The sequence below is a fragment of the Balaenoptera physalus genome, assembly GCF_965194825.1.
Source record: "Balaenoptera physalus genome assembly, chromosome: 12".
Classification (NCBI taxonomy): Eukaryota; Metazoa; Chordata; class Mammalia; order Artiodactyla; family Balaenopteridae; genus Balaenoptera; species Balaenoptera physalus.
In genome coordinates, this window is record NC_138897.1 from 56698295 (window position 1) to 56759242 (window position 60948).

Below are 60948 nucleotides of genomic sequence, written 5' to 3' on the forward strand. Positions count from 1 at the left end.
ATTATTATTATTCTCATTCTGTGGATGAGTGAAAATAAGGTAGTGAGCAATTAAATCATCTGGCTCAGGCTAAGTGGAGATTTAAGAAATGGAGCCTTCATTCTCTTGACATGAAGGTTAAGTAACTTATCTGGCAGAGATTTTGAGTGAAAATTAGAAAGCAGCCTCTAAATTATCCTCTTGAGTCATTTTCACATTTTCTCCTTTTGGGCCACCCTAAGCGTAAGGATTTGAACCCAGTTGAATGATCTCTGTGACCACAGGAGGCAACACTACTGGCAATGTTCAGCCATACTGCCCTTTGTTTCCATGTCCAAAATACCTCACTTCAACAAGGATTAAATAAAAAAATGATTGGAGCTATCTCAGCCCAATGATGGTACCCAGAGAAGACCAGCAAGAGTTTTTGCCATGTAGATAGAATCTCAGAATATCGAGTAGAGTTCCCTGTGTTATACAGTAGATCTTTGTTGATTATAACCTAAATGGGAAAAGAATCTGAAAAAGAATGGATATATGTATAACTGAATCACTTTGCTGTACACCTGAAACTAACACAACATTGTAAATCAACTATACTCCAATATAAAATAAAAATTAAATTAAGAAGAAAAAAAACACCTAACTTCAGAGACATGTATTTTGGTAAGAATTTGCCCAAAACGTCCAATAGAAGGTTATTTCACAATAAAAGATGAAAACTCTTGTGGTCAGAGGCTGGCCCAAAGATTTGTTTCTTGGTATCCTTTGAGATCTCTATAGGAGTACCTTATACAGAGCAGCAGGTTGGTAAATACCTGTCAAAATTTACCAAGATCGAATTAATTTCTCTTGAGCCCTAGAACCCAGGGTTAATAGGTAATTTTGTAACCATATAATCACTGAAATCTCTCATCTCTTTAATAACCCTCTTAATGCTGAGCAGTTCACAGAACAAATTGGGGTGCTAACTTCAATACTTTTTTTTAATTGAAGTATAGTTAATTTACAATGTTTTGTTAGTTTCAAGTGTACAGCAGTGTGATTCAGTTATGCATATATATTCTTTTACAGATTCTTTTCCATTATAAGTTATTACAAGACATTGAGTATAATTCCCTGTGTTATACACAGGTAGGTGTATGTGTAGGTCCTTGTTGTTAACCTATTTTATATATAATAGTGTATATATGTTATTCCCAAACTCCTAATTTATCTCTCCCCCACTACCCGCTATCCCCTTTGGTAATCATAAGTTTGTTTTCTATGTCTGTGAGTCTATTTGTTTTATAAATAAGTTCATTTGTATCATTTTTTTAGATTCCACATATAGAGGATATCATATGATACAATACTTACTTGTTAAGAAGTCCATGTAGATTCAACTTGCTCATTTCTCTACTTTTTTACTCTAGATTTATAGTAGAGTACTGAATGATGTTTATGGGACTCACAAGCTATTTCCTTATCTCAGCCACTGCGTTCTTCATGGATGATTCTGAGAGTAGCTGGTTAGACAGCCAGGCCTATAAATCAACTGGAAAATATGAGTGAACTTCATGCGTGGCTCTGAGGAGGTGGGAGGAGATGAGAGAGGGACAGAGTCAATGGTATGTAAATAATACTAAGAGGTGAGGAAAAGAAATACCAAAGAGTCATGGGGACTCTCAACATAATCTAGTCTGGGGGGATAAAATGACTAGCTGCCCACCAAGGATCGGTTCTCCCCTTCCGTAGGGTAGAGTTGTTCTGAGAAGTGGCTGGTGGCCCCAGGGATACATTTCCCACCCGACTTGCATCTAGGTGTGGTCCTTGACTGATTCTGAACCAATGAAGAAGTGAGAAGTGGTCCATAAAAACCTCTTGCATGATCCTTCATGCTTACCTCTTTTCCTGCCTGGAAGCCCAGGGCTCCAAAGCCCTTGGAGGTGGAGGACCACAGGATGGAAGGAGCCTGGGTCCCATGTGGGAGTCTGCCTCCTACACACCCGCACTGCACTCTTATAAATGAGAAACAGACTTTCATTAAATTAAGTCACCAAGATTTGGGGGTTTTTCTGAAGTTAAAGTAGTGTTACCTTAACTAATACATCTGAATTATTATTGTTGTAATATTTTTACATATACGGGAGCAGAAAGAAGACTGTCCTAATGAAATGTTCAATGGTAAATAAGAAGCTAACCAAGGCCTTACAACTAAGTTATCACATGGGTCATGACTCCATTTTTCTCATCTCACAAACTAAGTAGGCTTATTGTTTTATTTTAAAATTATGTTGGAATATTGAACTGGGTTCACTTGGGTTTAGCTGGACCAATAACATTAAACACCTGTTTGGTTTAGTTGTTGCCTGTTGCTTGCACTCTATTATGCTTAGCATTCTTTAAAGTATTTTCCTATTAACTCTGAAGGCCAAAGTCCTTTTAGCTATTTCCATTTATGTGGGCCAGCAAATAAAATAGTATCAGATCTATTACCTTGAAACTACCCACTATCAAAGAAATATCTTAAAACTGTTCCTAATTTTTTTAATCCTACTGTTTAGACATCCTTAAGTGTCCTTTCTCACCTCCTCAACAAACATACGCAGAAAAAGATCTTCCACTTAGGATATACCTCATTTTCAAAATATATGCAGTGGGACCTACCAACATGCCCCCTTCTTGGCCGATCCATTTCCATCAATGATAACACCAATTTGTCTAGTATCCCAGAGAAAAATTTTTGTGAACGTATATACCATAGCGCTAATTAATAGATGCTTAACAATCATTAATTCACTTTTCCCTTTTCTTTCCTCTATCAGACTGGAAAACATGGCTTTCTCATTGATTATTCTTTTCCCATGATCCCTTATGTTTACATGACATTGGTTACCATTCACCTGAATTCACTTATTTATCTCCCCTCCTGCTATCTCTACCTTCATCCAGACCACCCTCAACCACGCCAAGAGCAGCTACCCTGCTGCTCTCGCTGCCTCCAGTCTCTCTCTCTTACAGTCTATTTTGCATAACAGTGGAAGACCAGCATTATGTGCCAGATCAAGGTGTTGCCCAACTTCCTATTGCTCCACAGACTCTGGATTTGGCCTCATCCCCCTAAGTGTACTTATTTGTCCCTACTCTTGAGTACCCATCTTCTTCTCATGATCAGGGCTGCTCCCTCCTGTCAAATAAGATACCAAATTCTGTCCATTTCATTTCCTAAATAGTTCTCAATTTGGTTGCCTCAACTGCATTTCCATGGCCCCAGCCTTAATTCAAGACCACATTTTTCCCACCTGAGTTGTTACAGTCTTCCAACTCCGTCCAGTCTTGTCCACATCGAATCCATCCTCCACACTGCTGCCAGAGGGATTTTTCTGAAGTTGACATGTCCAATATGGTAGCCAAGGGCTCCATGTGGCTATCTAAATTTAAGTTTAAAAATTAAAAATTTAGTTCCTCAGTACATTGGCTGCATTTCAAGTGCTCAATAACCACATGTGGTTAGTGGTTACCATATTAAACAGAGAAGATTATAGAACATTTTCATCACTGCAGAAATTTCCTTTGGGCAGTGCTGTTACTAGAATGTAAATTTGATCATGTCTCTACCCTGCTTAACACGTTTAATGTTTCTCATTGCTTAGGATAAAGTCTAAACTCTTTAGTAGGCTGGTTTGTAAGCTGGTCCATAAGCTGGCCCTAGGCTTCCATTCTGCCCTATCTCCTTATTACTTGCCTGCATTGGACCATAGTCTTCAGCCTTATTGAACGATTTCCTGTTCCTCAGTGAGTCTCCATGACTCTGCACATGGCTATATCTTCTGTCAGGAATGTCCTTCTTCACCTAGGTGTCAAGTATACTCCAATTTGCTCTTGAAACTTCACTTCAAGCATCACCTTACTCAGCAGACTTTCCATAGCCTTACCCAGGACTCTCCCTTTACTCTCAGAGTTGGCCGCTCCTGTCACTGTGCCCACACAGCGTACTATCCACACCTCTATGGAGTATTTAGATCTGCCTACTTATGAGACAGGGAGCTCTTTGGGGACAGGCACCAGGTTTAATTCACTTTGTATCCCCAGGGTCTAGCAGAGGGTCTGGAACAGAAGTAGGTGCCTAGAGGAGTATCAGTGTTCTTTCTTCCCTGCTCTTCAGCTGCTCCAAATGCCGTCACATTCTCCACCATTCGGCATAACTATCCAGCTGTTATCCCCTCCCAGTGCACTTGAACGTAGCCCTGTGGCCAGACTGTAGGTTACTAACAAAAAGGAGAACCAGGAAGATGCTGACAAATTGACTTGCAAGGCACCTGCCTTCTGGAAGGACAAGGACTCAGCCTTGAGAGTGTATAACAACCTTTCTTTAAGTGTCTGAGTGCCCTTGTTCTCTGCATTCATAAAACCAGGGTCCTCGACCCCAGAGAGGAGTACTAGTAGAGCCAAACAGTTGTTGTAGTCAAGTCTACATGCACAGACTTGGATTAGTAACGGATTGTTCCAATTCTGAGACCATATCTCCTATGTTGAAAGGAGATGACTAAAAGTCTGAAATTCTTTACTGCTTTGTAGTCTATATTGCACCATTTAGCACATGGTTATGTTGTCTTACACTGTTTCCAACATTAAATATTATTTGTATTCAACTCCATCGTAGGTACCCTGAATGCAAGAAAAATGTGTCTTCCATACCACCTTGCATAGTGATAATAACTTAATAGGTGCTCAGTAAATATTTACGATTGATTGGTTGGCTTGGTTGGTGTAATCTGGTGAGTTTTTATAGTCCTTCATGCCATTAAGAGTGTTCCCAAATACTGATGCCATTTTACAATCTCTAGAACATCAGCTGGATTTTCCAAGTAACGTAATTCTGCCTTATTCAGAAAAACAGAATTTGTATTTATATAACTTTTAAACATAATTTAGTTAAAAATTTTTTGTTTTATAATTAACTGTTACATCAGTGGCCCCCAGTGAACCACGCCTCTCAGAACTCGTGCCCTTGTGTTGTTCCTTCCCACATTGAGTCTGAGTTTGGTCCAGTGACTTGCTTTAGCAAATGAGGTATTAGCAAGTTTGATGCAAGCAGAGATTTGACAAGTGCTTGTCATCTTAGAATTCTCCCTCTTGGAACATAGACTGCATGCTGTAAGGAAGTCCAACCATACTGCTGGAGAAAGAAGGTATGTAGAGAGAGATTCTGGAATATGTGAGACCATGCAAAGCATGTAAGCAAAGCCAGCTTGGTCTTAAAAGACCTTTTCAAGCCATCAGATCAAGCCACCTGCATGAGAGATCCTAGGTGAGACCAGCAGAACTGTCTAGCTGATTCCAGACCAGGTTGCTGAATCATGAACAAATGAAGAGTTGTTGTTTTAAGCCACTGGCTTATGGTCTCTTACACAACAGTAGACAACCACAATAGTCAGAAATTTGTCTCTTCTTATTCATCAATATGAGCTGATCAGTATCACCTACTACTTGCAGGTTCTATTCTTAAGTGCCTTGAGTTAACATTAAAAGTGAAGTATGAATACTCTTTCCAATTAGAGTGAGAAAGTTTTTATTTCTAGACACTTCTGGGAAACTGAGATTTTAGAATTTGACTTTTGCATTTAGAATTTTTTTCTATGTAGTTGATGTCTTTAAGACAAATTAAGTTTAAGTTTATCTCTTCTTATTTTTTTCCCCTGGCTTTTGCCCCTGCGTAAGCATCTAGGGAAAAGAAAAATTTGATCTCATGAATATTATGCCCTGTTTTTTTGCTCTTGCCAAAATGCTCTGTTAACTTCATTCCAAGTAAAAAAAAAAAAAAGTTCTTGTGAATATGATTTCTGCCACGGCATCAAGAACTGTGCCAGAAAGGACAATTCTATAAAAATAGATTTCTTCATTCTGTATCTATGTGAATTCCACGCAGTCAGATACTCCTTTAGCAACTATCTTGTGAGTCATAGTTTTTCTGTGAAAGCAGGCTTTTTACCATTTGGGAGACCTCGGCCTCCCTTTTACCCCTCAGCTTGGGTTTATGTTTTATATTTCCTTCTTTCATTCTTTATGTACCTTTCATAGGTTGGTCTCCAAAGGAACTATTTCTCCCATATCTCTCAGTTGGTAAAAGTGTGGGTTACCTTGAATAATAGTTTCTTTAATAAGTTCATCAAGCATTGGAAAGTCCACTAACATGATAAGCAAAAAGAATTCTAAAACTGGAAGAAAAAGCAAAAGCTCGTTTTTCGGTTGTTGGATGGTTTCAGAAGGGTCATGCCTTGTTTAAATCATTGCTGATCAAAGCGTGGTCTGTGGACCACTTCCAGTCCCTGAACTGTTATTGCAATGAGAAAAAGTACGAAAACTGAGAGTGTTTGTAAACGTTTTTAGCAATTTCATATTGCCATGACATGTGATCATTTTTCTCATAACCCAGTTTTATTGTGTATTACAAAATATTGGTCAACGATGGATTGGAATTTTTTTTAATGGTCTTTCTTCACGGATGGTTTAAAAAGCACTAGTCTAAATGATCTCTCCAAGTGACCTTCCAGCCTCAGGCCTAGAACACTGTGGGACACAGATTGGGCAGTTAAGAAACATTCGTTGATTGATTGATGGTTACCTGATGGGTAGTTTCTAATCCTATGATGCTCTAATATTGTGTTAAATCTTTACCATTCACTAAACAGTACATACAACAAATGTACTCTTTTAGTCAGAGTTTTACAACCTTTTTTTAAAAGGGCATGAAATAACCTGCCTAATTCTCTTGGCTGGGTATGACTAATTAATGATAGCCAAGTTTAGAGAACTCAAAAGAAAGGACACATATGCTAAAGTTAAAATTAGCTTTCACTTACTCCAGAATAGCACTGACTGATTCAGCTGTCTTTGAGCAGGGAGATGGTGTAAGGTGTTGAGCTCGATGTAAGGACTAAATCCATGACTCATTCCTTATGAAGAATAAATGCATCATTGGGTTATATTAGGTGAAAGCCACTCCTTACCCCTAGTACAGGAAGTCAGACTCCTTGAAGTTGTGTGTCTTTAAAATCACTCCCTATCCTAGGGGATCTTTACTAACTCAGATTCCGGATTAAGAAGGTGTGAATGCACAGCAGGTATTGCGTTCTTGATGTGTAGGTCTCTTCCTTCCCCACAGTACATCAGCTTCAGGGCAGCCTTGCTGCTGGTTTTGCTCTGACCTTTGCCCCAGTCCCGTTAATTGGGTTATTGCCTCCTTCCTGTGTGATTTTAGGCAAGCCACTTAGTCTCTATGTGCTTCAGATCACTCATTGGAAAAATTCGTTTTTAATGAGGACAAGGGCACTGTAAAGAGTAAATGATATAACGTGTGTGAACGCGTCTGCGGCAGCGCTGGACCGGCCCCAGTTGGAGTTCACTGTCATTCGCCCTTCACCTTGCCCCTGCTCCCCAACCAAGCTTTCACCATGCAGTGCAGTGTAGTAGTTAAGCCCACAAACTGCAGAGTTCTAGACTTGAGTTTAAGTCCCAGCTCCCCCATCTACTAGCTTCTGTGACCTCATGACTTTGGGCAAGTTATTTAGGCTCTGTAAGTCTCAGTTCCTTCATCTGAAAAATTTTACCCATTGTGAGAGATTTGTGACTATTGAATGAAGTCATCCTTCTCAAGGGTCAAAAGCAATGACAGCACATAGCATGCCTCGAATTAAGCCAGCTATTGCTATTTTACGCCCAGTTCCAGAAACAAGTTTTGACCGATTGTGTCTGCATATCTGTCCCAGGGCCTGCCTAGGATCCTGATTTCTCAGAACCTGGAAGCTTTCTTTGCTCTTGCCATTAAGCATCAGTCCTTAGCGATCGCATTTCTGCTTCTACCTGCCGACCACCTCTGCTGCTGCCCTTTTTACCTCGCCAGAGCCCCAGCATCCTAGAGGGCTGTCAGGAGTCCTATGGAAGCTCTCACAGCCTTAGGATCCTCTGGTCAGCTGGTCTGCCTTGCCGACCACCTACTGTCTGCCCCCAGATTCCCCAGGACACGGCACTGGTCCCCAGGCTTCTTCACTTTCTGTTGGGAGCTTCTGGATCCCTGCCCCCTCAGTGAGCCCGACTAGCCCCGGGATTGAGCCAGAGTGGCCTGGCCCTCAGGCCACCTGCTGAGCCCCAGCTCTGACAGGACTTGCTATGCAACAAGTCAAGGCCTTGGTCCCATCCTGGGATTGGTACATCACCTCCAGGTCAGAATGCTGGCACAAGACTGAAGGCAGATATTACAAGACCCGTTTTGTCTAGAAACCATGTATGATCGTGGCTCTCCCGGGAACTTCTGCTGACATTTCTCTTTCCAATGAAATCCTTTGGATTTCCCCACACACACCCTACCACTTTTTGTTTAGGGTTCCTTCTTCAGCCCCATCCCACTTTCTGGGGGAAGTGAGAATCCTACACCTGCATAAAAGGCATCGAAGCCAGCAGTGGCCAGTGAGGGGCTGTGACCTAAGTTTGTTTGAGCTCCACCTTGCGGGGAGGTGGGAGGGGGTGATGGGAGTGTCCCGTACCAGCACAGGGTCCCTCATTGAACTCAAAATTCCAGAGCACACCCCCACTCACACAGAGCACACATACACATACATGGAGTATCAGTTCATTTAAACACACACAGACACACACAAAGATGGAGTCACAGCCCCTTAGTGCAAAAACAGGACTTTTTTTTTTGCCTGCCCAATGGCCTCCCTTACAGGCTAGTAGCTACATGCCTTAGATTCCTGAGTAAGAGAAGAACCTCACAAACACAGACTCCAAATCTCATTAGAGAAAAGAGCATCAGAAGCTTTGATTCCGTATCTGAGAAGCTCGTGGATCCTCAGGTAATCTGAGAGAATTCCTTCAAAAATACTCAGTGAGCACCTACTATGTGCCAGGGCCTGGACTTGGCATTGGAGCTACAAAGAGAATGAGGCAAATATGGTTTCTGATTTAATGTGGCTCACCGTCTAATTTTAAGTCTCAATGAAGTTCCTGTAACCTTACGCTGCCTTGCAACGTAACCCTAGACTTACCTCTAAGCTGTGAGAAGCCAACTAAGGAATCTTCACTGAAAGAATGAAGCTCCTGCCATACTCGAAACTTGCACAATTTTAAGACACAGTTTGGTACATTACTATATAATTGCCAAACAAGGGCTCCAAAAGTCAGTCTGTTATCTCCACAAACAAAATTAAACTTGAAGTCCGCTCTTGCTCCCATGTGAGGCTGTGAGAGAATTTCCACAGCAAGGAAGTCTTGTAGTCCATCTTCCCTAAGGATTGAACTCAGCCTTTTTGGCTTCTCTTAAATGGTTTTGGTTCAATTAAAGATTAAGTGAGGGACTTCCCTGGTGGCACAGTGGTTAAGAATCTGCCTGCCAACGCAGGGGACACAGGTTCGAGCTCTGGTCCGGGAAGATCCCACATGCTGTGGAGCAACTAAGCCCATGCGCCACAACTACTGAGCCTGCGCTCTAGAGCCCAAGAGCCACAACTACTCAGCCCACATGTCACAACTACTGAAGCCCATGCTCCTAGAGTCCACACTCCACAACAAGGGAAGCCACCACAATGAGAAGCATGTGCACCACGATGAAGAGTAGCCCCTGCTCGCCACAACTAGAGAAAGCCAGTGCGCAGCAATGAAGACCCAACGCAGCCAAAAATAAATAAATCAATAGATTTATTTTAAAAATACATAAATCAATAAATTTATTTTTAAAATAAGTAAATAAATAAATAATAAAGATTAAGTGAAACCAGTCCCAACTTTGGAAATAATTTAACCTGTGTGCACATTTCTGCTGCACTTTTGCCCCTATGGGTTTAACAACTTGGTAATAAAATGTAAGGACTGAGATTTCAGCTGATCAGCATTCAGGGTCCTCCAAACATTAAAAAATAAAGCCCTTGCATGGTACTGCATAGCCTCAGCGGAATGCTGAAGGCAGCTTCACTTAAGATGCACCTCCTCTGGGCCCACCCATAATAGATGCTTTTATTACCAAGGGCCAGATTACCAGCCCAGTGATAGAATACTTTCCAGTTACTAAACCAGACTCTCTTTAAACAAATGTTGGAAATGAGGCAGCTGAGAGAGTTACACGATAATGCTAGACATAAAATAAAAATCAAACACTTCAAGCAAAATCTGGACATCTGACCAAGGGATGAAGGCTCCTGGGTTGGCATTTCGACCCCAGCACTTAGTCCACTGCGTTAGAGTAGCGCTGAGTAGGGGCAAGAAGGCTGGATCTTTATACTCCCATGTCAATGTCATGAGATGTGGGCCCCGGGAAGACAGCATGACCTTAGCAAGGTGACTCTGTAGCTGAGGCAGTCCCAGAGGGCTAGCAGCTGAGAGTTATCTGCCGACAGCTCTTCAATAACTGGGGTGACAAGTCCTTCTGCAGAAGAATCCAGTTAGGGAGACACATGACCCAGACAGGCCCCCCACCTTGTACACTCAGAACCACTTCATACGAGTGCCTGGAGCAGCTCCTCTAGGAGCTGGGGGGGCCCCTCTTCCTGGGAGGAAACATGGAAGAGGAAAGCTGGTGGGACACATCACAGCCCCCGCTGCTGCAGCTGGTCTCAGGACGGCAGCTAACGCTCCTCCTCTCACTCCTCAAACATCTGTTCCAGATTCCCCTCATCTTCAGCCAGCATGTCTGCCCATCCTGAAGACTTCTCAGGCTGGAGTTTCATCCTTTGTCCATTTACCCTCAAAAAATGGTCAAGAGATACCCAGGTAGAGCATCTGAATTCCATAAGTATTCCCCTTGCCCCACTGTGTAACTGCAGCCCTCCCTCCTCCTGATGACCGTGGTCAATTACACCTGCCAAGATGGTGACTCCCCTTCTCACCTGCTGCCCCTGGACACAAAGAACCTAAAGTGCCCAAGCCGTGGCCATAGGTTATAGTTCAGTAGAACTATTACTATGCCCATTGGTAAAAGTCTTCCCCTTTTTGGAAACCAGAACTTGGAAACTGGCAGAGCCTAGAGTTGCAGAGACAGGAAACACAAGTGGATCATTGGGAGTGATGGTAAGTGGGGCCACTCCCACTCCCCACCCCCCAGTCTGCAGACCCTCATATTCTTTCTATGGGACACAGCGCCATAGACAGCTCTTCGATTTAAACTGTATATTGTGTCCTGGAAAATGGTACCCTATGCTTGTAAAATACCATCTCCAAATTGGTCCTTCAGCTATGCTTCAACAAGCCACCCCCAACACTGAAATGTGTGTCAGCTTTGGGTAATGTGAATGCCATGGGCTTCAGCCCATGACGGTACCTCCTTTGCTGTGAAGTGGGTCTCTTGGTTTAACATAACATTATTCTGGATCCTGTGCTCGTCTACTAGTCCAACAAACACTCCATAAGCTCCCAGATAGTGGTGGTTGGCTGACACCCCACAGGCAGGCGTAATGGCAAACCCATACCTAGAATGTGTCTACTCTTATCAAAAGAAATCATTGGCTTTCTAGGATGAAACATGTCCAATATAGTCAATTTGCCAGCGAATGACCAGGCGATCTCCTCAAGGGATGACGGCATACTGGAGACTCAGTATTGAGGCCTATTATTGGCCATGTAGTGGCCATAGTAGCTAGATCAGGCTTGGTAAGTGGGAGCCCCTACCCTTGGGCCCATTCAATGACCTTCATCCCTGCCACCACAGCTGCATCACTCACAAGCCCATCATGCCAGCACTGGGGAGGCCAATGATAGAGGCTGGTTGATGTCAACTGGTAAGTTATTTTTTCTGTTTGGTCATTTAGTGCCTTTCTTGTGGTGAATGCTCTCTGTTGAGCATTAATATGTATTACAAATCTCTTCTTACTTTCTGCCCACTCCCATGAGTCACCCACAGGACTCCTCCAGAGCTCCTTCTCCCCAGTCCTCCAACACTTCTTCTTCCTAGGACATGACCGCAAGTCCAGCCATTCTCCTCTGCCATGAGTCATAGACAGACTCACCTTGGGCCACTTCTCTTTCCATGCAAAGTGGATGACCGTGTCCTCCACCTGCAGTTCTGTTTTTCAAGCCACCTCTGAATGGGACTACAGTGCAGCCACTATCCATATTAGCTTATACTCATATACATCCCCCATCCTACCAGGCAGGCCAAGACCCAGGCTTCAGCTCCTTCCTGCTCCATCTGGTTGGCCAAAGGGCTTCCCCATAGATCAGCAAGTGTAAGCTGAGAGAGGTACAATCGTACAGGTTTGCCTGTGCCCTCTGATCCTGCTCAGACTCAACCTCAGATGTACCACTTCCACCTTATGATGGATTATTGCTGGCTCCACCCAAGCTTATGACAGAACCTAGCTCATGATGGAAAGTTCTGGCCATATGGCTACTTGACGTCCATGGTCAAGCACTCTGTCTTTACCAGGGCTCAGTAGCCTCCATCTTGGGTTCTTCCGGGGCTTTATCTACTCCCTGGCTGGGTGGGTAGTCTCCCGTTTAAGTTCATGTCAGGTTTCTGAGCTATTATTAGAAAGGAGTTCTCATTTCCATGTTTACATGATTTAACTCCATGCCTAAGTCAACTGCGCTCCAGGTACCAGCTGGAAAATGAACCTCAAACTGAGCCATTCAATGACTTGAGAAGAACAGTATTTATAGAGGACCATTGAAGGGTCAGTGGTCCCCGCTCCCATCCTCCTGGAAGCCAGCCCAGCAGATGCTGGGCCTAAGCTGCACTATTTTGAGTTCTCCTGAATTCCTCTGATGTTAGGTTGTCAGCCTGCATGAAGGAATAGCCCCAAATCAGCTCTGTGGAATTTACCAATGCATTTACCATAACGATAATGCTGAGGAAGCTGTGTGTTGCTCTGTACAGTTTTAGTTCTGCCTGTAATAGTTGACCCTTTCACGTGCAACTGGAGGGTTTTGATCTTAGGGACACTCATGAACCATAAAAATGATGGTGTCCCAGCTCTGTGTTCGTTGTTGAAAAGCCAAGTGTGTCCCTCCTGCCTCCCCTTTTGTGTTCTCCCTTATTCCTGACTTTGTGTTATCTTTCCTGTTTTCAATTTCTCTTTGTCCCATTTTTTTTTTATTTCTTATTTTATTTTCACCCTGTTTTATTCTATGCAATTGTTTAAGAGAATTTAAATAATGTCTGGCAGGGGTATAAATAGCAAACAAATAAGTAGAAAGCTTAGCGCACATAATGTTTGCCTACACAGTCAGCATTCAGAAAAATCCAAAATAATAATTTAATCAGCCTGGATGGAGGTATAAAACTGCCAGAGAATTTCTGTAAAGCAATTGGTAGTTACGAATTAGCAGCCTTTACAATGTTCGTATGTTTTGGCTCTGGAATTCTAGAAATTTATCCTAGTATGAAATAATGAGAGGTGTGGATAAAATTTAGGTATGAAATAATTATTCTAGGATTATTTTTAATAGCAAAACTAAAAGCAATGAAAGGTCTTGTAATAGGATAAAGGCTAAATCAATTATAGTATACCTCAATTTTAAATGCAGCCATTAAAAGCAAGATTTTCAAAGAATTTTTATGCCAGAGGAAAATGTCCTCTTCAGCATGTTTGTAAAAAAGCAGAATACACATGATTCCAATTATGTTATTATATGCTTTTTAAAAGATCAGGGGCATAGTTAGCAAGTGATAACTCTAGGAAGTTGTATTAAAGGTCATTGTTATATATCTTTGCTATATATCATTTTTCTATACCATTATTTTATATATATATATATCATTGTTATGTACAGACCTGGAAAGGTAGCATAGTGGAGAGAGCAGAAGTTTTACTCTCAAATTTGCCTGGGTTCAAATACCACTTTCTTACTTTTCGTCCCTGTGATTATAAACAAGTTCTCACCCACTCTGAGTCTCAGTTTCATCATCAAGAATGCTTTCATATAAAGCTGGAATGAGAGTAAAATTTAATGACACATTTAAAATGCCAGCACATAATGGACATTAATCAACATGGGTTAAGTTCCTGACCCTTTGCCCCCGACCCCTTGCTTTCATTTTCACCCAGGATCAGAATACTTTCAATGGAAAATAGCTTAAACAGCAAGAAGTCCTGGGACAGGGCAGCCCCAGTTGGTCAACACAGACCTTAGTGACACCATCTCTTTGCTCTGCCACCCTCAGAAGATAGCTCCCCTCATGGTCACGAGGTGGTTGCAGAAATTCCGGGCATCACATCCATTCAGGACAGCATCACAAGGAAGAAAAGACTTTCTCCTCCTGGGTATCTCTCTTAGAAGCAAGGAAATCTTTCTCAGAAGCCCCCAGCACACCTCCTCTCATGTCGCAGAGACCAAAATATGCCACATGCCCACACCCAAACCAAGCACTGTCACTAGCTTAGATTAGAAAGTTTTGGACAGAAAATAGGGCTGGGGTCCCTGAAGCATATCCCAAGGTGCAGTACAGTAGATGTCTGAGCAAAATTGATGTCTTGATCAGGAAAGAAGGGGGCAATGGGTGTTGGGCAGATTGTTCAACGCCGTGTCTGCTACACTCCCAGCTGCATGAAGCCTTGTCTGGTGTAAATTCCAAAAGGAGAGACTGAGTTAACCAGCTGGAGATGTGGGGTGGGAATGTAGACGGGGGATGTAGACAGGCAAATTGTCCAGGGTAGACTCTTAATTGGGGTGAAGGGGCCTGATGACAAAAAGAGGAGCAAGAGGGCTCAGTAGACCAGCCTGACCTACTAGAGCAAGTCCTGCTAGGGCGTAAACTGAGAGTGCAAAATCGAGAACAAACACATTACAGCCTGTGCTGGTATAAACCGCGGTGATAACAAACATGGCCTCATTTGAAATGAACTCAGATGGCTGTGCTTATGTGTCATGGGTGTCTGCAAAGGAGTGGCGGGCTTTCTGACCGTGTAGATGTGGAGAACACAATTCCTGAATCTTCTATTCAATCAACAATGAATACATTTCGACCACCTACCATATCTCCAGCCGTAAACTAACCCCTGAAAAAAATAAAAGACATATTGTAAGACTCAGAGTCTGGCTTTGAAGAATTTAGACTCCGCTGGAGGAGTCAAAAGTAATAGAAGCAAAGTCTAGAGAGATACCTCGGGCTAACGGATGTGGTGCAGAGCGGAATTACAGCAAGAACTCAACAAAGTTGGGAGAGAGATGGCTGAGGGGCAGGGTGCGGGAAGGGACTTGAGCTGGGAGTAACTCCGCTAGGTCAAGATTGGGGTTACAGCAGACGGAAGAGGGAAGACACGAGCGAGCGAGCCATGGGGATGGGAGGGAGGATTAGAACAAGGAGACGCCTAGGACAAGGGTGGACCCCTTCTTTTGGGGGGGTGAGAAAGTATTTGAATATGGAGGGTGGGGCTACAGGGATCGAATTTCCTGTGTTAGGCCTGGTGGGTTCCTGCTAAGTTCCAGAGTAAAAGACTTTAGAAGGAGGTGCCTGGCTGTGGTCATGAGAGTTTTGCTCTGTTTGGGGGCTTTTTCATGAAGACAAGCTGAGCCATGTGTATGGGATGGTGTATATGCACATTCTTTTTTTTTTTTTTTTTTTTTTTTACCATTTAAACTTTTTATTCAGCCACTTTCTTTCCTTTGACAAGAATCCCATCAGCAGCCTGGCCAGAAACAATGCCCAAAACAACTCTTGACTGGAAAGGAAACAGGCTTTGAAGCCAGAAAGACTTTTATTTATTTATTTATTTATTATTGGCTGCGTTGGGTCTTCGTTGCTGCACGCAACGAAGTTGCGGCCAGCCGGGGCCACTCTTGGCTGCGGCACATGGGCCTCTCATTGCGGTGGCTTCTCCCGTAGCCAAACACGGGCTCCAGGTGCGCGGGTTTCAGCAGTTGTGGCACACAGGCTCAGTAGTTGTGGATCGCGGGCTCTGCAGTGCAGGCTCAAGAGTTGTGGCGCACGGGCCCAGTTGCTCCGCGGCATGTGGGATCCTCCCGGACCAGGGCTCGAACCAGTGTTCCCTGCATTGGCAGGCAGATTCTTAACCACTGCGCCACCAGGGAAGCCCACAGAAAAATCTAATTAAAGGTCTAGGCTGACCAATCATTAGCAAATTACTTCATCTTTCAGAAACAGTTTTTTCCAGCTGTGGACTGAGCATAATACACACCTCAGAGCATTCTTACAAGGGAAGCTCCTGGTACATAGCACTCAAAATATTAATTCTTTCCCTTCCTCTTTTTGTTTATCAAAACTATTAATAAAGCAAAACTTCCAGTGCTTGATTTTATATAATAATGTCATGTAGCAACTTCAAAACTATCTCATCCATAGACACCCAGGGCAGGGGAAAAGTTTTGAGTCTTTTTTTTTTTTTTTTTAACTTTTTGGCAGCACCATGCAGCATGTGGTATCTTAGTTTCCCGACCAGGAATCGAAACCGCGCCCCCTGCGGTGCAAGGGCGGAGTCTTAAACGCTGGACCGCCAGGGAAGTCCCTGAGTCTTTCTTGATTTTAAAAATTAGAAATTCCTATCAAATTTTGGAACTTCTTTCCTTAAAATTGTTTTAAACACAAAGTAATACAATTTATCCATACAAGATAAACATTTTTATGTTCTTTATGAACTTTAATTTGTGGTTATATTTTTTTAACTTTTAAATTAAAAAATCATTACAGATTCATTGGAAAAAAGAAGGAGGCTCAAACAGAGGTGAGGGGGAGGATGAGTGGATTCCTGTAGTGTGAGGGTGTGAGACGTTCACTTTTACTTTAGCGTTCGAATTTTCTAGAAAGGATATTATTGCTGTTTATACTTTTAAAATAATATATTTTTTAATTTAAAAAAATATGACTCTCCCACTTTTACTCCCCTCAGACCAACCCTGGGCAATTAGCAAGCAGTACGTTCGAGGGAGTGGACAGCTTCTGTGATACTGCAGGTGTGCAGATAAGGCCAAGAGGAGGAGGTGATCGGTGTGGTAAAAAGATAGAGGAATATGTGTCTATTTCAAACTGTGCCCTTCACTTTCAAAAAAGAAAATACCACTTATCATTCCTTCAATCAAAAGGCTTGTTTCCCAGCTCTTTCCCCAGGAGGAAAAATCCCAGATTCTTATAAAAGAAAAAGAAGAAAAAGAAAAGAAAACCTAGAAGGTCAGAAACAAAAATGAAAATAGTTATTTGAAAGAGTGGTGGGATGATGGGTGAATATTTTTCTTATGTTTCATTTCCATCATCATCATATTTGTGCTGTAATGAAGGTTAAGAGTCATCTGATGAAGACCATGCCCTTTTGGAGGACGTGGGTGTGTGTGGATTTGTGTTTGGATGTGTGTGTAGTGTGTATACATGGATGTGAGTGTGTAATTATGTATTGCGTGTGAACCTGTGTTTGTGGAATGTAGAGTCTGTGTGGAGACTGCAGTGTGTGTGTGTGAGGAATGTGGATGTGCATGGAGTGTGTGCATGAGAGAGAAGGTGGGTGTGTGAGGGGTGTGGGTGTGTCTTTTTGTTTTTCCTCCTGAACCAAAATTTTATTTTAAATTAAGTTTTTAGTGCATACGAAAATTTTTCATAGCACATGACATATAAAGATGTTAGCACATTGTACTACAGTAGAAAACATTTTTATCCAACTTTTGAATCATTAATATGCTTATTTCTCCTGTGAATGAATGCAGTTAGCTTAAATCAACTTTGTCACGGAGTATCAAGTAGGTTTAAAACGTGGGGCTAGGGTCGTGTGTGTGGAACCTGGAAAGTGTGCGCAGTGTGAGGTGCACAGTTTGGAGTGGGAAGGAGTGAGCCTGGATGTGTGACGAGTGATGTGAGGTTGTGAGCGTGCAGTGGTGTGTGTGTGAACCTGTGTGTGTGTAGTGTGCACGGTGCGTGCGGAGTTGGGAGTGTGTGTGTGGTAGGTAAGCGGAGAGCGGTCGCGTGTGACCCCCCCCGCCCCTCCCCCTTCCGCTCTTCTCTCCCCCCGCCCCCCACCCCCACCCCGGCCCCGTCTGCGGCGGCGACAGCGCGCGGCGCCTGGAAGGCCGCCCCTCTGCGGAAGGCGGCGGGAGAGCGGGGGAGGGCTGGGCCGGGCGTCCGGGCCGGAAGCGCACCGGTCCCGGCGGGGCGGCCGCGGACATGTGCAGGATGTCGTTAAAGGTGAGCGCCGCGGGCTCCGGGAGGGAGCGCCGGGCGGGCGGCAGACCTGCGGCGGCGGGGCCCGCACCCCACCGTCCGCCCGGAGCCGCCGCGGGCCCGCAGGGTGGGGTGGCCGCCGCCCCGGGGGGCCTGGCGGGGGCCGGGAGGGAGCGACCGGGCCTGGATGGCTCCTGTGGTTTGTGGTCTAGGAGTGCGGTTTTTGCCCGAAAGGCTTTCAGTACTTCTGGCTGCAGGTGCGGTGAGCCCGGCCGCGGGGCGCAGGGGCGGCGGGGACTGTCGCCGGGGTAACAGTCAGGCGGGGGCGGGGAAGAAGCCCTGGGTCTGCGCTCCTCTGCGGCCGCCCCTCGCAGGGACCGGGGCTGCGGCACCGATGCCCGATCCTGCGTCCGCGTTCCCGAACGCCAGCCGCACCACTGCTGCCTCCTCCCCACAGGACTTTTTTGACCCTGAAGCTGAGTGACCAGCGCAGAGTGGACCTGCGATTGATTACCAGACTTCAGTGTCCAAAGAGGTTATTAAAGTCATTCGTTTAACGCCCACATTTTAGGATGAAAATGAGGTTCATTGATATGCCTCTATTGAAGGTTTTAATAAAAATAGTAGTTAAAATGTATTGAGCGCATAAAATGTGCCCGACTCTGAACCAAGGGCATCATGGTGCATCTTCTGAATCCTCAGGAGGACCCACGAGATGGTACTTTGGTGCCCCCCACTTTTTCTTTCCAAATAAGAAAACTAAAACATGGAGAAGTTAAATAACTCCTCCCACAGCCGTGCAGCCAGTGTGTGAATGGTGTTCAGATTGAAACCCTGGTGTGTCTGGCTCCAAAGCCAGTGTAATCCCACCTCTTACAGTAGCTCGTGTGAGCAGAGGAATGACACGGTGAGATTTGCATGTTAGAAAGATCTCTGGCTACGGTTTGGAGAAGAGGGTGGAGCTGGGAGACCAGTCAGGGCGATGTTGGGGTCATCTTGTTAAATGGTACCAGACTAGGGCACAGGTTTTGAGGATGGGAGGAAGCAGACAAATGTGAGTGAGAAATTTTTTTTTAATCAGCAGAATTCGGTAATTGATGTGATTCACTGAGTTAGGGAAGGCCAGAGAAGTAAAGATAAAATGTTTGGGGTGGGACATGTCAAGTTTAAGGATGGATAGGAGTCCAAGTAGAGATGTTGGTTAGACAGATGTACAAACTGGGAGCCCAGGAGAGTAGTCTAGGCAGGAGATAGAGATGAGATTTAAGAGTGAGCAGTGTTAAGTGGTCATTGAACCCTTGGGGATGAATGTGACTGCCCAGTGAGATCATGTAAAGGTAGAAAATAAGAGGACTGGGCTTCCCTGGTGGCGCAGTGGTTAAGAATCCACCTGCCAATGCAGGGTACACAGGTTCGATCCCTGATCCGGGAAGATCGCACATGCCACGGAGCAGCTAAGCCCGTGTGCCACAACTACAGAGCCTGTGCTCTAGAGGCTGTGTGCCACAACTACAGAGCCTGTGCTCTAGAGGCCGCGTGCCACAACTACTGAAGCCCGCGAGCCTAGAGCCCGTGCTCCACAGCAAGAGAAGCCACTGCAATGACAAGCCCGCGCACCGCGACGAAGAGTAGCCCCCACTCGCCACAACTAGAGAAAGCCAACGCGCAGCAACCAAGACCCAGTGCAGCCAAAAATAAATAAATAAAATTTATTTAAAAAAAGAAAAAGAAGAGGACTGAGGACAAAATCTTAAAGAAGCTCAAGACTTTAAGAATGAGCAGAATAAAGGAAACCCATTGAGAAAATGGAGGAGCAGACAGAAATGTATGAGAAAAATCAGAAGCATGTGCTATCATTAAGCCAATAATCTGTAGTCTTTCCATAAAGGCAGAGAGGAATGCAGAGTTAAATACCACAGAGAAATCAAACAAGCTTAGAATTGAAAAGTGTCGCTTGAATTTAGTAACAAAACAGGCTCTGGTGACCTTGCTGAGAGCAGTTTTAATGCAGTGTTGAGTTCAGAAGCCAGATTGTAATAGCTTGAAAAGAGAGTGGGTGGAAACCACAAGTGGAGAGAACTCTCAAAAAATTCTGCGGGAAACAGTGGCTGCAGCAGGAATCCAGACTTGGCCAAGGGTTTGTTTTCTTTAAAATGGTAGAGACTTGAGCATCTTTAAATAATAATAGACATCTCAACAATAAACAAGACAACCCAATTTTAAAATGGTCAAAGGATCTGAATAGACGTTTCTCCCAAGGAGATATACAAATGGCCAATAAGCCACTGAAAGGATATTTGACATCATTAGCCATCAGGGAAATGCAAATCAAAACCACAATGAGATACCACTTCACACCCATTAGGATGATTACAGTCAACAAGACAGACAATGACAAGTGTTGACAAGGATGTGGAGAAATTGGAACCCTCATACATTACTGGTAGGAATATAAAATGATGCAGCCATAATAGAAAACAGTCTAGTCATCCTTCAAAGAGTTAAACATAGAGCTACCATATGACCCAACAATTCTGCTTCTAGGTGTATATGCACAAGAAATGAAAACATATGTCAGGAATTTATATCTCACGGTGCTGGAGGCTGGGAAGTCCACAATCAAGCTGCTGGCAGGTTCAGTGTCTGGTGAGAACCCTCTTCCTGGCTTGCAAACAGCCACCTTCTGGCTATCTCCTCAGAAAGGGGAGAGAAGGAGCTCTAATGTCTTCCTTTTCTTGGAAGGGCACTAACCCCACGATGGGGGCTCCACCCTCAGGACCTAATCTAAACCTAATTATCTCCAAATGCCCCACCTCCAAATATCATCACAACGAGGGTTAGGAATTCAACATAGTAACTTGGAGGGGGGAGGACACAATCATTCAGTCCATAACATGGTATATCCATACAATGGAATATCATACAACCAACAAAAGGAATGAAGCACTCATACGTAGCTACATGCATGGACCTTGAAAACGTTAAGTGCAAAAAGCCAGACACAGAAGGCCATGTATTATATGATTCCCTTTATACAAAATGTCCAGAATAGGCAAATCCATAGAGACAGAAAGTAGCTTAGTGGTTGCCAGGGACTGGGGGAAGAAGGGGGTGATGGGGAGTGATCGTTAATAGGTATGAGGTTTCTCCTGGTTGATGAAAATGTTCTGGAATAGTGGTGATGGTTGTGAAACCTTGAGATTAAACTAAAAACCACTGAATTATATGCTTTAAAAGGATGAATTTTATAGTATGTTCACTATATCTCAATAAAAAAGTATTTTAAGATGACAACAGGGAGTGCTGAGAAGGCTTGCGCATGGAGGGGATGATTGAGCTGAGTGCTGAAGTTCTCAGGAGGTGGGAGGGGCAGAGATATTGATGTTTTGTAAAGTGAGGGCCAGGATGCGGTCAGAATTTGGGGTGAGGAGAAAGGAAGGTGCCAACATTTTCAGTGAAGAAAATGTTCATTTTCAGTGAAGAAAATGTCAGGAGGCGACAACTACCTTGAGGTGAGGCAGGGGATGAGAAGGTGGGATGGCCTGAGTCTTGAAGCAGCAGAGATGTGTACACCTGGTGAGAAGGGCAGTGTCTGGAAGCCAGGTGAGGAGGGCCCCGCTCCATTCCCCACCCTAGGGCTGGGGTGAGAGCAGGCCCAGCCTCCACCAGGGAGGCAGAGGAAGCTCGGTGCTAAGTGAAGGAGAAAGACGGTGCTAAGCGAAGGAGAAAGACGGTTGATTTTCCAGCAAGTGGAGGAGTTCCAAAAGGCACAGAGGGAAGGCTTGAGGGGGACTCAGGGAGGGGAGCAGAGTCACAGGCCAGTGACTAACCCTGCACTAGCCCCAGCTCACATCATACCAAACATATTAAAATGTACCCTCAGCCCACAATGAGAATAGCAACTTTTGGGAATTCCCTGGCAGTCCAGTGGTTTGGACTCAGCACTTTCACTGCCAGGGGCCCAGGTTCGATCCCTGTTTGGGGAACTAAGATCCCACAAGCCCTTTTATTGTACATTTTTGGAAGGATTTGTATACTATTGCTTTTAAAATTATTTAGCAACAAATAACATTTAATTTACATTTGTCCAGGATTTTTTCTGCAATTCAGTAGTTCTTGTATAGTGAGAAAATCAGACCTGCAGATTATATTCATGTGTCAGCGATATTTTACGAATACTAATTTTAGCGATTAGTAAAGTTGACAACATGTTACATTTCATACATACTGAATGAAGTTTTCATTAACTTTGATTTTGGAGCCATAGATTAACTGTTTCATTTTCATCGGCAGCCGAAAGGCTTGTAGGCCCGAGGCCCTGGATCTCCAAGGCCTGCATTGAAAAGACCCAGCATTGTTGGCTGAGTCTGTGGGAGGATCAACAGAGCGTTGGAAACCACAATTTCGCTTCTTCTCGATGACTGAGTCACCACTTGTAGGGCTATTTGCTTCTGAACCACGTGGACACCCTTTTTTATCCTTTGTCCATTATGCTGTCAGCAGTCTCTTCTTGCTGGTAGCGCTTTGCCTCTCCAGTAAACTTCCTGTTTCACCAGTTGGCAACTCCCAATTTGTTCTGGTTGGGAAAAGAGATACATGTTTGTTGGAATTGTTTTTAAAGTAAAAGCAAACTCAAAGTGCAGGTCTGAGTCTTTCTGTGGAATGAAGCTCGTGGATTTCAGTACATTAACTTTTGTCTTTATAACAGCTATTTCTCCAGGGCTGAGGTTGCCAAAAGTCTGGCACAATTTGGGGGTTAGACCCTAACCCAATGAGGGAGGTCACCATCCCAGGGGAATCATCACTAGATAAAGAATAATACCTAGGTCTTTCTTGAGCCTGTCTTACCCAAGAGGATAAAGCATCTCAATACCAGGCTTCATCTTGGTGATGGAAATTGCTCATGTCTTGGCCAGACGTACGGGAACTTATATGTTCCATCCATGTTCTGAAGGTATGTAAATTATCTCAAAATCAACTCCAGTTCATCAATCAGCTGAAATTTTTTGGATGAGCCACAGGAGAATAAATTAACAAAGCCATGTATTTTTTTAAACAGCTATATTGAAATACAGATCACATACCATTATAATTCACCCAGCTAAAGTGTTCATTTCAGTGATTTTTAGCATATTCACAGAGTTGTGCAGCCATTAGCACAACAATCAATTTTAGAATATTTTAATCACCCCAAAAAGAAACTATATACCTCTTAGCAGTCACTGTATTCCTCCAAACATCCTCGTTTCAGAAAACTGCTAAACTACTTTCTACCTCTATCGATTGGCCTATTCGGAACATATATGTGTTAAACAGACTTTAAACGTGGTCTTGAGTTCTGAGTTTGGAAACGCCAGTGTTATACAGGCCTACCTCTTAGGCAGAATGCCTGGGTGAATAAATCACTTACTTTTTCCTCTTCGGTTTCCTATCACTTATAGAAGTGTAATGATACTTACAACGCAGGGTTAATTCTCAGTTAATGTTTATTAAGCAATTCTGTAAATTTCAGCCGTTTAGCACAAAGTGGAACGGTGACATATCAGAAACCTCCTTCTGCCCGTGGTCTCTCAACCTTCCTTATCCCCTTGTTTAATGCAGCTTCGAACATCAGAGAAATTCATCGTTGAACAAAGCTAATGTTCTCTTGATTAGATTAATTATACAAATGAAATCCACATTATTCTCAACCCTTTTTTAAACCAATAGTTTAGATCTCTACCCCCTCTTCGCTTTTAATCAGAATTCCAGTTCTGTACAAGTAACAACTTCCCTTCTGTGTTTCTCTCCCCTTCCTTCCTGTATTTAATTTCTGGTAGTGTGCTAATGACCACTGTGTGAGCCAAAATTCTGGCAGTAAATAGGGGGAAAAAAGAGAAGGGAAGATGGCATATGTGGAAGGTTATACTCAGGTTTTCTCACAGCGGATAAGATATAGGATCTCTGACTCTGGACCCAAACAGACTTGGGTTTGAATCCCGTTACTTCCTAGCTGGATGACCTTACGTAAGTCACTTCTGTGCCTCAGTTTCCTCATCTTAAAAATGGGAACAGTAACACCTACCTCATGGCGTTCTGGGAATTAAAAGCGTTAGAACAGTGAGAGTACTCAGCACACTGCCTGATACAGAGCAAGAACCCAACGTAGGTTGTCACTGCTGTGATGACAATGTCACAGCCAACAGCCTGCTTGCAGAGACCCGAAAAACCAAGGAAGAGGTTAAATAGCAATCACACAGTTGGTGAAGTGCCTTAAGATTTGTGTGAAGCATTTTCACGTGCATCATCTCCTTTAAAGGCTTAAAGGGCTGCCCTTTGTAAACAGCATTTTATGATTATGTGCAGATTGTACCCAGAGGAGGTTTGGAAGTTAACCAGGCAATGTGGTCTGTAGACCCCAAAGGGAAGGAAGGTCAGGGGACTTTCCATCTTGGCAGAAGAGGACTTGGAATGAGGGTAGGAAGGAGGTCACTGGGGTCCACACTGCCTATTCCTTGCTGTCTCAGGAGGAGAATTCCGCAGGAGGCAGGATGGTAGGACAGCTGAAAGCCCAGCCTCAAGCACCAGACTGCCTGGGGCTGAAGCCTGCCTTGTTGCTTCTCGCTTCTCACTTACGTCATCTGAGCAGTGCGATAATAATGTACCCACTTCCCCGAGCTGTGATGAGCATTAAATGAGCTAGTCTGCAGAGGATGTGCCACTGGTACGAAATAAGCACTTGGTAAGTATTAGCTCAGGATTCCTGCACTCCAGTAAAATGGGTTGGCTGCAGTGTGATAGGAGAACTTATGCATTGCTTTGCTAGACATTTCCACCTAGATGCCCCATAGGCATCTGAAACTCGGCGTGTGCAAAGCTGAACTCATCATTTTTTCCCATAATCTGCCTTTTCAACCGGAGCTTCCGACTTCCATGAGTGGCACCACATCCGCCAGGCTCCCTCTCCCTCCGCTCCTACACAGACAGTCACAGACCGAGACTATTCAGTTTAGCTCCTTGAAATTTCTCCCGTCTGTCTCATCCTGCCGTCCCCACGATCGTAGCCTCAGCTCACCATCTCTTCCCTGTCTGTACAGTGTCTCCTAACCTTGTAGACACCAGTCTCAGTCTGGCTCCAGTCCTCAGTCCATTCTTCCTGAGGCTGCCACGGGGACCTTCTAAAATGCAAAACTGGTGGTCTCTCCCCACCTTAAATCCCTTCCTTGACTCCCTAGTACCCACCGGATGAAGTCCAAGCTCCATCACATAGCACGGCAAGTCCTTCAAGATGTGGCCCTGACTACCTGCCCTACAGCATCTCCTGCCCTCTCTCCCCCCACATCCTTCACTCCAGCCCTTCCGAGCTAGTGACGGTTCCCAGGATGCCCCCATGTCATTGCATCAGCACCCTGCATGCCTGGGATGCTCGTTTCCTACTGGCCCATAAAGCCATTGGAGCAGAGATCAAGGTTGACTGGTACCTCTAGTCCTAGCCCCTGGCCAGTGCCACTGTCCCGAGCACATGCCAGCGACCAAGCAAATGAATTCTCCTGGACAAGTCTTTTAAAGGGCTGTGAGGACTGTGCATCTAGAGCTCGCATCTCTTGAGCATTTGCTGTCAAAGTGCATTTGCACGTATAACTTCATTTATCCTCTAACAGCCCATGACAGAGGTACAGTTGACCCTCCGTGTCTGCAGGTTCCACATCTGCCTATTCAACCACAGATCAAAAGTATTCAGAAAAAAAATTCCAGAAAGTTCCAAAAAGCAGAACTTGAATTTGACCAGCACTGGCAACTATTTACATAGCATTTACATGTGTAAGGTATCACAAGTAATCTCGAGATGATTTAAAGTATGTAGGAGGAGATACATAGGTTATATGCAAATACTGTGCCGATTTATATCAGAGACTTGAGCGTCCACAGAGTTCAGTATCCGTAGGAGGTCCTGGAACCAATCCCCCGAGGATACTGACTATACTACCACTATTAATATCATTCTCACTTTCCTGGGGCAGAGAGAAATTAAATAACCTGCCCAAGGTCCCAGAACCGGGAAGTAGCAGGGCCAGGACTTGAACTCAGCTCTCTCTCACCCCAAATCAACTACTCTATCATGCCTCCACCTCCCAGTATATCAAGCTCTTGAGGGAAAATGAAGGATTTACACCTTTTCCCAAAGCTTAGTTTCTAGAACCTTGTAGGAAACCAGGATGTCTAGCCCCGTGCAGGAGAGGAATCCCCGAGGCCATCCTAAAGGCAGGAGAGGCTCCTGGCTGGAGAGCTTGTTATGACAATAGAAGTTTGTGGTGTGCAAATGGTTTTTTGAAAGGTATTTGGGGTTAAAGGGAAACAACAAAATCACTGAAAATGATTTACAATTTATGACTCTCAAGGTTTCATGTTTCCAGAAAAGCCAAAAGAGCTGTTCCATGGTGCATATTAAATTGTCTTCCTGACTCACCCTCCCAAACTTCATCTTGGCCTTGTGCAATCTCTCTATTAAAGGGGCATTGTTTCGTGATTTATTATACAAGTCAAACCAGCCTTGCCATTGCTTCACTCACTTACTAACAACTGTAACATCGGACCCAGCTTGGTGCAAAAACCACAGACACTGGGTGTGAAAACTCCTGGGACAGTAAAACTTACACCTTCAGGGGAAGCAAATTGTTCACTTGGAATTTAAGGTGATCTTTTTCCTCCTAACTGAGCCAGGGAAGCATTCCAAGTATGTTTGTAATCTGCTTATCACTCCCCACTTTGCCACGCTCTTGTCCAAGAATGCACAAGAACACTAAGTTGTGTATGTGCTGAAGAGCTCCTGAAATTAAATCCTCACACCCACAGGTGCTGCCACCACTCTGCTGCCACTGGACTTTCACTTGTGACGGCTCTGTGGAGCAGCTGAAATTGTCGGTGTTTTCTTTTTAACTTAGCATTGGTGAGTTAGGTATTGTATGTAATACCTTATACATATACTTAGAAGACACATTGCATAAAAGACCCTCTGAGTCAGATACGTGCTTTAAGCCCACCCCAAAAAGTGTTTTTGTTAAACAATTTGAATACTAGAAAATTTCCTGAGACCAGCAGAATTCTTTATTAGTACCAATACTGAGTTCAGTTTTGCCTGTTGATTCTAACTTTGTAAAGAAAGTGGACAGAAGGAAAGAAACTAGTATTTGTAAGCATGTATGATGTGCTGGGCGCCGTATCAGCCAATTAACCTGCATCATTTAATTTTTACCATAAACTTCAAGGCAGGTAATGTGATCTCCATCTGGGCAAGAGGAATCCAGGCCTCAGCGGGGCCAAGTCCGTTGCCCAGGGCTGGGGTGGAAACCCTGAGCTGTGTGGTTCTGTCTGTCCCTCACCCCCACCGGGGACTGTTCTCTGCAAATTCAAATTGATCTGTTTTAGAGAAGGTGGTGGTACTACAGTCAACTCTGCAGCTCTGATTCAGGAGAACTGTTCTCCAGCTCTGTTCCTTCCGTAGTTGTTCCAACGTTAACTTAGCAACTTTAAAATAACCCAGGAGTGGAGTGAAGGATCCACCCGAGGACTCACAGCAACATTTCCTGCCCAGAGTTCCTTGTTCTCAGCAGAAACCTCTGGCAAGTTCCAGCTGAAACAGAGAAAACTTGGTGGAGGGAAAGTGAGGCATTTACCCAGGCAGCTGGAATCAGGTAGAAAGTATTGAGGGCACAGAAAAGGTACCTGTAAACTCAGAATTGGGAGAGATTTCCCTCTGCTTAGAGGCAAAGAGAGATTTGGGAACACTTCAGGGAGGAAATAACATTTAAGCAGAACCTTGGCCGTGAAGGATGGGGGAAAATTCATTTCAAACAAAAAGGAAACTGTGAACAAAGACACAGAGGCAGGAAAGTGAGGACATTGGTGGGAAATAGGGTATTAATAGTGCTGTGTAATCAACAACACAGCTCTTCATCACAGCCCCATGGCTCGGGTATCTGCATCCCATAACCAAGTACACGACAATCACCTGTTGCCAGAGGAGCGCTCTGTCAAATGATCAGACACATCTGGAAGGTCTCCCTTTTGAATGGTAGTGCGTACTTGCGTAGAAGTGGTCGTGTTAATGAAGGTCGATTTTAAGATCCTGTTTTGTTTTGCTTCTGCAGAAGGAAACCCCACTTGCCAACGCGGCGTTCTGGGCAGCGAGGAGGGGCAACTTGGCTCTGCTCCGGCTGCTGCTGAACAGTGGCCGAGTGGACGTGGACTGCAGGGACAGTGTACGGACCGGTCCATTCGGTACACGCATGCTGGGAGCTCGCCGTCCCCTGCTGGCATGAGAGCGCCTGCTGAATACCCTTCCTTCGCAGTGCTTGTCCGCTTTTTCATGTGTTTGCTTGCTTCATCCTTTTCAAAAAGTCCGAAGTACCACGGGGAACTTCAAAACATACTGGGAAAGCCATTACCTGCATAAAACAGGAGGGGCCATGATAGGGGAAGAGACACGTCACTGGGAATCAGAATCGGCCAAGTCCAAGAAGAAAAGGGGGAGATGATTCAGAACAGAAGGGGGCTGCCGCGGATGTGGGAGTTGGGTTTTTTCTACTGAGAGATGGAAGCCTCCACCCAGCCTCTTATCCCTTCCTTACCTTTGCAAACACCAATACCCTCATCGGCAATGAACGGGAACTAAAAACAGGTCCTCCCGCCTACTTTCAGGCATCACGGCGAGAGCCCTTCCCTCCCCGGCTAGAGGCAGCAATTTCTCTGTTCTCAGCAGGACGTCGCATCTCTGGGGACTAAGAGGACCTCAGATGAGGAGAGAGGAGATGTTCTGATTTTAGGGATTAAACAGAAATGTTTTCAGGGCCAGTTGCTTCTCGGAATGTTTGGTGATATTCTTTTTAAAGTTTAATTTTTATTTATTTATTTATTTATGGCTGTGTTGGGTCTTCGTTTCTGTGTGAGGGCTTTCTCTAGTTGTGGCAAGTGGGGGCCACTCTTCATCGCGGTGCGCAGGCCTCTCATTATCACGGCCTCTCTTGTTGCGGAGCACAGGCTCCAGACGCGCAGGCTCAGTAATTGTGGCTCACGGGCCTAGTTGCTCCGTGGCATGTGGGATCTTCCCAGACCAGGGCTCGAACCCGTGTCCCCTGCATTGGCAGGCAGATTCTCAACCGCTGCGCCACCAGGGAAGCCCCCATTTCCAGCTTTTATTGCGTACATTTGGTAGATGATGTCAGCCACCAGCCCAAGCGAGGTATCAAAGTTTGCTCCGCTTTGCCCCTCCCCGGGCATCAGTGCAGGACAGCTTGGGGTGCACCTCCAGACCCACTTGTAACTTTCTCCAGCTTGCTCTGTGTCCCAGAGTTGGAGCTGTCTGGCCTGCCCCAGGGGACTGGCTTCCCTCTGGCCTCTAGTAGGGTTTGGCCAGTGGGAGCGTTGGCAGGAATCAGAGGGAGGGAGGACAGGGATGTTGGGGAGTCTAGACCCCCCCATCCTGTCTGGCAGCAGGACTCTCACCCTGTCCGTCCTGGGAGCCACCACCTGTCCCTCGCGCCTTCGGGCCTGGGCTAGCAGTGCAGCTCCGCTGTTACTCGCTCCCAGCACTGTTCTTTGTAGTTTCCCTACATCCAGAGCATAGCCTTATAAATAGTCTCTTTATTAAACTTTGGTCCAGTTATCCCAGTTTGAATGTACCATCTGTTCTTTGCCAGGACCCAAACTGATATGGGGTCTTGGGCATCTGTGAACTGGTCGTCGGGTCTTACTTGTGTCTTGCTGGGCAGCAGTGCCACGCTGGACAGAACTGGAGTGGGGATGCCCGTTTTCATTGTGACCTCACCCACTGACCATGTTGATGACCACTTTACTCCTTTTTCTTAAAGTCACCCCTTTTCAGACACCCCCTATGACCTTCTCCTGACTTCCAGCTTTGTGTAGCTTAATACATCCACAGATCCCTCCTCTTTTATTTATTTATATTTTTGGCTGCGTTGGGTCTTTGTTGCTGCGCACGGGCTTTCTCTGGTTGCGGCGAGTGGGGGCTACTCTTCGTTGCGGTGCGCAAGCTTCTCATTGCGGTGGCTTCTCTTGTCGCGGAGCACGGGCTCTAGGCGCGTGGGCTTTGTATTCTATTTCTCCTTTGTCCCAACCTCTGGCTTTTCCTCAGTCGACCATGATGTAGAAGTGAAATACAATGTATAAAGGAGCATTTTGGTTATTTGTTTCATTCATCTTCCCTTACTGTAAAATAGATGAGCCTGATGTTTTTTATTTTTATTTTTAAATATCCAAGTTAAGTGTTCTGTGGTTCCTGTAGCTCATGATTGATTTGTATTTTGAGACCAGTGTGACCCATGATGAAAAAATTTTCTCACCTCTCACGTAAAGGATACATTCATAGCTTGCCTGTTCAGACTGGCTTTAAATCAAGGAATCTTCTGTCTGAATGCTGAATAAAAATGTTCTCACATTCAAGAGGACGTTAGTAACTCCAAGTTTGCTACTTTAATCTTGAAAAACATGGAGGAAGAAGTCCCCCTGAATGATGGGTGGTACAGCCGACATGAAGGTCTTACATTCAAATACCAAATGTGGTCACATGGGGTAGAAGATTATCATAAAGCACTTCTGCGAAGCCACTAGCTCTTCTTGATTCTACCTGTACTTTTACTTATAGCAAACAAGACTTTCCCCAAACTAGGATTGTCTTTCACACGAGTCAACAAAAACCAAATAATAATCTAACATTTGCTGAGGCATCATAATATTATTTTAACACCTAACTCTTACTGAATATTTAACATTACTAAGCTAAGCACATTGCCTGAATTACTGCTTTTTCCCATTTAATTTAATCAGGCAGATACTTTTACTATTCCGCATTACAGATGAGGTGAATGAGCCTTTGAAAGCTCCGATAACCAGCCCAGAATCATACTGTCAGTGACCACTCAACTATACTGCCTTCCTACAAAATCCCACAGATGTATTGAATATATAGCACGAGGCTTCTAAGAATCACCACCCCGTACCTAGTGAGTCTTCCTCACAGGCAGAGCCGTCTGTCTCTCTCGTATCCTCTCCACAGGAGCAGGCTGCTGACCACACAGGAGAGGTAGTTCAGATTACAGTTTCGAGCCCTTGAAAACAAATGTAAATTAAACCACAAAAGTCCACTTGAATTGGAATATCAGGTGGTACGTCTCAAGTCCTTGAATCTTAAAGCTGGCAGAGACCTTGGCAATCATATCATCCAGCCCCTCATTTTATTTTTTTACTTATTTTTTTAATTTTTTTATTTTTGGCTGCGTTGGGTCTTTGTTGCTGTGCACGGGCTTTCTCTAGTTGCGGCCAGCGGAGGCTACTCTTCGTTGCAGTGCGCGGGCTTCTCATTGCAGTGGCTTCTCGTTGAGGAGCACAGGCTCTAGGTGCATGGGCTTCAGTAGTTGTGGCACGTGGGCTCGGTAGTTGTGGCTCGCGAGCTCTAGAGCGCAGGCTCAGCAGTTGTGGTGCACGGGCTTAGTTGCTCCACGGCATGTGAGATCCTCCCGGGCCAGGGCTCAAACCCATGTCTCCTGCGCCGGCAGGTGGATTCTTAACCACTGCACCACCAGGGAAGCCCCAAGCTCCTCATTTTAAAGATGAAGTAAATGAGCCCCAGGAATTGTGAGCAGTGTGCCCCAGGTTACGCTGCTGGTTGATGACAGAGATGGACCCCGGGGCTCCCAACTCTCACTTCTGTAGTCTCTCGTTGCATCTTTACCTGAATCAGTTTGAAAATAAAGAATTCTAAACTCAGAAAACCAACTAGTACCACTTAACCCGCTTTTTTGCATTAATAACAGTGTTTTGGCTCAGGAATCATAAAACGAGGCCATTACATCACTGCTGCCTCAAAATGCAGTAACCATGGTTCACTTGGACTGTGTGTCTGAAGATAATGGAAGTAAGTGAATGTTTAAATTGAAAATTCCAGCCTCAGCAATTTGTCACTGTGCTTTTTCCTGTTTGGTCTGCATTATAAGATTATTCACGAGACACTTTTATTTACTGCGGGAGATGTTGCGCTCAGCTCGGACGTGTCCTGGGAGGAGCTGACGTCTGCGGCATCTTCTCCTGGCCACCTCTCTGGTGTCACATGGCCTAACTGCTCATCTGTCTCTCCCCCACCCAGCACGGCACAACGCTCCTCATGGTCGCCTCCTATGCTGGCCACATAGGCTGTGTGAGGGAGCTCATCCTGCAGGGAGCTGACATCAATCTCCAGAGAGAGGTAAGTCAGGTTTTGCACGTGAGTAAGAATAACGCAGCTCTATTTACAATAGCCAGGACATGGAAGCAACCTAAGTGTCCATTGACAGATGAATGGATACAGAAGATGTGGCACATATATACAATGGAATATTACTCAGCCATAAAGAGAAACGAAATTGAGTTATTTGTAGTGAGGTGGATGGACCTAGAGTCTGTCATACAGAGTGAAGTAAGTCAGAAAGAGAAAAACAAATACAGTATGCTAACACATATATATGGAATCTAAAAAAAAAAAAAAATAGTGGTCATGAAGAACCTAGGGGCAAGACGGGAATAAAGACACAGACCTACTAGAGAATGAACTTGAGGATACAGGGAGGGGGACGGGTAAGCTGGGACAAAGTGAGAGAGTGGCATGGATGCATATATATACATATATATGGTATATATATATGTGTGTATATATATATATATATATATATATATATATATATATATGGTCTTTATATTTATCTGTTTGGTTCCAACTGCTCAATTAATGTTCTTGGAGATGAAAACTATTGTGCATTGAACACAGTGGCCCTTGAGGACTTAAGTGTGTTGGGTTTAGAGGTAACCTGTGTGGTGCAAATAACGATGACGTGTAGGTCCCTGGTGACCCCCAGAATTCCCTGAGCCAGGTCAGTCTGGAAGAATAGCCAAAGAGAGGCCCTGACCTCACCCCGCGTATTTTGGAAGCTGGAAGAGAGTGCCCGGCAGTGCTGTGGAACTGACGCTTAGAGCAGACTTCTTCCTCGGTTCATCTGTAATTCATTTTGCAATATCAGAATATTTGTCTCCTGAAGATGTACCTGCCATTGTTTTCTTTAGTTGGCTCTCTAGACACATAGCATTTGCACACTTTGGTAGTCTCTAAAATTCATGTCTATTAAGAAGGTGAGGGATTTCCCTGGCAGTCCAGTGCTTAGGAGTCCACGCTTCCACTGCAGGGGACATGGGTTTGATCCCTGGTCGGGGAAGTAAGATCCTGCATGTGCACAGGGCAGCCAAAAAAAAAAGATGAGAGTCTTCCTATTCTAGCCCAGTTTCCTCATCCAGACCTTGTTACATCTTAACATTTCTGGAACCCAGCAGCCTCCACACTGGTCACTTACCTGAACAAGGAATACAGTCTGTTCAAATATAGCCCCGTCCTAGGCTGGAAGTTTATATACAAGGATTTTGTTTTGTTTTGTTTGCAAGCATATAAATCAAATGTAATGTAACCAAATATCTTTTAAAACCAGCCTGTCTCTCTCTCTCAGTCAGGTACAACTGCCCTGTTCTTTGCTGCTCAACAAGGACATAATGATGTTGTGAGATTTCTCTTTGAATTTGGAGCATCCACTGAATTTAGGACCAAAGTAAGAGAATTTTCTTGATTTTATACCTTGTTGAAGAATTTCAGCAGTCATGAGTTTTCATTTCTCTTCATCTATAGTATGAATTTTTGCTTTGCTTTTTACAAGATTTTCAAGCCTAAGAAGGTGGGTTTCACAAGGTTAAATTGTAATGATTCAGGGGTAGTCCTAGGAATCCAATTCAAAACATGACATTTTTACTTTGGGCTCACAATTGGAGAACTCGGGGTGGGAGGAATTGCTTAGATTCTTTCTTGTGCTGGTAACTTTCTACTCTGGGACACTGAATTTTGTTATCAGGATGGATACAGTAGCAGGTGCTTTCTAACTTGCCCTGTTTTCATATGCTTTTTTCTGCTTCAAGGTTAATCCCAGTGCTATGATAGGAATTGTTGGAAGTATTAAGCCAATCCTAGTGAATCTGAGAGATTTCTAAGCAGGGTTTGGCAGGCAGTTTACTTTCTGAAATGTCCTCACTGAAATATATAACATATGATTACAGTTTATATAGTTGGGCAAGGAATTGTGGTTCTTGCTTTGAAGAAGTCATTCATTCTTCATGTTTGACATGTGGATAAGAAAACTGAGGCTGCAGAAAGATAAATTTTGTGTTCACAGCATGACTTTTCATGATAATGTTTTGTAGTAGAAGAATTTGAACTACCAACACATTGTAATTGAAAACTTATTTCTGTCATAAAAAATTACTTCAGTCATAAAAAATTCCTGAAAATTTGCCCTAGTTGGAAACTTTTAGGTTTTCTTAATTCATTGTATGTGATATTTTGATATCAAGGGAGTTTCCAGTGGAGTTTTTTTTCCTGTTAAAACACTATTAAGTAGATCTGAATTTCAGAAAGGGTTTCTGTCTTTTCTAAAACCTGCTGTTGGACTGTGTACATGCCTCCAGACATGCTGAATATAATATACAGTAATCCAAAATACATGTGTACACATATTTTATATTAAATATTATTTTATTTTTAATTATAAAAGTGATAGGGCTTCCCTGGTGCCGCAGTGGTTGAGAATCTGCCTGCCAATGCAGGGGACACGGGTTTGAGCCCTGGTATGGGAGGATCCCACATGCTGCGGAACAACTGGGCCCGTGAGCCACAACTACTGAGCCTGCGCATCTGGAGCTCCGCAACAAGAGAGGCCGCAACAGTGAAAAGCCCGCGCACCGCGATGAAGAGTGGCCCCCGCTCACCGCAACTAGAGAAAGCCCTCGCGCAGAAACAAAGACCCAACACAACCAAAAATTAATTAATTAATTAATTAATTAATTAATAAAAAAAAAGTGATACAACTAAAAATAAAAAGTAAAGTTCTACAAACCTGACTCAACTCTGAACTACGTCAAATGATCGTGTGTGACCACATGGCTGCTTCATTCTTCTTGGCTAACAAGTTAATGCTGGCCTTTGTACATGAGCCAGTTTGTGCTGTCCCAGAAATCCATGGAACATGGGGCCCAGGGCGAGCAGTTCCACATGTTTCCATTAGGTCAACTGCAGGTGGCCAAGAGTTTTCCATGGGAAGAAGACAGTGTCAGGAGGCTTTGAGTTTTAATATGATCATGTCATCAAAACTGACTTTGTGTCAACAACTGTTCTCATTGTAATTGAACCTATGTCCCCAAAAATGTGTTTTTTTAAATAAAAGGTATCAGCTCTTCTATGACCATCATCATGTTTTATCTATTGTCTAAACCCATTAGGCAAAGAGCTGGGAAGATTGACACAACAAAACTTGGACACGGTGCTCGTTGCTGCTAATAGCTTAATAAGCAACTTCTTAATGCCCACCCACCTCCACCTCCACCCACACCCAGCAGCCTCAGCCCTCCAGTCTCTCTCCTCCATTCCCCACCCTTCAAAACGCAGCTCTTCCCACCACACAGCCGGGCCCTTGCTGAAGCCTTACTCAGCCATGTGCTTCCCCCAGCACCTTGCCTGCCTGTGAGTGCAGGACCACATGCAGCAGTGTTTCTCCAAGGGAGGCCCACCTGCCTCCTGCACCTCCCTGTCACCTCACATGGCTGGTCAAATGCCTCTTTCTGGGCCTCACTCCCGACGTACTGAATCTGAGGGTGGGGCTGCGAGGGTAGCCACTTTGAATAAACACTCTATGCCCAAATTTAGAAACCACACTATTTTATTTATGACTCGTATTTTAGGACCAGATTCCACGTTCTTGGATTGTTTACAGTTAGCTCAAATGTCCACATACCCATTCACAGAGCCAAACAAACAACACAACAATCCTAGATGGGAAAAGAGAAAGCTTCAGCCCAGCACCTGAGAAAAACCATTAAGGGCTTCACGGACTTCCCTGGTGGCACTGTGGTTAAGAATCCGCCTGCCAATGCAGGAGACACCGGTTCGAGCTCTGGTCCGGGAAGATCCCACATGCCGCAGAGCAACTAAGCCTGTGCGCCACAACTACTGAGCCTGCGCTCTAGAGCCCACGAGCCACAAGTACTGAGCCCGCATGCCGCAGCTACTGAAGCCTGCGCACCTAGAGCCTGTGCTCCACAACAAGAGAAGCCACCGCAGTGAGAAGCCCGTGCACCGCAACGAAGAGTAGCCCCACTCCCCGCAACTGGAGAAAGCCCACACGCAGCAATGAAGACCCAACGCAGCCAAAAAAAAAAAAAAAGAGAGAAAGGGTTTCAGTTGACCGCAAACTCAATGAGTCAGTTTTTGGTATGGTTGGCGTAAAAGCTAATTCTAATTTAGGCGCAGAGATAAAAGTAGAGGAGATGGAACCAAGGAATGTCCCATCAGGCCGCATCTACTTTGCAGTGCTCTGTTGAGTCCTAGCACCCACATCTTAAAAGAGGTCTGGACAAATTGGCACATGTTCAAAGGAAAATGCAAAGTAGGAGAGTGAGAAGCACATGGATTAGGCTGCAGTTATCCCCGCTTTCAGTGCATGCAGATCTCGTCCCGTGAAGGCAGGGGCCCAAGAGGGCTACTCACTAAAAACACCTTAATCTCAGAGACCTACAACTGGGTGGACCCACAGGGAGAAGCCAGTGTTTGTCAGTTGGGTCTCTGGTGTGAAACCACAGGAAATGATTGTGGTGATTCCAACACACAATTGATTGGTACAGACTTTCTGTTCTGTTTCCTTTATTGAGAGGCAAAGAGATGATTCTGCGTTTGACATGAGAAATTTCTAAATTAATTGTAATAACTTAGCAAATAGCTATAATATATCTCAAGCAAGTCACCCCAGTATACAACATAATGATGTCTTTAAGATGAACTCTGTCATAATTATAAAGAAAAAGTAAAAGAGATAAAAGAGGAAAAGTGAGTTTGTTATTAGGTATGGGAAATTCTTTTCCAAAGTTCTCACCATGTGAAGAGCATCTGCTCGTAAAATTTGTGCTCTCACTGTTTTTAACGCGTTTATACTTCTTATGACCGCAGGACGGGGGCACTGCCCTGCTGGCCGCCAGTCAGTATGGGCACATGAAGGTGGTGGAGACCTTGCTGAAGCATGGAGCCAACATCCACGACCAACTTTATGTGAGTGTTTCAAGGGGGCTCTCGGGGGACACTTGCTCATTCCCTCATCACACATAGCATTGCAGTCTATGCCAGAAGTGGCATCTGATACAAATTATTACAGTTATCAGAGAACTTCAGGGGAGTTGTAAACAGTGTAGAATGATAGAGAAATTAAGAAAGTTGGTGATTAAGATAAGACCAGTGGATTTAGGCATTAGGATATATGTATTAAAAGAGCAAAACATTCAGAGGTCACCAAAGAGACCAGTACTGAAGTCAGAATGTCAAGGGTTAAGAGAACGGGAGGTCAATGAGTGATAGTAGAAGGACAGCACTCACCTGAGAAGTATTAAAACAAGAAAGAGAGAAAGTTGATGCAAGATAGAAGTTTCACTCATTAGTTATATGCTCCTTTCCTTCTCGACAACCATAGACAATATAAACGCATTTATGTTTTACCGGCATCATAATCAAAGATGTCATTAAAGATGTCAATCTACTATATCATTAAATTTTTTTTCCAGGACCAAAAGCATTATGACATTTAAATAAAAATGTTCCTGACAACTTTATCCACCCTTCCAAAGTTCAATACCTATGAAATGAGTGATGGGGGAAGGTCCTCTTGTAACAACCCTGTTGAGGACTTGCTCCAGAATTTCTTGTCTGATCATCTCATGGATCTGAAAGGAACAGAAGAACCAATAAAATATTCCTTGGTGACCTTCAGCTTACAATTGTATCAATGCCTGTTAGGCAGAATAAAGAACAGTTTGAATATGGGTTAAAAAAAAAAAAAAAAAAAAAGTGACATCTGAGACATCAAAGGAAAAAGATAGAGTTAACCATGTGAGCTTTTTCTATGTAGAAACCCATAATCTTATTTACCCATCTTTGCTCTGCCCTTTTAAATCTCTTGCACATATGATATATTTCATGTACCTATGTAATTAAGAGCGTCAAAAATAATGGGATACATACTTATTTGTAACATGACAAGCCCAGTGTATGGACTAGCTGAAAACCAAAACAAGTCCTCCTGTTGTAGAGTTATTTGGGAGGAAGAACACAAAAAAGGAGAAATCAAGTTATTTGGAAGAGAAGTGAGGATGGGTGAATGAAGACCTCTGAAATACATGCACGCCATTGACCCTGAAAGGCATCCACTGCCAGTGTGGGTCTGTTTGCAGCTAACTGGCAATTAGCATATTACCCAAACATTTTTAATGGTCACTCTAATTCTGTAGAATTTATGGCAAATGTTATTCTGGTTTTGGAGGAAAAACTAAAATATGGGGAGATGAAGTGACTTGACAGTCTCATGGTGAGAAGTGGAAGAATTCCTGCTTCCAGTTGTCTAGGAACCATATTTTAGGCTATTGTACCACTAGACATGAGCCCTATGCCCAGGGGTGCTATACTTTCATAGACGTGTAATGAGATGTGTAGGTGTGAACTTTTCCATTTGAACACCCTTTCCAGAGTTTACACAGATACCTCTGACAAATCACCAGCCTCTTTGAAATCCATAGAAACTAGCCTTAGGCTTTGCACTTCAAAATCTGTTACCACTCTTTGAACCTGTAGCATTCCTGGTTCAATGACTAAACTACTTGACTGTGGTCTGAAGGAGTGATTCTCAACTCTGGCTGTCCATTAGAACCAGGGAGCATTAAAAAAAATTCCACTTCCTGGGCCCACTCCTGACCAACTAAGCTGGAGTCTCTGATGGCAGCTTGGGCAACAGGTGGTTCTGACATGTGGCCACATCTGAGAAACAGGGGTCTGCAGCTCTGTATTTCTTCAACTGTATATAGTGAAGTTGTATCTGAGAGTGTGTATGAGTATATGTATGTGCAGGTTGAATAGGAAGAGCCCCTGTCTTTGGAAAAGGAAAATGGGTTATGATTTTCGTAACATTACCATTAATAGTCAGCAGTCCAAATTGACTGTGGGTATAGATTTTGTACTGTTAGATAACATTCTTCCATAAGGCTCCTTGAAGCAATTTTAGAAATGTAGAGTTTGGGGAGATCCCATTCCCATGGTAAATTCCTCTCTGTTATAAGGTAACCTAGAAATTTCATGCACCAGAACTTCCATTTTGTATTAAGACTTTTACCCTTACCTAAACAGTCCAAATATAAATGTTTCCATTAAAAACAGTTGAAATACAGGGCAGGGGGCAGGGAGTGTCAATGATTCTTGAAAACTTCTAGGAACAGAAATGTGTAATGCACAGTAAAAAAAAAATCCAACGCATGGAGATCCGATTTGGAAAATTCCTAAGAGTTATCAGCTGCTAAGGGCAGGGAAGACTTTCTGTGGCAACACAGTAAGGAACAGCTGAAAATTGTATCCCCATATCAAACATTTGCTTAAAAATCTGTACAGGCTGAGACTTCCCTGGCGGTCCAGTGGTTAAGACTCCGAGCTTCCACTGCACGGGTGAGGGTTTGATCCCTGGTCAGGGAACTAGGACCCCACATGCCGAGTGGCTCGGCCAAAAACAAAGAAAGAATCTGTACGGGCTGATTACTTTTTTAATGATTGCATTGAGGGCAGTCTGGCGGCTCAGCTGACACCCACTGGAAATTCAGCACCCTCTGCCTGGTTGGACTTGTAGGGTAGGTGCTTTGATCCTGTGGTTAGTGTTCCTGACATGAGGGGTGGTAATTAGCTGGGTTAACTAGTTTTCCACTTAGGTCTGAAAGTAATGAGGCTCACTCTGTCCTGTGAATGCTGTGTGAAGTAAGCACCTGGACAGGAGGCGCGCTCTCGACTGACCCATGTACTTGCTGAAATTAACCAATGATACGTCTTCAAGAAAAAAGAAACGCCCAGAAGATGTACAGGCCCCGTTAAAAAGAAAACTAAAGAAAATTGGAAACAAGCACTTGCTTTGGGCTTTTTATGCACGACTGCTTAGTCGTCTGTATAGGTATTGTTGGCACCTGCTGGGCTGGCACGGAGAGAATTCATGGACGTTCTTACCAGGGTGGGAATTTTGGAAGCATCTTGTGTTTTAAAGCTTAGAGGAACTGCATGTTGGGAGAACATGGATAAGGGAGCACGAAAGAGAAAGGAGTAGGGAATATCTAATTAAAAGGATACTTTTCATTCCCAATTCATTAAAGCACACAAAATAGATTTGAGGGATTTCTTTTTTGTTTTTTATTAACAGATTTTATATTGTTTTTTGTTTTTTAATGAACACTTAGCGCTTAGTGACAAAAGGACTGCAATGGAAAATTGTGTTAAATGTGTATGTTTTTTAAGTCTAAGTACAGGAGGGTGGGCTCTGAGATCATGCAGCAAAAGCAGAAGGCAGCTAATGAGAAACCTATGCAGACAGAGGAAAATGATGATTATTTGGAAAACCTGAGTTCTCCAACTAGATGTATCATAAGCTGTATGACCAAGACTTTACAGAGTGAACAGTCAATTACATATGTCATAACTCATCCTTATACAACTGTCTATTTTAAACCTTACCTTTCAGCCTGACTTAGTGTGATGTTTTAGAACTGTTCTTCAATGAAGAAAACGCCACACATGTTAAAAGGGGGGGAGGGGAGGAAATAAAAATCTAATTTCTTCTATAATAAATGTGAAAGATGACTTGTTAACACTTTCAATTTGCTATCTGTCAGGATGGAGCCACCGCACTCTTCCTAGCTGCCCAAGGTGGTTATTTGGATGTGATTCGATTACTGTTGTCCTCAGGAGCAAAAGTCAACCAGCCCAGGCAGGTAATGTTTGCGCGTACGCATCGGGCGGTAGGCGGGGCGGGCCTGCGGGCCTGCGGGCCTGCGGCAGCACCTGCCTAAGATAACCAGTCAGCCCTGGGCGTCTTTAAACCCTTTCGCCTCTGGGTAAAAGTTCATCTTTGATTAGGGTTTTCCCCCTTCTTTGCTTTGGGCTCACCCGAAAGCCTATGAAATCAGGCTGACACCACTATTCAGGATGTTTGGCGTCGGAGGTCAAGTACATACTCTGCCACCTCCTGTTCAAATAAATGATGGCTGTACTGGGGTCAGGAGAGTAGGCTAGCCTGGGACATAGGTAAATAGAGGCGGGTCAGGTAGCTTTGCCCTTGCTCAGTCCCTCCGCTGATTTGCTGCCTTATCTCTTACCCACCACTTCTTGTGCTGAGCCAAAGAGGAGTCCATATTCTTGGAATCATTACTGGGTTCTGCATCTTCATCTCTCACGATTACAACACCATTGAGACTTCATTTACCAAAAGAAGATGTTATCTGGCAAATCAATTAACTGATACTAAAAGGAACAGGACTACAAGGTAATACAGGCCACATTTATGAATGGTAAAGAACCATCCAAATGTAAGGCATTATAATTAGCCTCTCATAACTATTTCTGCACTAATCCATTTGTTTTTAACGAAACATTTCATATTAAGGTAACATTACTTTAAAGGTAGTTTTCTAGGGAAAAGTCAAGCTGCTAACTTACCAATAAATGACATGCAGGGAGATTCCCACTGTCATGTGGCCTGATATGGGAAGACCTGTATGCTCGTTAGTGAATAGCTATAGGAACCTTAAGGTCGGCCTGAGTTCTTGGCCACAGGCTTCTTCAGACTTTAGAAATCCAAGTGCATAAGGAACCTGAGAAAAGAAAGCCTTTGGGCAAAGTGGATTGGAGGTCAGGAATCCTGAGTTTTAGATCCAACTCTACCACTAACTAGCTGTGGGGTTTTGAACAAGTAAATGAACCTCTCTGGACCTCTGTTATGTTATCTGAAAATTAGAAGGCTGGACAAAATGATCCTGATAATATCTTCAAGTTCCCAAATTTTGATAATTGTTTTATTCAATGTTCAATCTGTATTTCTTGAGCACGTGTCATGTGACAGACACTGCTATGAATATAAGATCATAATTTGAGAATTTTAAAGATGTTCTTAGGTTTGGATGGCCCCAGTAATACTCCTGGGAAAGGATGCTTTTAGAAAAAAATAGCACTTCCATACCTGCCAGTGTTGACATTTGGGAATTGGAATTTAGTATTTTCTTGTTGGTCCTTATTTTGAAATCATTGATTGATTCTGAATCAGAAGTTTCATTTTTGAAAATTAATGAAAGGAATTTATTTTAGATTGCTTAAGTTTGATTTGGAGGCCATTATTGAGGGTACCACTGTGAATTTAGAAATGAGAGATTATCAAGATGGTCAAGTCTCTCTGTACATCTGGCACTTCAAAAACTCTGGTTGTAAAGATGCATTATTTGTACGCCTAAGGTGCTGTTTGTAAAACACCAAGTTGACATGAGAGATCATATTTCAAATGTTGCCTGAATTATGTCCATTTAACCCTAAATTGAGGCGTGTGATGGCATTACAGCCAAGAAGTTAAAGAGTAAGCCAGCAGTGCCGTGGTAGCCGCAACACACCGCAGCTGTATTTCATCCCTCAGGAGTGAGGATAACCTGGGCAAAGTGGGCAACCCAGCCTGGGAACGGGAGGAGCCCACCCTTGGGTCAAGGAGCAAGTGACGTGCCTTTCCAACAACTGCATCTAATGCAACTGTTTGGAATTGTGAGTGTCCAGATCTGAAAAGATTGTTATTTAGGGAGAGGTGTTTTATAAAATAAGAATTGCTTTAGGGGGGAAAAGCGATGAAATTTTTCCTTTTCATAGAGTGCAGTAACCCCTTTGTACCCTCACACCATAATCTTTTTACTATCACAAGGTTATAGTTAAAGGTGATCTATCCAGGTCAGACTAGTCCAAGTTCTGTCTTCTGTAAAAGAGTAAACTTTGCAAGTTTAATTCCATTCCAAGAAAACAAGAAGTGTCAGAAATACAGCAAAAGTGATATCAACCCCTGCTAACTTTGTCACAAGTTATGAAGAGGTTAAAAAAAAAAGTATAATTAAAAGTTTCCATTAAAATGGCCTGTACGTGGTAGACGGTTATATAGGTAGGACATTTGGAAGCCAGTGTTTTATTCTGAAATCTCAGCTGACACACTGAATCATTGTCAGAAAATTCTTGAATTTACAAAATAAGGACAAGGATATTTGCCTGGTTTAATTTCTTAATATTTTTAGATAAATCTGATTTCTAATTTTTGCTTCGCCATTCCAAGGAGTCCTGACATTTTATGGTACACTGTGCCAGGATGTGAATGAAGCTGCATTGAAATTATTCAGCTAACATTTGATCTGAGCTTCAGGGAACCTGAACGGTAGTAGGAATGACTTTTCCTTGTAATTCTATCACTAAAGAACTAACTGAAAACCTTCTTAGTACTCTTCTAGAAGGAATCATATGCATAAAGCAAGCCATAGGCAGATTTTGGAATGACTAATTTCTTTTTTTTTTTTCCTTCTTTCTTTTTAATTTTTTATCCCTGGAAAGACTAAATTACTGTTTTGAAACGTGAAAAATTTCCCTTCTAAGCTGTCCTGAATAAAGAGGTCAAGAGTCACAGACATCATTGGAATCCACAGTCATTTAAAACTTCATTTTCAGTTCTTTCTATATGTCCTCACCAATTAGAGTTGATATGACTCAAACCTTTTTAATCACTAGCTGAGATGGCTAATTAGTCTGTTTTCCTACCAACAAAATGCTTTGACATATACTTTTCCCAGCTCAACTCACGCAGCCCATTAACATGATGCTTTTATGGAGTGGCGAAGGTCGGACTCTGTTTACCTGGGGCTGAGGTTGGCCTGTCATCACTCATCTCTGTCTAGTCCTCTTAATATGCTGATCAGCATTTCTTTGAAGCCTGACCGAAACGCCATCTCATAAAATACCTTCTCTATCAGAAGCCTTGGTTTGGACTCGTATGCAGAGATGCTGGGACCCAGACAGTATCCTTTCTCCCAGGTTGTAAGCTTGGAGGGCAACCCAGTGGTGGGCAACGGGCAACATAGAGTCAGCAGATGGGTGCAGTGTCCTGAGGGTTCCGAGAAGGGAGCAGACCACAGTAGAGAGGCCCTGCTGCTTGCATGCCCTCTACTCTCAGAAAAGCCGTGTTGACCGCCAGAGGGCACCCTGTGGCCTGGGCAGAGTGCCCATAAGTCCTGGAAGGCCGCAGGGCATGGTGATCAGCGACTGGGAACTGGAAAAAGGCTCCGATACAGCGCGGGCTCCTGAGCAGGACAGGAGGATTCTAAGAGCCAGCTAGGAAGCCAGAGCCAGGTCTCGGGGCTGCGACTGCGGATGGGGGAAGTGAGCAACTTGGTAGTTACAGATATATGGATAAGAAAAAGAAACACAGGCCCAGTTTTGCTTATGAACTGTATGACCTTGAACAAATCGCTTTCTCTCCCTGAATCTCATTTTTTTTCAACTGTAAAACCACGATAACAATGGTACCTTTGCTATAGGAATACTGTGAGAATTAAAAAAAATAAATAATCCCTGCAAAACTCTTCATGCAGTGGCCAGTATAAACCGAGTACCTAGTAAATGTTAGGTATGGTATTATCATTTCTATTTCATCCAGGCCTTCCTGGAATAGAAAACTCGTCAGAAATCAAGGCTGCTCTCTTTCCCTCGTAAGCCAAGTTGTCTCTGTCATCTCAAAGTCCCTTCTTTCCTCTCTTTCTCTCTCCCTACTCCTTTCCATTTTGATCAGCTTCCTCTGCCTTTGTATCTTGTATGCGGTCCCCAAGTTTACAGGTCAGACCCCCAGGCTCTTGGCGTAGCCATGTCACTGTCACAGCTCATCCCTGCCCTCCAGGCCACAGTGGCCTGGCTGGCCTGCCTATCCTCAGTCTCATCACTTGTGCCTGGGAGAATGGTTCAGGGTGTGGGCAACTCAGGCATCTAGTGACATCTTTTACAGATTCATTTGCTGGACCAAGGACACAGAGTAGAGGGACCCAGTACTGAGAAAGGGGCTCCAGGGCCGGTAGCAAAGGTGTCTCCATTATTGAACCCCCTGTGTTACTGATGAGGTTCCTTATAATCTCTTGAACCCCCAACTTAGAATAGAATTGGTCCACAGCACTTGCTGTCTGGCTCGAGCCTGCAGGTGAAGTAGCCTAAGTATAGGTACTGGAAGGCAGTAGAAGCAAAGAGCTAGTGCCACTTAATATACTTATTGCCATGGGAGAGAATGGCTTTATGGTTTATATTCTTTTCTCTAAATCATCTTTAGGAGCCTAAATAAGACCAAATAAAATTTAGTCTCTAATACAAGTCACATCATATACTCCATCTAATGCTGTGACCTCTCTATAAAAATATATTAGAGGAGGGCTTCCCTGGTGGCGCAGTGGTTGAGAATCTGCCTGCTAATGCAGGGGACACGGGTTTGAGCCCTGGTCTGGGAAGATCCCACATGCCGCGGAGCAACTAGGCCTGTGAGCCACAATTGCTGAGCCTGCGCGTCTGGAGCCTGTGCTCTGCAACAAGGGAGGCCACGATAGTGAGAGGCCCGCACACCGCAATGAAGAGTGGCCCCCGCTCGCCGCAACTAGAGAAAGCCCTCGCACAGAAACGAAGACCCAACGTAGCCAAAAAAATAAATAAATAAAATAATAATTTAAAAATATATATATTAGAGGAGACTTGAAAATATTATCTCAAATGGAATGAGGGAATAACAGAGATGGAAGGAACTGCAAAAGTCCCCTATTTAACCATCCATCAGGTGCTAGAAGCTGATTGGTAATCAGCCACTGTCAAACCTCTCCAGGCGTGGGGAACTCATTACTACCTCATCAGCTCATTTAGTCTTTAACCAGCCCTCCTTATCATTCCTTTCTTACATTGAGCCAGTGTACCACTTGGTATGCAAAATCAGTCTAAATTTTTTTCCACTTGTCATGCACACAAATAGTAAACAACAGCTGTCATAACCCCGGTGAATCCCATCTTCTTCAAGCTAAATGTTCTATTTCTTAAAAAAAAAAAAGTGTGGCTGAGATTGTAACTTCTACTTCATGACAATTTCTTTGACTTAATATACTTTAAAAGTGTATGTTTTTGTCAAGAAGTATTTTAAAACTTACATAAATATTTTCAGATGTTTTTCTTACTCCGATTCTCTCCAAAGCTCTACAAAAAAGAAGCTAAATCGACTTAATTGCCCTCATTTTTATTATGAAGCCATCTTCACAATGAAGATTCTGACTATTGTAATAGAAGGAAAATATATGACAAAGCAGAAATTGAGGTGTACGGAAGAGGAAAACCTCTCCTCTTCACAAACTAGATAATCAACTGATAAGTAATTGGATCTGACAAGAGTTCTCTAATTCACATTCAACTTCCTGGGTTCAAAAATCAGCTTTGGAGAAGTAAGCACCAGCAAGGAAATACACAGGTTTCCCCCAAATCTCATTTTCCCAATCATTCCTACCTGATCTATCAGTTATCTCACAGGGTAACTGGGAGAATCAAATTAAATATAGCACATGGAATGCTTTGTAGACAAAAGTACAAATTAAATTACTTACTGTTTTTCATGATAAATAATATTCAGATCCATTTTCTAAGCATCTGTTGGCCACTCCTCGTGCTTAGCACATTTCTGTATGTTTTCTCCTTCACAAATATCTCTGTGAGGCTAATGTTTTCGCAGAAAGGGACAATGAGGCAGAGGGATTTCCCTAAGTTCTCACAACCAGGAAGTGGTGACTTCTTTTTCCACCTACTGTGACTATTGCAATTAAGGTGATAACATTTGATAAAATATCGAAACATTACTGTTATGATATTAATAGTTGTTGCTAATATAGCACCTCTCAGCACTTTCCCACATGTTAGTGTCAATTAATAGAATTTAACTAAAAACAACCAAACCCTTGGAAAGCACGGGGAACAGCCTGCTGGCTGCCTTTCCTCGCCTGCCCTCTGGCGGCGATGACAAAGAACAGATGAACCCAGAGCGGGCAGGAGGGGAAAGTGCATCCGCACCTGAGCCCAGGAAAATCCTCTGTGGAGCCCAGACTCTCTGTCCGGTCTCCCGGGGCCCTGCCCACAGCCCTTGGGCTGTAGCCAGCTGGATTTCCCCCAGATCCTTCTAGGCTCCTGATTTGCCATCACCCCACCCAAAGGTCTTGGTCCTCTGTCCCATTGCCAGGACAGCAGTGGGCAGTGAACCTGTGCCTGCTGCAGGTGGTACACTGGAGCTGAAATGATATCCTCCAGCAGAAAGTGAAACTTTAGCTTCTGTACCTGAATCATCTTGCTCTTCAGCCCGCAGTCCCACTGATGAATAATTCAGTCTTATCTGACTAAGGCAGTCTCTTTGGGTCCCATTACCTTAATTGCGTTTGAGGTTAAGGTTAGTCAGTTCTGGGTTCTCCCTCTTCCTGACCTTCTCTCCAGGTGACCCAAGTTCTCAGAGGTCAGACTATCACCCTGGCATTGGAGTTGGGGTGGGGATGCTCGTGTCTGCTCCTTGTGCTGGCTTGTCAGCCTCCCTGGTCCCTGAGCATCCTGCATTGGTCCCCGAAGGTGCAGCTGGTCCACCATATGCAGGCCCTGCCGTCATCTATGTCCCTGACGTCCCGTGGCCTTATCTCCCCAACCCCGGCTTACTCCAGGCCGCTGTTCAGCCAGCACTTCTGATTTCCCGCAGGCAGGCAGGCAGGGACTCTTCGGGGGATGTGGGCCTGGGGTATTGGGGGCATGTCCAACATGGGTCCAGCCGGCTCCCACGGCCGTTTCTCTTCTACCTGTGAGGCACCAGCCAAGCGCAGAGCTCCTTAGGGGGCTTGCAGTGTTCCTGGGTTTCATTCCAAGTACAGGAGAAAATCCTTTTTTCGTATCTGGAATTCACTCTAATTTATCTGGGTGTTTCTAGCACCCTAGCTTACCCAACCCAGATTCAACCCAGAGCAGGAGGAAAACATAGACACTCATGACCCTGCCTCCCCCATCGCTCTCTAGTGCCTCCCTCCTGCACTAGAAGAGTTTTCTAATTTCCTTTCTGTCCAGCAGGAACCACCCTCCTTCCTGTCAACTCCTTCTCTGTCCCTTGGATGTTTCACCTCTTCTTCTCTGGAGCAACATACCTCAGCTTCATGGCCCAGTGTTCACAGAAAAAGGGTCACTGGGCACATAATACACAGCAAGTTTTACCAAAACTATCAATCTGCTGTAGCTGGGCACTGTGCAACAGCCCCCAGAAGACACAGTATCACATCCTGCATAAAATTATGGTGCCTGAGAATGACATGGCTTGGGGGGATTCTGGACACAAGAGCAGAGTGGGAGCAATGTCTTTAGCTTTCTGATCCTCAGACCGGCCTCAGAGGAAATCGCCCCCTCTCCTGTAGGAATGAGGGGGCCCCACGAAGCAGGGTGTGTTGTGAGAACCCACCCGTAAAGCAAACAGGCAGAGTCTGGGCAAAAATCAGGACAGGCTGGCCTCTCCCCTGGTTTGTCAAATTTGGTTCTGCTTGGTATGCCTGCAACACAGCCGCTTCCCACGCGTGTTCCCCGGAGCCCCGCGGCACCCTCGGCCGTGAAAGGTCCTGCCGTGCAATGGCTTTTATAAGCCAAGATCTGAACCCAAGTAGTCCGGGCACTGCCAAATGCCAGCGTACTTACGTGGGTTAGAATCACCCTCGTCGTGGGCCGTTGGGAGCCCTCCCCGGGGCGTAACCCGCCGGTCCGTGGATGCTGTGTCCTCTCCCCGCAGGACGGCACGGCGCCGCTGTGGATCGCGTCGCAGATGGGCCACAGCGAGGTGGTACGGGTCATGCTGCTGCGCGGAGCCGACCGCGACGCCGCCCGCCACGTGAGTGCGAGGACCGCCGCGCGCGCGGGCTGGGATGGGGACGCCTTCCACTGAAGCCTTCACCTCCGAGTTTAACTCAGCCGAAACGTGCGGAGGAGACGCAGCTTTATTCTGTCTCTTCCTCACCGGGGTTGTCTCCCAACCTCCTCCTGCTCTTCAGCAGGAAAACAAGGGAAAGGTCTGAATCAGTTGAAAGCTAGCAACTGCTGCTCAGTCCCTCTAAGGGGAAAATGTTGAATTCCTTGAGATCCTCCTCCCCCTGGGCTGACCTCTGGATGACCCGGGAGGACCAGGTAGGAGTCTCAAGCCTCGGCTGCCCTTGGGGATGTGTCCCCCAGCGGCTGCTGGTCTGCCTGGCGCTGCGCCTCCTGTTGGCCTCCAGGCCACAGTGCAGCTGGCTCGAGGGGTCTGTGGTTTGGGGTCCTCGGTGCCCCGGCTCCCCGAGCTGCAGACCCCCACACCACATCCCCCATCGGCCTCCACTTAGCCTCTGTTGGGGTCACTTCATTTTTTTTTTTTTTTTTTTTACAGTATCTGGCCTTTTTACCCTTAATATTACCCTTGCCTGTGTGACCCCGTCCACTCTCCAAGTCTGAGCCCACAAAGGGGGAAACCAAAAGACACATTCCTGACCACTTCTCTGTCCTCTCTCCCACTCTCTCTTTTTTCCTTCCCACAATCTCTGAAGTCAGAAAGGAAAAACCCTCTATTCTCATCTTCCTCCTGATTCCAGCTAAACCTTTAGAGCAGCCTGGGGTGTTTCCTTTACTACAGGAGAACTCTGTGAGCAAAATCCTCCAAATACAGAAATTGATGCGTGAAAGTAGGAGAAAAGGGGAATTGGAAAAATCTCTTCTCAGGCCAGAAAAGGATGACAGAGCTTAATATTAATTTTTGAACTTGTCTTTGCATTCTTTTTTAACAGATTTCAATCTATCCCCTTCCTACTCTCCCCCCATCACCACTACCACAGGCAGGCAGGTACCCAGGACAGACTAGAGCAAGGCTGTATACACGGGAAGGCAAAAAGAAAAGCAATTTAAAATTTTAAAACAGTAGATACAGTTCAACAATTATTTAAATCATTAAAAACAGTTCAACTGGGAATTCCCTGGCGGTCCAGAGGTTAGGACTCCGCACTTTTACTGCCGAGGGCGCAGGTTCAATCCTTGGCAGGAAACTAAGATCCCACAAGCCGCACAGTGAAAAAAACTTTAAAAAAAAACAGTTCAACAATTAATTTCTAAGTCATGAACTGCAGAGAATGCCTCTTTAGTCCATCTATGTTCTAAAAATATCCTCCTGAAATTCCCTTTGTTCCTGTACCCAATATTCTAAGGGAGTAGAAGACCGTGAATTCCCAGATGGCAGGGTTCGAAGATAATGTAATAAGTCACATATTTTGTCTGGTATCCTTTCATGTAGAATTAACTGTTTAATATGCTCTAAAATGATTTTAGATTAAGAGACATTGCAGGCCTGTGCTTTAGTTTACACATTTTGCCTCCTTCTGACAAACACATTCCCAGTTCTCAACCAACATTTTATTATTATCCAACACACACATATGTTAATAATCAACTTTTCTTTTTCTCTCTCTGTAAAGGATGGTACAACAGCATTACTGAAAGCAGCCAACAAAGGGTATAATGATGTTATAAAAGAGTTGCTGAAATTCTCACCCACCCTCGGTATTTTGAAGGTAAGACCTACGGAGAAAATTTTACCACCCTGTAAAAGAGAGAGGTTAGAAATTTAAGAAGTCCACACTGGGGACTGCAGTAGAATCTGGGTACCATTTGCATGGTTAGTTTGTATTCCTGAGAGAACATGCCTACAACTTGTCCATGTTAGAGATTCCTGGGCACTGGTAGAAATGGGAAGGTAATAAAAAGAGTGAACCGGAGTCTGTAGGTACCTAGTTTTCTAGGGGGAAAAAAAATTAAACAATTGTACTGAAATTGCTAAATTGGAAATCACCCATATTGATATATCATTGGAAGATTTGTGAAATCCTCCACAAATGAAACACGTGATTTGTGTCCCCGAAAACATGAGGGATAGGAACTCACATTCCTTCTCTTCATAATCTGGGGCAAAGAACCACATTGTTACCTTAGGTGGAATGAAATAAGCCTCAAACATCTGGACACGTCAGAGAATGTGTCATTCTGGAGAGCTGCGTCTTCCAGAAAACAGAGCCCCAAAACTCCTTTTTTAAGTTGTAATCATTTTGGATTAAAATATTTCTCAACTAGAGTATCTACCAGAGGTTGGCAGTCTTTTTCAATAAAGGACCAGGTAGCAAATATTTTAGGCTTTGTGGGCCATACAGTCTGTGTTGGAACCGCTCCACTCAGCCATTGCAGAAAGCAAGCAGTCATAGAAAATACGGCAACAACCAAGTGTGGCCGCATCCAATCAGATTTATTTATGGATGTTGTATTTCTAAAATTTTATATTTTTACGTGTCACAAAATAGTCTTCTTTTTTAAATTTTTAAAATGCTGAGCTCATCAGGATGTAGAAAAACAGGCGGGGCAGGGGGAGGGGGGAGCTAGATTTGTCCTGCGGGCTGCAGTTTGCTGACTCCTGGTATACGCTCTAGTGTTTTGTTAAATAGAGGACACAAACCTGTTCTAAACTTGGGACAGTAGTTTAGCACTTTTTTGGATTTATTGATGTATCTGAAGTCTACTTGCCCTTCGGATGCCTTCTGTCTGATCTTTATGTGTTTAGGCTCCGTTGTTGCTGTCAGCTGATACGGAGCTGCTGTTGGTGTGCCTTTCTCTCTTGCCCCAGTGAGCTAATTCTAATCTTCCATGAGCTTGCGAGTCAAAAAAGCTGTACTTTGTACTCGTAAAAATTGTTTGGAAAGTAAGAATAAAGTCTGTGAAAATGAATTCTCTATGAATAAAAGAAACTAGCTTCAGAAATGGACTTCGTAATATCTAGTCGTGTTGCAGACGGCTCTTTTTTGGCTTGGTTTTTCATTTATTTATTTATTTTTGGCTGTGTTGGGTCTTCGGTTCGTGCGAGGGCTTTCTCTAGTTGCGGCAAGCGGGGGCCACTCTTCATCACGGTGCAGGGACCGCTCTTCATCGCGGTGCGCGGGCCTTTCACTATCGCGGCCCCTCCAGTTGCGGGGCACAGGCTCCAGACGCGCAGGCTCAGTAGTTGTGGCTCACGGGCCCAGCTGCTCCGTGGCATGTGGGATCTTCCCAGACCAGGGCTCGAACCTGTGTCCCCTGCATTAGCAGGCAGATTCTCAACCACTGCGCCACCAGGGAAGCCCATTGGCTTGGTTTTTTATTCTTAGCCACACTGCACTTTGGCAACACTGATAAGTCGGTTAAGATTTTGATAAGTGAAATATTACCAGATTACTGTATTGCTGCACATGGCAAACATGGTAAAGCAAACAGGGAAAACGGCTACTTTGCTGGAGTTTTTCTCTGGGTATGAAATTTAACGTGCCTACAAGATCAGGAAGTGTTTTACGTATATATATGAAGTAGTTAATTTGAAAACTAAGCTTGCATTTAGGTACTATTCACAGACATATTTACCTTCTAGAACAGATGTCTTGTGACTGCCTATCGTTCTTATATTGGGTTTGTTATATTCTCTTTTCCCCTTCCAGAATCCAGCTACACGCTGCACATAGCTGCTTCCTTATGTCAATAAATATTTGCAGTAAATTCCATAAAATGTCAGCAACCTATCCACTAGACCGCTCAGTACCCAGAAATGCTTCAACTCACATCTGGGGTCGGGGGTGGTCCTCAATGCACCTACTCTTACTCTTAAGCCGTGTAGCTCCCAGTCGCTCTCCTGCCCACCTGCGCGTGTGGAGCGTGTACAGCTGGGTTGACAACTCGGCCCGTAGGTGAGCAGGCTGTTCCTCCAGCCTTGCAGAAGTGTGCTCACCAAAAGCACAAAGACCTTAAGGAAAAAAAAGGTTTGACGTAGCATTGTTGTTTGTCCCACAGCAAGTTCTGATGCCTCTACAACAGACCAAGTGAGCATGAAGTCATGTACACGCTGGGCAGATGCCTCATTTCACTTGCAAAAGGTTATTGGCAATATTTATACTGACCGTACACGGTGTCCCTGAGGACACTGTACTAGGTGCCGTTGTGACTTGGAAAAGGGAAGATAAGGATGAGCAAGGCTCTAGCATTACAGTCTCATCAGGCAGGCCGGTCCGTGAGGAAAGCCAAGCCGCGTGCTGATGCCTGTGAGCTCTCTCCTGACACACACTGTCCTTTTCTCCTAGAACGGGACCTCGGCACTCCACGTGGCCGTGCTCAGCGGAAATACTAAGGCAGTCGCGCTGCTCCTGGAAGCAGGGGCAGACCCAGCCCTGAGAAACAAGGTACCGTCTTAGTCATCTTTTCCCTCCATCGGGCGCCTGTGCAAAGAGATAAGGCAGCGTCTGCTGAAGCCAAGACAGCATCTCTGGCTCCAGTCACTATCCTCATCCTTGGGCATAGTAAGGGCATAAAATGTTGTCATTATAGGTTATGAGTGAGCAGTACATTTGGACCCAGAGGAGTATACTAAAACCCCTATATTATCAATGATTTTCAGGTAACAGTGGGGCGGGGGTAGGGGGCAGTGGTTGTGGGGAGTAAGGTTATAAGTATTCTCTCATCAGAGAAGTGTCCTAAAAATGTCAGCGTTCCGGTAGTTTAATCACCATCCTCCGTGAGTTGGATACTGGTACCTTGAGAATTGCCTGTGCTCTATTTGGTGACCTCATGGGGAAGATGTTGCTTTTTATATTGTTAACAGGACTTTGCCCCACAGTTCCAAAACCAACCCATATTTTTTTTAATTGAAGTATAGTTGAGCAAAACCAACCCATATTTTTTTATAGCTCAAAATTTTTCTTAGTTTTCAATTAAGCCAAACTTGGAGGTGGGAGGATGCCCAGTAAAAAATGACTGTCATTGTATTTCCTCCTACTCAACATCTGCATAAGCAGTCACATGTAGAGACTGGGGGTGGGAGAGTAGCCTAGGAAAGGTCTAGAGGAAGCACACTGAAACTACTGACTTTTGAAGGAGGAAGTATGGTGGGGACTTATTAACAGGGGAGAGTATGAAAAGCAACTTTTACTTTATACTTATATAGTGTTTGAATTTTTATAAGCATCTATTACTGTGTTAGATTTTATTAATAATAAAACCAAAATCAGATAACATTTCATGATGTTTTTAAAAGAAACCATTAAGAAGTGCAATTAGACAACATGCCAAGAGCCGCTTTTTCTCATTCCACTTAGCACGTGGAATTATTACTTCCGCTGTCCCTACCATTGAACTGCTTGAAGACAACACTTCTGTTTATTTCTTCCTGAGATACACGGGTTTGTCTTCCATTAGCTGGTCTGGCTGTGTGATAAGCCCGCTGAAATCACAATTGCTCTCTTCTCTTTGCACCTTGGACACAGATGTCCTAAAAAGATCAGTCTTCGTTGCTAAACCACCCAGTACTGAATTAAGGCAGTTTCTTTACATAGAAATTGAAAGATGCAATTCCTTGTGTGTCTCTTGGAATCTCAGCAATAATGGTTATGGGGAATTTCCAGTGACCAAAATGCTGGTCTTTGGAGTGTCTGTGTAGCTGCCTGTGTTGGAGTTTCATCCTGCTGAAGCCCTTGGAGAGCCGGGAGTAGCTGCCAGGAAGCTGCCCGCCTGCACGCCAGGCAGCCCGTAGAAGCCAAGCTCTTCAGAGGCAGCTCCAGAAGCAAGGGTGTTGGGATTCCAGCAGCCACTCAGGACTCTTGAGGGGGTATCCTTGACCTTTATTCATTCATCCAACAAACACTTATTGAGTGCCTGCTAGATGCCATGCACTGTGCTGTGAACATTGTCTCTGGGGAGATAATAGTGAAAGAGATTCACATAGTGTCTGTCTTCATGGGGCTCAGAGTTTACTGGGGAATAAAGATAATTAAACAAGCAATTGCAACACACAGTGACAAGGGCTGTCAGCAGGAAGTGAAGAATGCTATTGAAGGCTTCCTGGAGAGAGTCACTTTTCAGCTAGTACAGAAGCACCCTTCTGCTCTAGGGGCTCCAGGACTTCTGCTCTGGGGCAGATGCCAGAGGAGAGGGTACCCAATGGCCCAGTACCTCTCCCCACCCTGTAGCTATCCCCGTGGGTGTGGGGATCCCATGTTCCTGATACCCCCAACTGAGGACTCAGAACACATCTTCTCCCAGGAGCAGTGGGGACAGAGAGTGGTGTGATGCTGTGGGTCGTGAGTATGGACCTATGGTCCTGCTCCATAACGAATAAGATGGCCTTTAGGGGCTAGCCTGGCCGCTAGCCATCGTAACCTGGGCAACTTGAGAATTTGGTGGGGACCCTCCTGAGAGAGGAGGAGTGAGATCAGGTTTTTAAAACTATATGGATGACACACAGAACAGTGATGTGATTGACTGAAACAACACAGTTTGAGAGTATAAAGCTTATTTTAATGGTAATGGATATGGACATTCATGGAGATGGTCACCACACTGTAACTTAACAAGCTTGTAGACAGAGGTGCAGCTTCTTAGATCCACTCCTCTTCCTGACTGTAGAGGATCCTCTGGCTACCTGCCAGCCTGTCACCAAGGACCAGTAACCGATGCAAAACAGTTAGTTCTTCCTGAGGGTACTCTGAGACTGGATGGCGCTCAGGTCCGTTCTCCAGGGGCATTATTCTCAGCCCCAGGCATTAGGCCTGTACAACATCTGCTCCTGCAGGAACTAAGCTAATACTAGAATTAACCCCACAGAGGGGTCTCTGGTCTAAAGCAGCATCGAATAGCACCTCTTGTTAGAGTCAGTCCAGCACCAGCATCAAGGGTCCTTTGGGTGGGCAGGGGTGCAGCTGCAGGACATGCTGCACAGCAGGCCACTGTGGCAAACTCATCATTCCCAGCAAGTGAGGTCCCAGCCAGTAGGTGGGGGTCAGGGAGCAGGAGCCAGCCTAGAAGGTAGGGATTGCAGGAGCTTCACCTAAGATCAGGGCTTCAGATAGAGCAGCCGGGGTTCCAGGTTTAACTGCAGGGAAAAAAGAAACTACATCCAAGTTCTCTCCCTGATTTGGTTGCCTTTCTACCCTTTCATTGCCTCCCCTGAATTCCCAAGAACATCCTTTTATTCATCTGTAACAACTGTTCTCAAAGTGTGGTCCGTGGACCCTTGGGGTGTTCTCAAAATCCTTTCAAGGATTCTAATAGGTCGAAACAATATTCTTAATAATACAGAAACACTATTTGCCCTTTTTCACTGTGCTGACATTTGCCGTAATTGTGCAAAGGCAATGGCGGATGAAACTGTTGGCACCTTAACACACATCAAAGCAGGGTCACAAACTGTAGTGGCAAACGATTTTACAAACCTCTAAGTTATTTTACACGTTGTAGATTATTTTATAAAAATACCAGTTTTACCTAAGAATGTCTTTGATGAAGCAGTAAACAATTTTAATTTTATGAAACCTTGACCCTTGCTGTATGTCTTTTTACTCTGTAACAAAATTCGAAGTTTGCACCAAGCACTTCTGCTGTAGGCCGAAGCACATGGTTGTCTCAGGGAAAGCACTTGTGCAATTGTTTGAATTGCAAAGGGAGCCAGCCACTTTTTGAGGGGATCTCCACTTTTACTTGAAAGAACGGACTTGTATCCATCACATGAGCCTGACAGCTTCCTGATACCTGTAGCTTTTCTGATGACAGTGATAATATTAATGAATGATGTGAGCTTTGAGGATTGTATAATGAAATGTGTCAACATTTGGAAGATCTGCATAACTCAGTGAGCTACTATTTTCTAAATGGCCGGTACATGATGTTACAAACATGCATAGGTAAAAAATCCACCTGCAGATAGATAGACCTATGGATTTTAATGCAACAGAGTAGAAAAATTCATTGATGTGGTTTCAAATTCCACATGGCAATTTAGATTTAAGATAATTGATTGGATACAGAAGCAGATATAAGAATCCAATTGTCTTCTTTTAAGCTACATGGTAAAGAAATATGCAAAACTGTTAACAGTGCTACACTTCTAACTTTTTTGTTTTTGAAAATTTAGTTCTTTTTCATAAGTATGTTATTTATGTTAACCTGTAATGGGTTTATTTTATTTTATTTTTTAAATTTATTTATTTATTTTTGGCTGTGTTGGGTCTTCGTTTCTGTGCGAGGGCTTTCTCTAGTTGTGGCAAGCGGGGGCCACTCTTCATCGTGGTGCGCGGGCCTCTCGCTATCGCGGCCTCTCTTGTTGTGGAGCACAGGCTCCAGACGCGCAGGCTCAGTAGTCGTGGCACACGGGCTTAGTTGCTCCGCGGCACGTGGGATCTTCCCAGACCAGGGCTCGAACCCATGTCCCCTGCATTGGCAGGCGGATTCTCAACCACTGCACAACCAGGGAAGCCCCGGGTTTATTATTTTTAATGAATTAATAAATATACTTAAATTTTTTTCAGTTTTCATTTTTAATTAGTTAGAAACAAAAAGTCTTTGGGGTCCTCAATAATTTTTAAGAGTGTACAAAAGTCCTGAGACTAAAAAGTTCGGGAACCATTGCCCTATAATGTCTATTTCTTAAGACAGGGACTCGCTCACAAAGTAAACACTTACAGAATGTGTCTCAGCAGCACTGTGGAAAGAAAGGACATAGAGTGAGGCTGGATCAGGTGGGGTGTCAGGCCACTGAAGCTGTTCTTCCCCATGTGTCTTATGCTCTGGATGTTTCCTAACTCTGCCTTCTCATCAAAAGATGAGTCTCAAGTCCCTAGCAGACAGACTGCCTTATATAATAAACTAATAAGTTATCAAATCTATTTATTGACAACATACTCGCTAAGCTAGGCATTGTGCTGGAAATGAGGATACAGTGATTAATAAGATATGGACCCTGGCCTCCTGGAGATTATAGCCTAGTAAGGGATATGGCTAGATAGAAAAATAACTCTAAAAGACAAATATCATATGACATCACTTACATGTCAAATCTAAAATATGATACAAATGAACTTACTAATAAAACAGAAACAGACTCACAGACATAGAAAACAAACTTATGGTTACTAAAGGGGAAAGGGTGGGAAGGATAAATTAGGAGTTTGGGATTAGCAGATATTAGCAGATATAAGTATATAGTTTACTACTATAAACTATAAAATAAATAAACAATAAGATCCTACTGTAGAGCATGGGGAACCATATTCAATATCTTGTAATAAACCATAATGGAAAAGAACATGAAAAAGAATATATGTATATGTGTTTGTGTGTGTGTGTGTGTGTGTGTGTGTGTGTGTGTATCTGAGTCACTGTGCTGTACCCCTGAAATTAACACAACATTGTAAATCAACTATACTCCAAAAAATTTTAAAAAGAAAAATAACTAACAATGAGATAAGAAAGTAACTGGTGATATTTATATTTAAATATATTTAAAGAAAACCTTTAATGCCTTGATACAAAAGACTGAGTCCAGTGGGGTTTTTCATCAGTGGAGGAGCAAGTGTGGGCCAAGGGCCCCTCTTTGGAGTCCCTGAAACCACACCAACTGTGGGAATTCACTCATGCCTATCTTATCTTCTTTCAGGCCAATGAACTTCCGGCAGAACTAACCAAAAATGAACGTATATTGCATCTCCTCCAAAGTAAAGAAGGACACAGGAAGAGCTAACTTAGTTTCATATTCGACTGAAAGATAGAAACCTTAATCATATTGTCCAAAAAGAAATTGCTTTTCAAATAGTGTTGGAAATTCCTAGAAGAATGAAAACGCCCAGAATGCCCATGCTGGGTCCCTGACCAAGAAGAGCTGTGCTTTGTGCCCTGAGTCAAGAGCAGAGCAGCTCAGGGACCCCTTCCTCTCATGTAGTGGGCTTCTCACACTGGCCTGTAGCCCCACTCCAGGGGGCCTGGCACGTTCGTGGATTCCACAGAAACTCGTTTTAAACTACATCAACTTGGGTCTTTCAGTTAAACTCTAAGACAGAGTTAAACCCTCTGTCTTAAAAATAGAAACAGAAAGCTTTGTTCCTTTAAAAAGACTGAAAGTCTGACCTTCAGTGAATTGGTGCACTTTTGCTTTTGTGTTAAATGTATGTGTGCTCAAAGATATGGCTCCATCATATTTTACATATATATTTATGTCATTCCAGTGTAAAATGTTCCCCTCTATGAATCAATGATGTATAAAGGTATATTACTGAAAAGCCACTTGTGACATTCCACCATGTGCTTTTCAAAGATGGACTGTTGAACTATAAGAAAAAGAAAAATTGTTCATTTTTACCTGGAGTCAATGTTGTAGGTATGATAGGATACAAGTGGCAAATTTGGAAATTCAGAAAATTACAAACCACAAGAAATGTAGGCTTGTCTCTTTGAACCATTACTTTGGGTCTATTGCTGGGAATCTATTTCCTGTGCTGTAACTAAGTAGACTTAATATGATGTGGAATCTTGAGCTTCCAACACCAATTGCTCGATACAATGACTTTGGAGTCCTTGGATAAAATGTGATATAATATGTTGCTATTACTATTGCAGAAGTATAAGTAATAAAAGACTGTTACTAGTATTTAATAAGTGTTCATCTATGCGTGTTTTGGGGCTGATTGATTCCAAGAAAGAAACCTGGGTTTTGTTGAATTATTCCTTTGAGGGGGGTCAAAATTTATACTCAATGCACTTTATAATCAATAGTGTCTAAATGCCTCAGTCAGTGCCTAATTGCACACACAAAAATTAAACCTTCTTTCTATAATCTACCATAATAAACACTGATGGCATTTTGTTATTTAAACACATCTTTAGTTTTCTTGTTCATGTTCTGCTCTGGTTTCCAGCCAATGTTCTATGTTAAGATGGAGGGAAATGTTCTAAACCATTTTTTTTTTTTTTAACCAACTTACAGTGGTACTAAAAGTATTATCTTTATGTCAGTAAATGAATTATAATTTTGAAATTAGAAGATATTCTCTTAAAGTTTGTTATGATGAGTAAAACAATCAATCAACAAAAATCAGCTTATTTTAATCCATGTCACAAGCAAAGCCAGTAATGAGCAACCCACAGGGCCCCCAGAGAGGCCTACAACCTGACCAGCCAGGCAATGAGCCTGCAATCTAATTTCTGGATTAAAAAATTAGAAAGCTGTCTGTATTGCTAAAACATCCAGATATAAACATTTTAGTAGTTAAAAAGCAGTGCCCATCTCCTCGCTGGCTTTCTTTTATTCAGCAAAGTTGTACAAATACATCTTCTTTTATGGGAATTTCATAAAGCTATATTCATTTTGAAGAGGAAAATAATGTGGCCTGAAATGCTTTATTTTTTTCCCCAACCAAAAAAAAAAAAAAGGTTGCTCATCACTGATATAAATCAAAACAGTAGAATGGGTACTGATAACAAAGTTCCAAAAGACAAAATGGGATGAAATGACAAAGTTAATGTTGACAAACTTAATGTTTTTCACTAGAGTATGTTGTCCTTGGCCTATTTGTTAGATCCTTTAAAATGGATAATGTTCTTGACCAATATTAGGGGCATAAAGAATGAATTCAGTAGCTTTAACAATATTGAAAGGAGGCCTTCTTAACTGTAGGTACGAGGTCTCTAGCTTAGAAGGATCACATTTAGTCTAAATGAGATGAGATGACAATATTATCCATAACAGGGAAGAAGATTGTATTAATCCCTCACCAAAGACTGAACAAAAGTTCTGTTATTTAAAATTAAATTGCGTTTTTTAACTTTTTTAAATAAAGTTAAATTGCATTTATTTTGCACACAGGTAGATGATTCTTATTTTATGTTAATCTAATTCACAATTCAGTGCTCTGCATCTTAAAACTTAGAAGTAGCAATTCCTATGCAAATCGTTTGCTTAATTGAACCCCCAAAGTTTTTCATTACATTCATTTGTTTGATGACAAATTCCATGTTATAATTCAAAATAAAGTTAACGTACTACCCAATTTGCCTTTGCTGA

General features: G+C 43.8%; 1 protein-coding gene across 1 annotated transcript; it reads left to right on the forward strand.

The window, feature by feature from the left end:
- The first annotated feature begins 18008 nt into the window (after positions 1 to 18008).
- Positions 18009 to 59008, forward strand: ANKRD29 (ankyrin repeat domain 29). The gene is made up of 12 exons (XM_082418734.1): positions 18009 to 18076; positions 18510 to 18587; positions 20597 to 20698; positions 28180 to 28290; positions 32190 to 32288; positions 33574 to 33672; positions 37110 to 37208; positions 40844 to 40942; positions 48829 to 48927; positions 50534 to 50629; positions 53207 to 53305; positions 58549 to 59008. The coding sequence occupies exons 3-12, from the start codon at positions 20624 to 20626 to the stop codon at positions 58630 to 58632; spliced, it is 960 nt and encodes a 319-aa protein (XP_082274860.1). The 5' UTR covers positions 18009 to 18076; positions 18510 to 18587; positions 20597 to 20623; the 3' UTR covers positions 58633 to 59008.
- The last annotated feature ends 1940 nt before the right edge of the window (positions 59009 to 60948 follow it).

Coding starts and splice junctions, on each gene's coding strand:
- ANKRD29 (XM_082418734.1), top strand. CDS start 20,624: ATGTCAGGAATTTATATCTCACGGTGCTGGAGGCTGGGAAGTCCACAA. Junction 20,699..28,179: donor GCTGGCAGGTTCAGTGTCTG/GTGAGAACCCTC, acceptor TTGCTTCTGCAG/AAGGAAACCCCACTTGCCAA. Junction 32,289..33,573: donor ACATCAATCTCCAGAGAGAG/GTAAGTCAGGTT, acceptor TCTCTCTCTCAG/TCAGGTACAACTGCCCTGTT.